The 72,089-nt window shown below is 43.5% G+C and overlaps 3 protein-coding genes across 4 annotated transcripts; 1 reads left to right on the top strand and 2 right to left on the bottom strand.

The window, feature by feature from the left end:
• Positions 1–16,610: 16,610 nt before the first annotated feature.
• Positions 16,611–19,397, bottom strand: LOC115187937 (zinc finger CW-type PWWP domain protein 2). Its single transcript, XM_029747018.1, has 6 exons — positions 19,238–19,397; positions 18,566–18,916; positions 18,133–18,295; positions 17,726–17,852; positions 17,341–17,423; positions 16,611–17,129 (listed from the first exon to the last, which is right to left on the bottom strand). Exons 2-6 carry the CDS (start codon positions 18,877–18,879, stop codon positions 17,001–17,003), a joined length of 816 nt encoding a protein of 271 aa, XP_029602878.1. The 5' UTR covers positions 18,880–18,916; positions 19,238–19,397; the 3' UTR covers positions 16,611–17,000.
• A 204-nt stretch (positions 19,398–19,601) lies between these two features.
• Positions 19,602–44,067, top strand: LOC115187936 (5-azacytidine-induced protein 2-like). Of its 2 annotated transcripts, none has more exons than XM_029747017.1 (8): positions 19,602–19,821; positions 22,545–22,776; positions 23,834–23,950; positions 24,545–24,644; positions 27,478–27,611; positions 27,915–27,964; positions 38,071–38,201; positions 43,180–44,067. In XM_029747017.1, the coding sequence occupies exons 2-8, from the start codon at positions 22,552–22,554 to the stop codon at positions 43,608–43,610; spliced, it is 1,188 nt and encodes a 395-aa protein (XP_029602877.1). In that variant the 5' UTR covers positions 19,602–19,821; positions 22,545–22,551; the 3' UTR covers positions 43,611–44,067. The 2 variants fall into 2 exon arrangements, with proteins under 2 accessions (XP_029602877.1, XP_029602875.1); XM_029747015.1 differs by having other exon boundaries at positions 22,541–22,776.
• A 7,207-nt stretch (positions 44,068–51,274) lies between these two features.
• Positions 51,275–66,379, bottom strand: LOC115187941 (COX assembly mitochondrial protein homolog). The gene is made up of 4 exons (XM_029747021.1): positions 66,265–66,379; positions 65,388–65,480; positions 57,997–58,087; positions 51,275–52,255 (listed from the first exon to the last, which is right to left on the bottom strand). Exons 1-4 carry the CDS (start codon positions 66,281–66,283, stop codon positions 52,135–52,137), a joined length of 324 nt encoding a protein of 107 aa, XP_029602881.1. The 5' UTR covers positions 66,284–66,379; the 3' UTR covers positions 51,275–52,134.
• Positions 66,380–72,089: the final 5,710 nt, after the last annotated feature.

The raw sequence follows: 72,089 nt of genomic DNA, 5'->3' as shown, positions 1-72,089 counted from the left end.
AGCAGACAGACTTGCCCTTTCAGCTTAGCCGCTCCGGTTTCAAAAACCTTGGAAACTTAATGAACGTAACTCGTTCATTACATGCTCTTTTTTTCTGCAAACTTTGCTCCCCTTCTTGCGCAAATGAAAACTGATTTTCAGAGATGGGGAAGCTTACCACAATCACTTATAGGAAGGATTAATGCTGCATCTACTATAGGTCCTATGATATGAATCACTTATTCCTCACTTCTCTGATAGATGATGCTTTCTCTTACTGGACAAGAAAAGGTACTAAGTCTTTCCAAGACTTACAGCGCCTTGCAAAATATTCATCCCCTTTGGCATTTTTTCTATTTTGTTGCATTACAACCTGGAATTTAAATTGATTTTTATTTAGATTTCATGTAATGGGCATACACAAATAGTCCAAATTGGTGAAGTGAAATGAAAAAAAAAATTGTTTCCATTTTTTTTTTAACTCAAAAGTGGTGCGTGCATATGTATTCACCCCCTTTTCTATGAAGCCCCGAAATAAGATCTGGTGCAACTTATTACCTTCAGAAGTCACATTATTAGTTCAATAAAGTCCACCTGTGTGCAATCTAAGTGTCACATGATCTGTCACATGATCTCAGTATATATACAACTGTTCTGAAAGTCCCCAGAGTCTGCAACACCACTAAGCAAGGGGCACCACCAAGCAAACGGCACCATGAAGACCAAGGAGCTCTCCAAACAGGTCAGGGACAAAGTTGTGGAGAAGTACAGATGAGGGTTGATTATTAAAAAAAATATCTGAAACTTTGAACATTCCACGGAGCACCGTTAAATCCATTATTCTAAAAAGGAAAGAATATGGTACCACAACAAACCTGCCAAGAGAGCGCCAAAACTCACAGACCAGGCAAGGAGGGCTACAATCAGAGAGGAAACAAAGAGACCAAAGATAACCCTGAAGGAGCTGCAAAGCTCCACAGCAGAGATTGGAGTACCTGTCCATAGGACCACTTTAAGTCGTACACTCCACAGAGCTGGGCTTTACGGAAGAGTGTCCAGAAAAAAGACGTTGCTTAAAGAAGAAAATAAGAAAACACGTTTGGTGTTCACCAAAAGGCATGTGGGAGACTCCCCAAACATATGGAAGAAGGTACTCTGGTCAGATGAGACTAAAATGTAGCTTCTTGTCCATCATGGAAAACGCTATGTCTGGCGCAAACCCAACACCTCTCATCACCCCGAGAACACCATCCCCACAGTGAAGCATGGTGGTGGCAGCATCATGCTGTGGGGATGTTTTTCATCGGCAGGGACTGGGAAACTGGTCAGAATTGAAGGAATGATGGATGGCGCTAAATACAGGGAATTTCTTGTGCGGAACCTGTTTCAGTCTTTCAGGCATTTGAGGCTGGGACAGAGGTTCACCTTCCAGCAGGACAATGACCCTAAGCATACTGCTAAAGCAACACTCCAGTGGTTTAAGGGAAAACATTTAAATGTCTTGGAATGGCCTAGTCAAAGTCCAGACCTCAATCCAATTGAGAATATGTGGTATGACTTAAAGATTGCTGTACACCAGCAGAACCCATCCAACTTCAAGGAGCTGGAGCAGTTTTGCCTTGAAGAATGGGCAAAAATCCCAGTGTCTAGATGTGCCAAGCTTATAGAGACATGCCCCAAGAGACTTGTAGCTGTAATTGCTGCAAAAGGTGACTCTATAAATTATTGACTTTGAGGGGGTGAATAGTTCTGCACGCTTAAGTTTTCCGTTTTTTTGCCTTATTTCTTGTTTGTTTCAGAATAAAACATATTTTGCATCTTCAAAGTGGTAGGCATGTTGTGTAAATCAAATGATACAAACCCCGCAAAAATCCTTTTTTAATTCCAGTTTGTAAGGCAACAAAATAGGAAAAATGCCAAGGGGGTGAATACTTTCGCAAGCCACTGTACATTTAAAGTCGGAAGTTTACATACACCTTAGCCAAATACATTTAATCTCAGTTTTCAGAATTCCTGACACATAATCTTAGTAAAAATTCCTTGTCTTTGGTCAGTTAGGATCACCACTTTATTTTAAGAATGTGAAATGTCAGAATAATATTAGAGAGAATGATTTATTTCAACTTTTATTTCTTTCATCACATTCCCAGTGGGTCAGAAGTTTACATACACTCAATTAGTATTTGGTAGCATTGCCTTTAAATTGTTTAACTTGGGTCAAACGTTTCAGGTAGCCTTCCACAAGCTTCCCACAATAAGTTGGGTGAATTTTGGCCCATTCCTCCTGACAGAGCTGGTGTAACTGAGTCTGGTTTGTAGGCCTCCTTGCTCGCACACGCTTTTTCAGTTCCGCCCACAATTTTTCTTGGTACTTACATTGATGTACATTCTGTAAAACTTGAATAAATAAAAGACATTAAGATTTCAGTGGGATGGAATTCAAACTTCATTTACACTTCTGAGAGTTCTGAAAGAGAACAGCCAATCGGGAGGTTAGATGAAGCCAAGCTGCAAAAATGGCTGACGATGGAGTAAGGAAATGCAGAGGAGCAAAGAGAAATATCCTTGATGTTCTCAACAAGTTCAAGTCTTGTGGCCAGTTTCACCAAAGCCAGTGAGATTCCCCAAGCAGCCGAAGCTTTGACGGTAGACCTAGAGGCTGCTAGCCAGGTTTTCCAACAGCTACTGAACATACCTTGTTAACCGATTAGGAAATCGGTAAATATTGAGCCATTGGTGGACAATATTTGCAGTTCAGCAGCTGTCATCAAGTCACCAGAGAGCTTTATGCTACTGCCCATAATCCCTCTTCTCCATGAGGCCTTCAGCATCATGAAGATGGTCTTGGCTTTAGTTATCGTTGAGCATCTGAACGACATGGCCATAAAAACAAAGGTGTGGTGGTCCTCCAATTCTTCCACTTTCTGATGTGGATAGAATGCCCTGTCATTCATGCTGAGGAACGGTCTTCTGGTTACCCACAACCCTGGAGTCAAATTCATGCTGGAAACCCTCAAGTACCTCAACAGAGCAAACAAAAGGGCCGGAAGAACACAGAGAGTTCCAGACAGTACCTTTTGATGTGGAAGAGATCAACAATAGTGTTATTCTATTGGAGGATGTGAAGCTTTGCCGTTTTTTTGGTCAACAAGGGAGGACACAGAGGTGACGCCAGTCATCTTTCGCCATCACCCATTTTGTGTTGAATCTGATCTACAAGATGGCGATTTTCAACATTTTTCACACATTTTACAAAGAAGGTTCTTTGTAACTCGCCCACAAACTCGCCCACCGGCTGACACGTGATGTGTCCTTCTGGAAAGTTCCGAGGCAACCAAGACTCTTCCCCTGCTCCAGTCTTCCAGATCAACCTAAGGCGCCAGTCACTCATCAAAGACACCTTCAGACAACTGGGTGCTGCACATCATGAGTAGTTCCAGAGAGAACCTGTGCTGCAGTTTGTGGAGGACATGAAGCTGTCACTCGTCAACAAAAAGGGACTTCTTCCTCCAAGGTGTTTGAAGAGCTGTCGGCACCAGAGTCTGAGATGTACAACGTACAACGATACCAAGACACTTTTCTGGTTCCCTACCAAGCCCAGAGTGGTATGAGAAGAGCTACTTCCTGTTTTCGGTGTCTTGTGTGACATGGCCCTGTACAACCACAACATTGTACACCTGTCCTTCCATCTGGCCCTGTAGAAGATGGTGGTGGTTAAGCCCTCACTGGAGGACCTGATGGCTATTTTCTGTATACCACCCCTATCTTGTCACAACACAGCTGATTGCCTCAAAAAAAATCCACAAATCAACTTTTAAGAAGGCACATCTGTAAATTGAAAAGTATTCCAGGTGACTACTTCATGAAGCTGGTTGAGAGAATGCCAAGAGTGTGCAAAGCTGTCATGAAGGCAAGGGGTGACTACTTTGAAGAATCTCAAATCTAAAATATATTTTTATTTGTTTAACACTTTTTTGGTTATTACATGATTCCACGTGTGTTATTTCATATTTTTGATGTCTTCACTATTATTCTACAATGTAGAAAATAGTAAAAATAAAGAAAAACCCTTGAATGAGTAGGTGTGTCCAAACTTTTGACTGGTTCTGTATTTAGTAGCAGAGGTATATAGTGGTAGAGGTATATAGTGGTAGAGGTATATAGTGGTAGAGGTATATTGTAGTAGAGGTATATAGTGGTAGAGGTATATAGTAGTAGAGGTATATAGTGGTAGAGGTATATAGTGGTACAGGTATATAGTGGTAGAGGTATATTGTAGTAGAGGTATATAGTGGTAGAGGTATATAGCGGTAGAGATATAGTAGTAGAGGTATATAGTAGTAGAGGTATATAGTGGTAGAGGTATATAGTGGTAGAGGTATATAGTAGTAGAGGTACATAGTGGTAGAGGTATATAGTGGTAGAGGTATATAGAGGTAGAGGTATATAGTGGTAGAGGTATATAGTAGTAGAGGTACATAGTGGTAGAGGTATATAGTGGTAGAGGTATATAGAGGTAGAGGTATATAGTGGTAGAGGTATATAGTAGTAGAGGTATATAGTAGTAGAGGTATATAGTAGTAGAGGTATATAGTAGTAGAGGTATATAGTGGTAGAGGTATATAGTGGTAGAGGTATATAGTGGTAGAGGTATATAGTGGTCGAGGTATATAGTGGTAGAGGTACAGTATATGGACACCTGCTCCTCGAACATCTCATTCTAAAATCATTGGCATTAATATGGAGTTGGTCCCCCCTTTCCTGCTATAACAGCCTCCACTCTTCTGGGAAGGCTTTCCACTAGATGTTGGAATATTTCTGCGAGTACTTGCTTCCATTCAGTCACAATCGCATTAGTGAGGCCGGGCACTGGTGTTGGGTGATTAGGTCTGGCTCGCAGTCAGCGTTCCAATTCATCCCAAAGATGTTTGATGGGGTTGAGGTCAGGGCTCTGTGCAGGCCAGTCAAGTTCTTCCACACCAATCTTGACGAACCATTTCTGTATGGACCTTGCTTTGTGCACAGGGGCATTGTCATGCTGAAACAGGAAAGGGCCTTCCCCAAACGGTTGTCTCAAAGTTGGAAGCAAGATATCGTCTAGAATGTCATTGTATGCTGTAGCGTTAAGATTTCCCTTCACTGGAACTAAGGGGCTTATCCCAAACCATGAAAAACAGTCCCAGACCATTATTCCTCCTCCTCCACCAAACTTTACAGCTGGCACTATGCATTCGGGCAGGTAGCTTTCTCCTGGCATCCGCCAAACCGAGATTCGTCCGTCAGACTGCCAAATGGTGAATTGTGATTCATCACTCCAGAGAATGCGTTTCCACTGCTCCAGAGCCCAATGGCCGTGAGCTTTACACCACTCCAGACGACGCTTGGCATTGCGCATGTCGATCTTAGAGGCTGCTCAGCCATGGAAACCCATTTCATGAAGCTCCCGACGAACAGTTCTTGTGTGCTGACGTTGCTTCCAGAGGCAGCTTGGAACTCGGTAGTGAGGACGGACGATTTTTACGCGCTACGCGCTACGCGCTTCCGCACACTGCGGCCCCGTTCTGTGAGCTTTTGTGGCCTACCACTTCGCGGCTGAGCCGTTGTTGCTCCTAGACGTTTCCACTTCACAATAACAGCACTTACAGTTGACCGGGGCAGCTCTAGCAAGGGCAGAAAGTTGACAAACTGACTTGTTGGAAAGGTGCGATCCTATGACGGTGCCACGTTGAAAGTCACTGTAAGGCCATTCTACTGCCAATGTTTGTCTATGGAGATTGTATGGCTGTGGGCTCGATTTTATACACCTGTCAGCAATGGGTTTGGCTGAAATTGCTAAATCTGCAGTGCTGCTGGTCTGGTCTGCATGGATGAGGAAGACTAGAGGTCAGGTCACGTCCAGGCAGACAGACAGGACCCAGTGGAGAGCTGCAGCACCGTAAAGAAGTGGGGTTTAATGAGACCTTCTCCATAATAAATGGTACCATACGGTAGAGCAGTCTGTTTCTCACAGCAAGGAGCCCAGGTACCATCCAACTAAAGTTTACACCGCAGGAGATTCATCAAACTTTATATGACTCTCTACACCAGCAGGTAGGAGATTCATCTAACTTTATATGACTCTCTACACCAGCAGGTAGGAGATTCATCTAACTTTATATGACTCTCTACACCAGCAGGTAGGAGATTCATCTAACTTTATATGACTCTCTACACCAGCAGGTAGGAGATTCATCTAACTTTATATGACTCTCTACACCAGCAGGTAGGAGATTCATCTAACTTTATATGACTCTCTATACCAGCAGGTAGGAGACAAGTCTAACTTTATATGACTCTCTACACCAGCAGGTAGGAGATTCATCTAACTTTATATGACTCTCTATACCAGCAGGTAGGAGATTCATCTAACTTTATATGACTCTATACCAGTAGGTAGGAGACGTATTTAACAGGATATATCTCTCTATACCAGTAGGTAGGAGATGTATTTAACAGGATATATCTCTCTATACCAGCAGGTAGGAGACGTATTTAACAGGATATATCTCTCTATACCAGCAGGTAGGAGACGTATTTAACAGGATATATCTCTCTATACCAGCAGGTAGGAGACGTATTTAACAGGATATATCTCTCTATAGCAGCAGGAAGTGGAGGTGACCTCTGAAGAGCCAGTTTGAGTTTCAATGATACACTGTGTTACAGAAGAAATGATCATCGTACAGACTTCAGATTATCATACACCTAGATGTTGATTGTTAAAGCAAAATATATCTGTGACTATCTGGTGTGTCTTTGGGTGTACGTCTCTATGCTGTGTGTGTGTGTGTACGTGTGTGTGTCTAATTTAACATTCCAGTTTTAATATTAAGATTATCACTGCTGATCATTCAGACCGCATGAACACATCCTACACTGATTGGGTCTGTAAGGATTCACAGAGAGAGAGAGAGAGAGAGAGAGAGAGAGAGAAAGAGAGAGAGAGAGAGAGAGAGACAGGGAGAGAGAGAGAGAGAGAGAGACAGGGAGAGAGAGAGAGAGAGACAGAGAGAGAGAGAGACGCTGGGGATCTGAACAGGGCCACATTGTCCTCTCTCTCCTAACAGATGTTATCTCACTCACTAATTGGCCAAGCAGCAAAAACATAGGGTGTTTCTCAATATGCATACTACCATGCTCCACACTCTCATGCTCTGAGTGCATTCTCAGAGTACGTTCTTGTGAGGACGAGAGTGTGGAGAACACAGAAAACATTACACTTGAGAAGCACTCCCCCTACTGTATTACCTCACGGTGCACCTCCTCATTCGATGAACCTTCCAACCAGGACAAAGGCAATATAGATGAAACAAGATTTACACAAAGCAAAACGTTTTACTTCAGAACTATCTGCTAGATATATGTGAATCGTAATAATGCAGCTAACCCAGCTGGTTAAACAGGCAAAAATGACCTAAAACTAATGTTATGCAAGGTAGATGTAAATTCTTTGTGGGTAGCTAGCTAACAATTCTCCGTGGCTATCTGGCTCGCTAACAGTACTAGTAGCTAGCCAGTTAGCCCTAACAATACTAGTAGCTAGCCAGTTAGCCCTAACAGTACTAGTAGCTAGCCAGTTAGCCCTAACAGTACTAGTAGCTAGCCAGTTAGCCCTAATAGTACTAGTAGCTAGCCAGTTAGCCCTAACAGTACTAGTAGCTAGCCAGTTAGCCCTAATAGTACTAGTAGCTAGCCAGTTAGCCCTAACAGTACTAGTAGCTAGCCAGTTAGCCCTATTGACTTATTATGAGTTTGTGATATACGGTCCATAGGCAGGTAAACATGCTAAAATCGACACAGCATGTATTTATTATTAACGTAGCAAGATAAAATATTGTAGTCAGGCAACATATGAGATGTGAATAGTCAAAATGTCATTGCGAAGTCAGAGTGTATTTTCTCTGGCTTCAGCTCAAAAAAATGGCCGCTATTGATTTCAAGAAATGTTCTGTGATTTTATTACGTGGTTGAGTCATATTTCTTTGCAAACTTTCCGTTGCAGCTTGCATCGATACATGCTTTAAAAAATGGCCAAACGGAGTATGCACAGGAGAAGTGCCCTCCGTGCTCCAAAACAGGCAGAGCCAGATTGCTGCTGTTCCCTCAGCCAAGCCGAGTTAAGGAGAGGGCTGGTGAGCCTGGATCCCTGGCTGATGTCCTTTACCCTCCTTTAACTCCCAGCTAAAACACAGAGAGAGAGAGACAGGTCTGAGACTGGGACAGAGCTGAGAGAGCACCGTGACAACCTCACTGGTATCTCTGATGCTACGCCAGCTTACTCACTAGCAGTGGACACACCACTGTCTGCTCACCACTGTCTGCTCACCACTGTCTGCTCACCACTGTCTGCACACCTCTGTCTGCACACCACTTTCTGCTCACCACTGTCTGCTCACTACTGCCTGCTCACCACTGTCTGCTCACCACTGTCTGCTCACTACTGTCTGGTCGCCACTGTACGCTCACTACTGTCTGGTCGCCACTGTCTGCTCACCACTGTACATCACCACTGTCTGCTCACCACTGTACATCACCACTGTCTGGTCACCACTGTCTGCTCACCACTGTCTGGTCGCCACTGTCTGCTCTTCACTGTCTGGTCACCACTGTCTGGTCACCACTGTCTGGTCACCACTGTACGTCACTACTGTCTGCTCACCACTGTCTGGTCACCACTGTCTGGTCACCACTGGCTGGTCACCACTGTCTGGTCACCACTGTCTGGTCACCACTGTCTGGTCACCACTGTACATCACCACTGTCTGCTCACCACTGTCTGCTCGCCACTGTACGTCACTACTGTCTGCTCACCACTGTCTGCTCACCACAGAAGCCCAGTCATAGGCATCCCTGAAGAGGGTCAATCTCTTGGCTGACTGGGGTCTGTGGTACTCTACTATATGAATGGGCTTTCTGAGATATTAAACACCTCTCAAGACATTGTGAGATCTGATAAACTGTGCAACATCAGCACCAATGGCAGTGTAACAGAGCTGTCAGACATCACACTCATAACACTGTCATCACTGCTCTGTGGAACAGCCCAAGCTCCAGTGTTTGTTTTAGTAAACATTAGCATAATGTTTCAACAGCGTTCTGTGGAGAAGAAGCTGTCAAGACCGGTAAAGACACTGTTGGAGAAACGGAAGCCAGCAGCATCTCAAAGTACATTCCTGACCAACACTAAATCACTATCAATACATTCACCCACCAACACCCTTCCCCATGTAAGGTAGTCTGGTTATTTAAACTCATTCCCCTTCAGGGATTTAAACACTGCAGGTAGTCTGGTTATTTAAACTCATTCCCCTTCAGGGATTTAAACACTGCAGGTAGTCTGGTTATTTAAACTCATTCCCCTTCAGGGATTTAAACACTGCAGGTAGTCTGGTTATTTAAACTCATTCCCCTTCAGGGATTTAAACACTGCAGGTAGTCTGGTTATTTAAACTCATTCCCCTTCAGGGATTTAAACACTGCAGGTAGTCTGGTTATTTAAACTCATTCCCCTTCAGGGATTTAAACACTGCAGGTAGTCTGGTTATTTAAACTCATTCCCCTTCAGGGATATAAACACTGCAGGTAGTCTGGTTATTTAAACTCATTCCCCTTCAGGGATTTAAACACTGCAGGTAGTCTGGTTATTTAAACTCATTCCCCTTCAGGGATTTAAACACTGCAGGTAGTCTGGTTATTTAAACTCATTCCCCTTCAGGGATTTAAACACTGCAGGTAGTCTGGTTATTTAAACTCATTCCCCTTCAGGGATTTAAACACTGCAGGTAGTCTGGTTATTTAAACTCATTCCCCTTCAGGGATATAAACACTGCAGGTAGTCTGGTTATTTAAACTCATTCCCCTTCAGGGATTTAAACACTGCAGGTAGTCTGGTTATTTAAACTCATTCCCCTTCAGGGATTTAAACACTGCAGGTAGTCTGGTTATTTAAACTCATTCCCCTTCAGGGATATAAACACTGCAGGTAGTCTGGTTATTTAAACTCATTCCCCTTCAGGGATTTAAACACTGCAGGTAGTCTGGTTATTTAAACTCATTCCCCTTCAGGGATTTAAACACTGCAGGTAGTCTGGTTATTTAAACTCATTCCCCTTCAGGGATATAAACACTGCAGGTAGTCTGGTTATTTAAACTCATTCCCCTTCAGGGATTTAAACACTGCAGGTAGTCTGGTTATTTAAACTCATTCCCCTTCAGGGATTTAAACACTGCAGGTAGTCTGGTTATTTAAACTCATTCCCCTTCAGGGATTTAAACACTGCAGGTAGTCTGGTTATTTAAACTCATTCCCCTTCAGGGATTTAAACACTGCAGGTAGTCTGGTTATTTAAACTCATTCCCCTTCAGGGATTTAAACACTGCAGGTAGTCTGGTTATTTAAACTCATTCCCCTTCAGGGATTTAAACACTGCAGGTAGTCTGGTTATTTAAACTCATTCCCCTTCAGGGATTTAAACACTGCAGGTAGTCTGGTTATTTAAACTCATTCCCCTTCAGGGATTTAAACACTGCAGGTAGTCTGGTTATTTAAACTCATTCCCCTTCAGGGATTTAAACACTGCAGGTAGTCTGGTTATTTCAACTCATTCCTCTTCAGGGATTTAAACACTGCAGGTAGTCTGGTTATTTAAACTCATTCCCCTTCAGGGATATAAACACTGCAGGTAGTCTGGTTATTTAAACTCATTCCCCTTCAGGGATTTAAACACTGCAGGTAGTCTGGTTATTTAAACTCATTCCCCTTCAGGGATTTAAACACTGCAGGTAGTCTGGTTATTTAAACTCATTCCCCTTCAGGGATTTAAACACTGCAGGTAGTCTGGTTATTTCAACTCATTCCCCTTCAGGGATTTAAACACTGCAGGTAGTCTGGTTATTTAAACTCATTCCCCTTCAGGGATTTAAACACTGCAGGTAGTCTGGTTATTTAAACTCATTCCCCTTCAGGGATTTAAACACTGCAGGTAGTCTGGTTATTTAAACTCATTCCCCTTCAGGGATTTAAACACTGCAGGTAGTCTGGTTATTTAAACTCATTCCCCTTCAGGGATTTAAACACTGCAGGTAGTCTGGTTATTTAAACTCATTCCCCTTCAGGGATATAAACACTGCAGGTAGTCTGGTTATTTCAACTCATTCCCCTTCAGGGATATGAAGCAGAACTGTAGAACTGTATGAAAGCCAGTCTTATGATAAATAGGCAAGTCAACGTTAATACGTTCTTTCAGAGGAAGTGTGGGGATTTCTTAAAGCAGTACCAGATCATAGAGCACGTCCTTCTTCAAACAGCGAGTTGGAGGGAGATTCTACTATTCAATTAGTTGTTTTTCCTATTCAACATCAGCAGTGTCATTTCACCACCGCACAGCGTGGAACAAACTCACAATACACTTTTATGACCGAAGCAGGCAATGTTGTGCAGCACCGCAGCAACTACCAAGATGTAGGGTGCAGTACACACACACACACACACACACACACACACACACACACACACACACACACACACACACACACACACACCTCGCTGAGCTCTCAGTAGCAGCTCTGCAGTGTAATTAAAAGGAAAGCCATGGCTGCAGCATCACATTCCCCTGCTGTCTGTCTGTCTGTCTGTCTGTCTGTCTGTCTGTCTGTCTGTCTGTCTGTCTGTCTGTCTGTCTGTCTGTCTGAGGTCAATCTATCAAGGACATGTGGCCTTGTTTAAAGCGTTCTGGAACCTTTCAAAAGATTCACAGACCAGGCTACTGTGCACAACAATACACAAGAGAATTCACAGTCTAAAGATTCACAGACCAGCCTACTGTGTACAACAATACACAAGAGAATTCAGTCTAAAGATTCACAGACCAGCCTACTGTGTACAACAATACACAAGAGAATTCCACAGTCTATCGCTGTCTAGCGCACTAAGCCTACTTTTTACCAGAGGCCATAGGGCTGTACACTACAAAGGGTATAGGGTTCCATGTGGGATACCACCCTGTCTGTTATAATATGGAGGGCTTGGCCCCTCCTCACCCTGTCTGTTATAATATGGAGGGCTTGGCCCCTCCTCACCCTGTCTGTTATAATATGGAGTATTGGCTTGGTCCCTCCTCACCCTGTCTGTTATAATATGGAGGGCTTGGTCCCTCCTCACCCTGTCTGTTATAATATGGAGTATTGGCTTGGTCCCTCCTCACCCTGTCTGTTATAATATGGAGTATTGGCTTGGTCCCTCCTCACCCTGTCTGTTATAATATGGAGTATTGGCTTGGTCCCTCCTCACCATGTCTGTTATAATATGGAGGGCTTGGTCCCTCCCCACCCTGTCTGTTATAATATGGAGGGCTTGGTCCCTCCTCACCCTGTCTGTTATAATATGGAGGGTGAGGTTGGTCCCTCCTCACGCTGTCTGTTATAATATGGAGGGCTTGTTCCCTCCTCACCCTGTCTGTTATAATATGGAGGGTGAGGTTGGTTCTGGTCGACCAGTACTCACCACTTCAAATTGTTTGTGTTCAGATGTGGAAAGCGTGCGTGCCAGTGACATCCCCCATCATATCCTAAAAAGGTTTGCACCACACAATGTCACGATCGTCGTAAGAATGAGGAGACCAAGGCACAGCGTGCGTAGAGTTCCACATGTTTAATAAAGGAAACTCACCAAAACAATACAAACCAAACAAACCGTGAAGTCATGGCGTGCAATAACCTGCACCTACACATAAACAAGATCCCACAACTCAAGGAGGGAAAAAGGGCTGCCTAAGTATGGTTCACAATCAGAGACAACGATTGGAAACCACACTCAGCCAAAACAAAGAAATAGAAAAACTAGATTTCCCACCCCACATCACACCCTGACCTAACCAAACTAGAGGAAAATAAACGTCTCTAAGGCCAGGGCGTGACAATATAGCTCAGTATTGATATTTGTACCTATTCAACAAATAGAGATTTTACAGAAACACCTCAACATGTCGAGTCAGTTCCAAAATGATTGACACCCTTTAGATGAGCAAAATGACAAATACTGAGCTATACAGTAGGCTCAAAAACATGGAAATTATATTGTTTTACTAATACACAGTGGTGTAAAGTACTTAAGTAAAAATAATTTTTAAAGTACTACTTAAGTAGTTTTTGGGGGGCATCTGTACTTTACTATTAATATTTATTACAACTTTTACCTCCCTACATTCCTAAAGTATCACGGTCGTTGTAATAGATGGACCAAGGCGCAGCGGGTATGTGAATGCTCATTTTATTTAACACAACAAAAAAAACAAGAAACCGATGAACAGACGACAAACATCCTTGTAGGCTCACACAGCAGTACAAAGAACAATCTCCCACAAACCCCGAAAAAAAACATACTCCTAATTATAGGACCTTCAATCAGAGGCAACGATAGACAGCTGCCTCCAACTGAAGGCCCCAACACCAATTAGCAAAACATAGAAATACAAACGACTAGACAGAACATAGAAATAAACTAACATAGAATAATAACCAAAAACCCCGGAATACATAAATCTAACACCCCTCTACATACACAACCACCCCTAACCATATAAAACAAACACCCCCTGCCACGTCCTGACCAAACTCAAATAACCAATAACCCCTTTACTGGTCTGGACGTGACATAAAGAAAATAATGTACATTTTTTCCTGACACTCAAAAGTACTCATTACATTTTTAAGGCTTAGCAGGACAGGAAAGTAGTCCAATTCACACACATATCAAGAGAACATCCCTGGTCATCTCTACTGGTTATCTGTAGCTATCTACTGGCTAGTGTTGGAGTGTGCCCCTGGCTATCAGTCAATGTAAAAAAAAAACAAGAAAATGGTGCCGTCTGGCACCAAGGAATTTGAAATGATTTTTATTTCTACATTTTTCTTTTGATACTTAAGTATATTTAAAACCAAATACTTTTAGACTTTTACTCAAGTAGTATTTTACTGGGTGACTTTCACTTTTACTTGAGTCATTTTCTATTAAGGTATCTTTACTTTTTCTCAAGTATGACAATTGGGTACGTTTTCCACCACTACTAATACAATTGCCCAGAGAAAGAGATTTTTATTGGCACCCCTGTTTTCAATACTCCGGCACCCTCCCCTTACGGGGATAAAGGTACTGAGACTTATTCTAGAATGTTTTCTGAGATTCTAGAACACCTTGTGAGGATAAAGGTACTGAGACTTATTCTAGAATATTTTCTGAGATTCTAGAACACCTTGTGAGGATAAAGGTACTGAGACTTATTCTAGAATGTTTTCTGAGATTCTAGAACTGTCACGTCCTGACCAGTAAAAGGGGTTATTTGTCATTGTAGTTTGGTCAGGGCGTGGCAGGGGGTGTTTGTTTTGTGTGTTTCGGTGTTTTTGGTTTATGTTCTATATTTTCTATTTCTATGTGTATATCTAGTTTTCTATTTCTATGTTGGGTTTTTGGCAATGACCTCCAATTAGAGGCAGCTGGTTGTCGTTGTCTCTAATTGGAGGCCATATTTAGTTGGGTTTGATTTCACTTGTGTTTTGTGGGTGGTTGTTTTCCTGTATAGCATGTGTTGCCTTACGGAACTGTTCCGTCCTTTGTTTATTTAGTTTAAGTGTTTTCTTTAAATAAATTAAGGAGATGAGTGCTTTACCCGCTGCGCCTTGGTCCAATCCTTACGACGCCCATGACAAGAACACCTTGTGAGGATAAAGATACTGAGACTTATTCTAGAATGTTTTCTGAGATTCTAGAACCCCTTGTGAGGATAAAGGTACTGAGACTTCTTCTAGAATGTTTTCTGAGATTCTAGAACACCTTGTGAGGATAAAGGTACTGAGACTTATTCTAGAATGTTTTCTGAGATTCTTGAACACATTAGGAGAGATCTTAGAACAGTCCTCCATACAGAATCCTTTCAGATCCTTGATATCCTTCGTCTGTGCTTATGGACTGGTTCTCTTCAATTCACACCACAGGTTTTCAATAGGGTTCAAGTTCGGAGGCCTGATTTTGTGGTCAATTAACAATTTATTTTTGGATGTTGATGTGTGCTTGGGGTTATCGTCTTGCTGGAAGATCCACTTGCTGCCATGTTTCAGCCTCCTGGCAGAGACAACCAGGTTTTTATCTAAAATGTCCTGGTACTGAGTAAAGTTCATGATGCCGTTAACCTTAACAAGGACCCCAGGATCAGTGGAAGCTAAATTGCCCCATAACATCACACATCCACCACCATATTTTACAGTAGGTATGAGGTTATTTTCTATATATGTATCCTTCTTTCGACGCCAAACCATTGGGTGTGCGTTACCAAAGAGCTCTAGAGAGAGAGAGAAAGAGAACTAGAGTCACACATTACTAACCACCTCCACTACACCGTGATGAATGAACCAGAAACGTATGAAGACCCTCACAGACTCTGTGTTTATAACAATAAATCAGGAGTCAAATAATCTGAAAAGCTGCTGACCAGCTAAGAACAGAAAACATCAAGTAGCCAGAAAATCTCAGCCACTGTGAAGCTGTTTAGACTCGTAGGACGTCGGTAGAATGTAGTGGAGTGTCATGCTTCATGGCCAAACCCAAGCTTATACTGCTATATTCAGTACATTATCCTGCACCATACTGCTATATACAGTACATTATCCTGCACTATACTGCTATGTACAGTACATTATCCTGCACTATACTGCTATATACAGTACATTATCCTGCACTATACTGCTATATACAGTACATTATCCTGCACCATACTGTTATATACAGTACATTATCCTGCACCAGACTGCTATGTACAGTACACTATCCTGCTCCATACTGCTATATACAGTACATTAACCTGCACTATACTGCTATATACAGTACATTATCCTGCACTATACTGTTATATACAGTACATTATCCTGCACTATACTGTTATATACAGTACATTATCCTGCACTATGCTGTTATATACAGTACATTATCCTGCACTATACTGTTATAGAGTACATTATCCTGCACCATACTGTTATATACAGTACATTATCCTGCGCCATACTGCTATATACAGTACATTATCCTGCACCATACTGTTATATACAGTACATTATCCTGCGCCATACTGCTATATACAGTACATTATCCTGCACTATACTGTTATATACAGTACATTATCCTGAACATACTGCTATATATAGTACATTACCCTGCACCATACTGCTATATACAGTACATTATCCTGCACTATACTGCTATATACAGTACATTATCCTGCACTATACTGCTATATAAAGTACATTATCCTGCACTATACTGCTATATACAGTACATTATCCTGCACCATACTGCTATATACAGTACATTATCCTGCTCCATACTGCTATATACAGTACATTATCCTGCACTATACTGCTATATACAGTACATTATCCTGCTCCATACTGCTATATACAGTACATTATCCTGCTCCATTCTGATATATACAGTACATTATCCTGCACCATACTGATATATACAGTACATTATCCTGCACCATACTGATATATACAGTACATTATCCTTAGGCAATTAAGAAGTGATTGTTGATGCACCCCCGTGGTTTTCTTGTCTGATACCAATGTTTATTTCTTACATTCTCTGAACTTTAATCAACATGAGGAACACAACATGCAGCCCGTATTGCACCGGAATAACAATATAGCAATAACATAAAATGACACCTTGAGAATAAATGCACACAATGAGATATTAACCAAACGGGTCCAAACAGAGAAGACTGTACTGAGGTTGTAGGCTTCTTTATACTGCCAGTCACCACAATGTATATTTTCTTCAACAAAGACCACAGTATCAAATATTTTAGAACAATATAACATTTCAAATAAATATCATAAATATAAAGCACTTTAAAGAGGAAAGGATTAACATGTCTTTAAGAAAAACTCTCTGGAAATATCTTGTTAAAAAAATATCTTGTTTAAAAAATCTCTTATTTCTTGGTTCCTGCAGTCATCAGGTCTTCCAGACAGGCAGCGCTTTCAAACCTGAAACCTTCTATGATCAGAGTGTCTCCATCCTCCTCGATGCTGTCGTCCCACATCCTAATCATCTGGTCTCGCTGTCACAACATCAATACACACAGAACACGTAGCCAAATACAACACGGCGTCATCATTTATCTCATTCAAAATAGTCAATCATTGATGTATGTACAGTGTCACATTTTTGTTGGGTTGTTGTCTGCAGAAACATTCTAATAGCACTGGATACTGGATACCCAGGAGATTGTTAGTAAAATACAGAAGTTACTAGAAGCCAAATGTGTCTACCTTGCTCTGGTTGTCCTGCTGGTTGGAGCATTGGCTGAGCATCCTCTCAATAGCATGCATTAACCTCTGAGCCTGACTCAACACTGCACTGACACACAGTCACAGGGGTCACATCATGCAACACAGAATCAACACATTATCACCACAGAACTATTTGGACAACAGCATGGCACCATCTCCATATATCTGAATGTATTTTTCTGCCCATTTCAAATATGAAACCTATTTCAAATATGAAACTTACTTCAAATATGAAACATTAGAACCCAATTCTGGGACAATTCTGACAATTAAAGAACAAATGCAACATGTTCAAAAAGACAGTGGTCAGGTGACAGTACCTCAGAGACTATTCATGCAGTTATTCAGATGTAAGTCTACTCACATTCCTGAGGCTGGAAATGGCTGATCTGCAGTCTCTCCTCACATCCCATCTCCCTGACCTTAGCCACCTCCTCCATCGCCACCTCATACGACTTCCCCATAGCACCTCGCAGGTTCCTGCATTTGGGCTATGCCGAAAAACACTTTTATTTTGTTTCTCAGACACAGATTAAGCCTAGTTTTGGAATAAAATAAAAAAAACATTTTTATTAGAGATTCTCCATTGAGAGGTTTTATTCTAGTTTAGGACCAGGCTAAATCTGTGTCTGGAAAAACCAGCTCAAAATGTTTCAAATGTTTTTAATTCCCTCCGAGATAAAGTATGTCTCGTCATATCACTGAATCTTTCATCTCTATTCGCATTCACTAACTAACATTAAGCTGGCACACAAAGAAAATGATACATACTTTAGTGAAGGAGGTGTGGTAGAGTTCTACATGCTTGGTAGCAGCCCAGTATCTGGTGTGAGGTTTCCCCAGGAACTCAACATGGTAGTGCTCCACATAACCCTGGCTGTCCAGCCTCACATACTCCTCCACGTTGGGATCTGGACTTAGAATGGCTGGCCACCTGGAGAGAGCAACAATGATTAGTTAACGCTTTATCCGACACTGGTAAGGATGAATTCAATAGAACTAACTGTAGTGGCTAAGGGACGGTTTTCATGGAACTAGATAAAACCTATTTCTGGACTAAAAAGCCCTTTCAGGCCTAGGGTTAGTGCCTGTTTTTATGGAACTAGATTAAACCTATTTCTGGACTAAAAAGCCCTTTCAGGCCTAGCCTTGATCTGAGTCCTAGAAACCGACACATAAGCACCAACTGCCAACCATCCCGTACCATGGCCAGTTGCATGCTTTCACCAGCACCAGGCTCCCGACAGGAAGCAGGGAGTACACAACCTTCAGGCCGTGTTCCTTCGACTGGGAGCTCTTGGGGAAAGGGCCCTGAGGGATGCTGCAGTGGCTGAAGAGAGGGTCTGGGTTCATATGACAGTGCCAGGACTTGCCATGGTCCGGCTCAGCCACCGCTTCATCACCCTTTGGTACCAGTCTCCACTTCAGGCATCTGGGAGACTTGCACTGGACCCAGGTCTTGTCTGCATAGTAGGATGTTTCATCCTCATTGGCATTCAGGTCTGGAAGAAGACTCATTTTTTTTTTACAGCTGAACTGAGCGATCTTGGCTGACCTAAACAAGCAAACACAAACATATTGGCTAGCTAGCCCATCTGATATTGTCATAGAGAAAATAAATAATTAGCGTCAGCGGTCTATAATGTATTTTCCAAGTCTACTTGCTAGCAAATATTTTTTAATATACTGAGTTACTAGCTAGACAATGAATGAATGGCCTTTGCTAACGATCCACACATTTAGATCGTCATGATTCTAGCTAACGTTAGCTAGCTGGCTAACAACATTCTAGCTTTGGATAAAATCCTTCTTATTAGCGCCTAGCTAACGTCCCTCTTCGTTCAAGTCGTTTCAAAATATATTGATAGTTACTTACTGGCTGGCTAGCTATCCCCGAATAAATGTATTTAACCTTACACAGATTGAATCGCTCATGTGTATCACTACTACTAGCGAATTTAGCAAGCTAGCTCGCTAATTTAGCATTTTGCTAGCTAGCCGGACAGGCAAAAGAATCGAGTGTCGAACTTTGCGGGGGAGAGGTCAGTAGAAACCCGAGACCAGAAATGCTGTTCATGTCATAACGAAATAGTATGAATACACATTATATTGTTTCTATAATCTCTAACCCATAGTTTGGAAGCTTTACAAATATTATAGTATTCATCCGAGTAACATATTTAGCTAAAACCAGATTAATATTTTTTTTTAAGTCGAGGATGACGTCGGGGCTTTTATTTTGAAAATCACATCACCCCGGAAGTTTTGAAAGTGACATTTCACAAGACGGTGGATGTTTCCTGGTTCATGTTTAACCACAAATGTATTTTATATCGAAAACATATAAAATAACGATTTACAACAGAGCTATATTTTGGCATCACAGTCGTCCTGTAAATTGGTACCAAACCATGCTCGATAGATACACAACGTGATATCGTCGAAAACAACATCAACCAGGTAAAATAAGCTAACGCGGCTAGCTAGTATCAATTGATCATCAGCTGGTTGCGTATTCTTGTATCGTTTAGCGGCCAGCTAACAGCTATAAGACTGTCATCGCAAACTGGCTCACAGTTATAAGGTCTAGATGACCAATTTAGCGACGCTAGATAACACATCAGTCTTTAGTTAGGGTTGATCCATATTGAATAATGGCCTGTCCCGAGTTGCTAGCTAGCTATGCTAACGTCCTTCGAAATGCTGATGTTTAGATTTTTTCCTGGTGTGGTGGAAAGGGACGTGTTTATTTTATGACAACCTGATATATTTACTAATAATTGTTTTAACAGATAATAATTGATTCTGGTTTTAACTAATCGTTTCAATAACAGATTGATTTCAACAAGTATCATGACATACAACATTGGTTTTGGTTTCTCTTTGACGCAACAGTTCCTGAGCTCTCACTTCCGTTATCGTGTAACATTGAGACACGCCGTCAGGAGTCTGTATGTTGGGAATCCAACCAACACACAGACTCCCGATGTTGTGTCCCAGAGCTGGTTATCGTGGTGTCTTGCACAAGCAGCCAAGCCCACCGCAGCTTGTTATGGCTAAGATAAGAAAGAGATAGGAGTTCAACCTGCTCCTCCTATTGACGGAGTTCCACCCGCCCCTCCTATTGACGGAGTTCAACCTGCTCCTCCTATTGACGGAGTTCAACCCGCTCCTCCTATTGACGGAGTTCAACCCGCTCCTCCTATTGACGGAGTTCAACCCGCTCCTCCTATTGACGGAGTTCAACCCGCTCCTCCTATTGACGGAGTTCGACCTGCTCCTCCTATTGACGGAGTTCCACCCGCCCCTCCTATTGACGGAGTTCCACCCGCCCCTCCTATTGACGGAGTTCCACCCGCCCCTCCTATTGACGGAGTTCGACCCGCCCCTCCTATTGACGGAGTTCGACCCGCTCCTCCTATTGACGGAGTTCAACCCGCTCCTCCTATTGACGGAGTTCGACCCGCTCCTCCTATTGACGGAGTTCGACCCGCTCCTCCTATTGACGGAGTTCGACCCGCCCCTCCTATTGACGGAGTTCAACCTGCTCCTCCTATTGACGGAGTTCGACCCGCTCCTCCTATTGACGGAGTTCGACTATTGACGGAGTTCGACCCGCTCCTCCTATTGACGGAGTTCGACCCGCTCCTCCTATTGACGGAGTTCGACCCGCTCCTCCTATTGACGGAGTTCGACCCGCTCCTCCTATTGACGGAGTTCGACCCGCTCCTCCTATTGACGGAGTTCGACCCGCTCCTCCTATTGACGGAGTTCGACCCGCTCCTCCTATTGACGGAGTTCGACCCGCTCCTCCTATTGACGGAGTTCGACCCGCCCCTCCTATTGACGGAGTTCGACCCGCCCCTCCTATTGACGGAGTTCGACCCGCTCCTCCTATTGACGGAGTTCGACCCGCTCCTCCTATTGACGGAGTTCGACTATTGACGGAGTTCGACCCGCTCCTCCTATTGACGGAGTTCGACCCGCTCCTCCTATTGACGGAGTTCGACCCGCTCCTCCTATTGACGGAGTTCGACCCGCTCCTCCTATTGACGGAGTTCCACCCGCTCCTCCTATTGACGGAGTTCCACCCGCTCCTCCTATTGACGGAGTTCCACCCGCTCCTCCTATTGACGGAGTTCCACCCGCTCCTCCTATTGACGGAGTTCCACCCGCTCCTCCTATTGACGGAGTTCCACCCGCTCCTCCTATTGACGGAGTTCCACCCGCTCCTCCTATTGACGGAGTTCCACCCGCCCCTCCTATTGACGGAGTTCCACCCGCCCCTCCTATTGACGGAGTTCGACCCGCCCCTCCTATTGACGGAGTTCGACCCGCCCCTCCTATTGACGGAGTTCGACCCGCCCCTCCTATTGACGGAGTTCCACCCGCCCCTCCTATTGACGGAGTTCGACCCGCCCCTCCTATTGACGGAGTTCGACCCGCCCCTCCTATTGACGGAGTTCGACCCGCCCCTCCTATTGACGGAGTTCGACCCGCCCCTCCTATTGACGGAGTTCCACCCGCCCCTCCTATTGACGGAGTTCCACCCGCCCCTCCTATTGACGGAGTTCCACCCGCCCCTCCTATTGACGGAGTTCCACCCGCCCCTCCTATTGACGGAGTTCCACCCGCCCCTCCTATTGACGGAGTTCGACCCGCTCCTCCTATTGACGGAGTTCGACCCGCCCCTCCTATTTATTTTTGACCTTTTCTCTGCAGTTTCAAAGAGTGAGGTCAACTCATCTCTAGAATCTCAATCCTGGACTTGTAGCACAACTGGCACAACACAACGATTGTCATTCTAAAGTATGCTGGAAATAAATACATTTGTTCCCAAATATATGCAACTCTATGTCAAACTCATGAGATTGTCTTAGTTATGTATAACTGACTCCTCAGGTCTACCTCTGCTCTCTACTAGCTAGGCCTGGCATGGAGCTTGGCATTATTGTATTGTCTTAGTTATGTATAACTGACTCCTCAGGTCTACCTCTGCTCTCTACTAGCTAGGCCTGGCATGGAGCTTGACATTATTGTATTGTCTTAGTTGTGTATAACTGACTCCTCAGGTCTACCTCTGCTCTCTACTAGCTAGGCCTGGCATGGAGCTTGGCATTATTGTATTGTCTTAGTTGTGTATAACTGACTCCTCAGGTCTACCTCTGCTCTCTACTAGCTAGGCCTGGCATGGAGCTTGGCATGGAGGCAGTGGAGGATGATATCTGCATTCTGAAGCATGAGACGGCGTACGGTGGAGCAGGGGAGAGCCCCGTGTCCGTGTGTGCCGGAGATGAGTCCGTAGCCTCCCACTTTGCCTTGGTCACAGCATACGAGGACATCAAGAAGAGGCTGAGAGACACGGAGAGAGAGAACACACTGCTGAGGAAGAGAGTTAAACAACTGGAAGATAAGGTACGGGATGGGGGAGGGGCTTCATTAAGACACAACAGTCAGCTGACTCAGCACCCAAAATATGTTGGTAATAAACCTACTCTGTTCTTACTTCATACATGCACACCTTGATACAGCAAGTAAGTTCTCAGCAGTAGCAGTAAAATACAACTTTATTATCCCGATAGGGTCATCAGATGGTCAAAGTAGGTCTAGGGGGGGACAGATAAAACCTCAGATGGTCAAAGTACATCTAGGGGGGGACAGATAAAACCTCAGATGGTCAAAGTACATCTAGGGGGGGGACAGATAAAACCTCAGATGGTCAAAGTACATCTAGCTCTATTATCTGGGGCTGTTCTCACAGTAAAACATTGTCACTTATCAATGTGTTGAGGTCATCCTGTTCTTGGAGAGGCTTGCATCATTCAACAGCTGTGTGTTGTAACCTGTAGCTGTGTTGTAACCTGTAGCTGTGTTGTAACCTGTAGCTGTGTTGTAACCTGTAGCTGTGTTGTAACTGATGATGTGTGGTTGTAACCTGTAGCTGTGTTGTAACCTGTAGCTGTGTTGTAACCTGTAGCTGTGTTGTAACCTGTAGCTGTGTTGTAACCTGTAGCTGAGTTGTAACTGATGATGTGTGGTTGTAATCTGTAGCTGTGTTGTAACCTGTAGCTGTGTTGTAACTGATGATGTGTTGTAACCTGTAGCTGTGTTGTAACTGATGTGTGGTTGTAACCTGTAGCTGTGTTGTAACCTGTAGCTGTGTTGTAACTGATGAAGTGTGATTGTAACCTGTAGCTGTGTTGTAACCTGTAGCTGTGTTGTAACCTGTAGCTGTGTTGTAACTGATGGCGTGTGGTTGTAACCTGTAGCTGTGTTGTAACTAGTAGCTGTGTTGTAACCTGTAGCTGTGTTGTAACTGATGAAGTGTGATTGTAACCTGTAGCTGTGTTGTAACCTGTAGCTGTGTTGTAACCTGTAGCTGTGTTGTAACTGATGGCGTGTGGTTGTAACCTGTAGCTGTGTTGTAACCTGTAGCTGTGTTGTAACTGATGATGTGTGTTGTAACCTGTAGCTGTTCAGACCTGAAGCTCCTTCCCCTGAAGGACCCCAGTACGTCAACAAGGCCTTCAGTGCCTACCGTGGCATCTACATGGAGAAGGAGGACCTGCAACTGGAGCTTAATAAACTGGTATGTACAGTCCACTAGGTCCAGCTGGTATGTATAATCCACTAGGTCCAGCTGGTGGACAGTCCACTAGGTCCAGCTGGTGGACAGTCCACTAGGTCCAGCTGGTGTGGACAGTTCCCTAGGTCCAGCTGGTGTAGACAGTCCACTAGGTCCAGCTGGCGTGGACAGTCCACTAGGTCCAGCTGGCGTGGACAGTCCGCTAGGTCCAGCTGGCGTGGACAGTCCGCTAGGTCCAGCTGGCGTGGACAGTCCGCTAGGTCCAGCTGGCGTGGACAGCCCGCTAGGTCCAGCTGGCGTGGACAGCCCGCTAGGTCCAGCTGGCGTGGACAGCCCGCTAGGTCCAGCTGGCGTGGACAGTCCGCTAGGTCCAGCTGGCGTGGACAGCCCGCTAGGTCCAGCTGGCGTGGACAGCCCGCTAGGTCCAGCTGGCGTGGACAGCCCGCTAGGTCCAGCTGGCGTGGACAGCCCGCTAGGTCCAGCTGGCGTGGACAGCCCGCTAGGTCCAGCTGGTCAGAAGCAGTATCTCCTCCTGCTTCATTCTCTTCCTCTTTTACTCTTTCTCATGTCTCTCTGTCTTTAACTGTGTTTCTCTAGAAGAGGGAGAAGAGTGAGTCAGAGAGGCTCCTGAATGAGCAGCTGCAGGCCAAAGAGATGGAGCTGCTGCAGTTAAAGACGGAGATGGAGACCAGCCAAGGTACTTTAACGACCAGGGACTGAACCTCAGCCAAGGTACTTTAACGACCGGGGACTGAACCTCAGCCAAGGTACTTTAATGGCCAAGGTACTTTAACGACCAGGGACTGAACCTCAGCCAAGGGACTTTAACGACCAGGGACTTAACCTCAGCCAAGGTACTTTAATCACCAGGGACTTAACCTCAGCCAAGGTACTTTAACGACCAGGGACTGAACCTCAGCCAAGGTACTTTAATGACCAGGGACTGAACCTCAGCCAAGGTACTTTAATGACCAGGGACTGAACCTCAGCCAAGGTGCTTTAATGACCAGGGACTGAACCTCAGCCAAGGTACTTTAATGACCAGGGACTGAACCTCAGCCAAGGTACTTTAATGACCAGGGACTGAACCTCAGCCAAGGTACTTTAACGACCAGGGACTGAACCTCAGCCAAGGTACTTTAACGACCAGGGACTTAACCTCAGCCAAGGTACTTTAATGACCAGGGACTGAACCTCAGCCAAGGTACTTTAATCACCAGGGACTTAACCTCAGCCAAGGTACTTTAACGACCAGGGACTTAACCTCAGCCAAGGTACTTTAACGACCAGGGACTGAACCTCAGCCAAGGTACTTTAATGACCAGGGACTTAACCTCAGCCAAGGTACTTTAATGACCAGGGACTTAACCTCAGCCAAGGCACATTAATGACCAGGGACTTAACCTCAGCCAAGGTACTTTAACGACCAGGGACTGAACCTCAGCCAAGGTACTGTAATGACCAGGGACTTAACCTCAGCCAAGGTACTTTAATGACCAGGGACTTAACCTCAGCCAAGGTACTTTAATGACCAGGGACTGAACCTCAGCCAAGGTACTTTAATGACCAGGGACTGAACCTCAGCCAAGGTACTTTAACGACCAGGGACTTAACCTCAGCCAAGGTACTTTAACGACCAGGGACTTAACCTCAGCCAAGGTACTTTAACGACCAGGGACTTAACCTCAGCCAAGGTACTTTAATGACCAGGGACTGAACCTCAGCCAAGGTAATTTAATGACCAGGGACTGAACCTCAGCCAAGGGACTTTAATGACCAAGGACTGAACCTCAGCCAAGGTACTTTAATGACCAGGGACTGAACCTCAGCCAAGATACTTTAATGACCAGGGACTGAACCTCAGCCAAGGTACTTTTTAACGACCAGGGACTTAACCTCAGCCAAGGTACTTTAATGACCAGGGACTTAACCTCAGCCAGGGTACTTTAATGACCAGGGACTTAACCTCAGCCAAGGGACTTTAATGACCAGGGACTTAACCTCAGCCAAGGTACTTTAATGACCAGGGACTTAACCTCAGCCAAGGTACTTTAATCACCAGGGACTGAACCTCAGCCAAGGTACTTTAATCACCAGGGACTGAACCTCAGCCAAGGTACTTTAATCACCAGGGACTGAACCTCAGCCAAGGTACTTTAATGACCAGGGACTTAACCTCAGCCAAGGTACTTTAATGACCAGGGACTGAACCTCAGCCAAGGTACTTTAATCACCAGGGACTGAACCTCAGCCAAGGTACTTTAATGACCAGGGACTTAACCTCAGCCAAGGGACATTAATCACCAGGGACTGAACCTCAGCCAAGGTACTTTAATCACCAGGGACTGAACCTCAGCCAAGGTACTTTAATGACCAGGGACTTAACCTCAGCCAAGGTACTTTAACGACCAGGGACTGAACCTCAGCCAAGGTACTTTAATGACCAGGGACTTAACCTCAGCCAAGGTACTTTAATGACCAGGGACTTAACCTCAGCCAAGGTACTTTAACGACCAGGGACTTAACCTCAGCCAAGGTACTTTAACGACCAGGGACTGAACCTCAGCCAAGGTACTTTAATGACCAGGGACTGAACCTCAGCCAAGGGACATTAATCACCAGGGACTGAACCTCAGCCAAGGGTCATTAATCACCAGGGACTGAACCTCAGCCAAGGGACATTAATGACCAGGGACTTAACCTCAGCCAAGGTACTTTAACGACCAGGGACTGAACCTCAGCCAAGGTATTTTAATCACCAGGGACTTAACCTCAGCCAAGGGACATTAATCACCAGGGACTGAACCTCAGCCAAGGGACATTAATGACCAGGGACTTAACCTCAGCCAAGGTACTTTAACGACCAGGGACTGAACCTCAGCCAAGGTATTTTAATCACCAGGGACTTAACCTCAGCCAAGGGACATTAATCACCAGGGACTGAACCTCAGCCAAGGTACTTTAACGACCAGGGACTGAACCTCAGCCAAGGGACATTAATCACCAGGGACTGAACCTCAGCCAAGGGACATTAATCACCAGGGACTGAACCTCAGCCAAGGGACTTTAATGACCAGGGACTGAACCTCAGCCAAGGGACAGTATCATTACCAGGTTTTCCCCTTAGTCTCACCAACAGACTGACAGGCAGAGTCATCATGACCAGGCAGGGACTTTCCTTTACGCTCAGCCAAGGTGTAATGACCAGGATTGTCCCTAATGTCCAGCTAAGGGACAGTTAATGCCTATGACTTTACACTGAGTCTAGAAGCTCAACTCCCAATGTGCCCACTATCCCACAGACAAGCTAGAGTGTTCATGGTTCAACTCTCTCTACCCTGATTTTCAATGTTTCTCACAGACAAGCTGGAGTTTCACTGTTCACCCCTCTCTACCCTGATGTTCAATGTTTCTCCCAGACAAGCTGGAGTTAAAGAAGTACTGATGGGGAATGATGTCACATGACCCAGAAGTGACAGAGTGTATTCTAACCGTGTGTGTGTGTGTGTGTGTGTTCTCTCCCTCCGTAGTGATGAAGTCTCTAACCAGTACTCAGGACTACTGGCAGGTGGACAGGATCAACAGTGAACTGAAGATCCATACTCTGCAGGAGGAGTTGGAGAGGATGACTCTGGAGAAGAACCGACTGCAGGAACACTGTGAGGTAAGACTATGGGGATATATAACTGCAAGTGTGTTTCATTCACAAAAGTCCTGATGAAGGTCTGTTGACCCAAAAACCCCGGTGAAGGTCTGTTGACTCAAAAACCCCGGTGAAGGTCTGTTGACTCAAAAACCTGGTCTGTTGACTCAAAAACCTTTGTTTTGAGGTCCATGAAGACACATCGTGGAGCAACCAGAATGCCAGTGTAGTTTGCTGGGCTTTCGTTTCCAGACATGGTCTGTGAACCGACTCTCTTTTTCTAGGGTTTAATTTCTAACCCTTTTGATGTTCTCCTCGTCCTAGGATTCTTCTGGAACGAACTGTGACCAGAATCACGTGGAGTCTAACCCCAGGTATGTCCTTCATCTCCTCAGAATACTTCTTCGGGTTTGACGCCAGGGAAAGATCTCACTAAATAAATTGAAGCAGAATTTAGCCCCATTTTGAAACACCTGTCATAGTGTAGATGCCATACACCAGCCACCAGATGGAGACAAAGCTTTGTTTACCTCAGAGCCAGGGAGATCGATGTCTGTAGTTTACCTAGCAACAGGGTTTCACTTTCAATGAGAAACTCGTCTGAGTACTGGGACATGCCACTCAGATAGACGGATCTTACTAGAATAGACTAGGATACATGCCACTCAGATAGACAGATCTTACTAAGATACATGCCACTCAGATAGACGGATCGTACTAGAATAGACTAGGATACATGCCACAGAAATTCAAGGCATCAGTTGTTGCAAAACAACAAACTCTGCCAGTTGTCCCCATGCTGATAAACACTAATATCTTATCTCTCTTTCACTGGCTCTATACACACTCACTGGCTCTATACACACTCACTGGCTCTATATACACTCACTGGCTCTATATACACTCACTGGCTCTATATACACTCACTGGCTCTATATACACTCACTGGCTCTACATACACTCACTGGCTCTACATACACTCACTGGCTCTATACATACACTCACTGGCTCTATACAGACTCACTGGCTCTATACAGACTCACTGGCTCTATATACACTCACTGGCTCTATATACACTCACTGGCTCTGTACACACTCACTGGCTATGTACACACTCACTGGCTCTGTACACACTCACTGGCTCTACACTCACTGGCTATATACACTCACTGGCTCTATATACACTCACTGGCTCTATACACACTCACTGGACTCACTGGCTCTATACACACTCACTGGCTCTATATACACTCACTGGCTCTATATACACTCACTGGCTCTATACACACTCACTGGACTCACTGGCTCTATATACACTCACTGGCTCTATACACACTCACTGGACTCACTGGCTCTATATACACTCACTGGCTCTATACACACTCACTGGTTCTATATACACTCACTGGCTCTATACACACTCACTGGACTTACTGGCTCTATACACACTCACTGGCTCTATATACACTCACTGGCTCTATATACACTCACTGGACTCACTGGCTCTATATACACTCACTGGCTCTATATACACTCACTGGCTCTATATACACTCACTGGCTCTATATACACTCACTGGCTCTATACACACTCACTGGACTTACTGGCTCTATATACACTCACTGGCTCTATATACACTCACTGGACTTACTGGCTCTATATACACTCACTGGCTCTATACACACTCACTGGCTCTATACACACTCACTGGCTCTATATACACTCACTGGCTCTATATACACTCACTGGCTCTATATACACTCATTGGCTATATATACACTCACTGGACTTACTGGCTCTATACACACTCACTGGCTCTATACACACTCACTGGCTCTATACACACTCACTGGCTCTATATACACTCACTGGCTCTATACACACTCATTGGCTCTATATACACTCACTGGACTTACTGGCTCTATACACACTCACTGGCTCTATATACACTCACTGGCTCTGTACACACTCACTGGCTCTATATACACTCACTGGCTCTATATACACTCACTGGCTCTATACACACTCACTGGCTCTATACACACTCACTGGCTCTATATACACTCACTGGCTCTGTATACACTCACTGGCTCTGTACACACTCACTGGCTCTATACACACTCACTGGCTCTATACACACTCACTGGCTCTATACACACTCACTGGCTCTATACACACTCACTGGCTCTATACACACTCACTGGCTCTATATACACTCACTGGCTCTATACACACACTCACTGGTTCTATACACACACTCACTGGCTCTAAATACACTCACTGGACTCACTGGCTCTATATACACTCACTGGCTCTATACACACTCACTGGACTTACTGGCTCTATATACACTCACTGGCTCTGTATACACTCACTGGCTCTATATACACTCACTGGCTCTATACACACACTCACTGGTTCTATACACACACTCACTGGCTCTAAATACACTCACTGGACTCACTGGCTCTATACACACTCACTCTTTCACACTCTTCACATACGTTGCGGCTACTCTGTTTATTATCTATCCCGATTGCCAAGACACTTTTACCCCCACCGACATGTACATATTACCTCAACTACCTGGTACCCCTGCACAGTGACTCTGTACTGGTACTCCTTGTATATAGTCTCATTACTACCTGGTACCCCTGCACAGTGACTCTGTACTGGTACTCCTTGTTTATAGTCTCATTACTACCTGGTACCCCTGCACAGTGACTCTGTACTCCTTGTTTATAGTCTCATTACTACCTGGTACCCCTGCACAGTGACTCTGTACTCCTTGTTTATAGTCTCATTACTACCTGGTACCCCTGCACAGTGACTCTGTACTGGTACTCCTTGTTTATAGTCTCATTACTACCTGGTACCCCTGCACAGTGACTCTGTACTGGTACTCCTTGTTTATAGTCTCATTACTACCTGGTACCCCTGCACAGTGACTCTGTACTGGTACTCCTTGTATATAGTCTCATTACTACCTGGTACCCCTGCACAGTGACTCTGTACTGGTACTCCTTGTTTATAGTCTCATTACTACCTGGTACCCCTGCACAGTGACTCTGTACTGGTACTCCTTGTTTATAGTCTCATTACTACCTGGTACCCCTGCACAGTGACTCTGTACTCCTTGTTTATAGTCTCATTACTACCTGGTACCCCTGCACAGTGACTCTGTACTGGTACTCCTTGTTTATAGTCTCATTACTACCTGGTACCCCTGCACAGTGACTCTGTACATATACTCCTTGTTTATAGTCTCATTACTACCTGGTACCCCTGCACAGTGACTCTGTACATATACTCCTTGTTTATAGTCTCATTACTACCTGGTACCCCTGCACAGTGACTCTGTACTGGTACTCCTTGTTTATAGTCTCATTACTACCTGGTACCCCTGCACAGTGACTCTGTACTCCTTGTTTATAGTCTCATTACTACCTGGTACCCCTGCACAGTGACTCTGTACTGGTACTCCTTGTATATAGTCTCATTACTACCTGGTACCCCTGCACAGTGACTCTGTACTCCTTGTTTATAGTCTCATTACTACCTGGTACCCCTGCACAGTGACTCTGTACTGGTACTCCTTGTTTATAGTCTCATTACTACCTGGTACCCCTGCACAGTGACTCTGTACTGGTACTCCTTGTTTATAGTCTCATTACTACCTGGTACCCCTGCACAGTGACTCTGTACTCCTTGTTTATAGTCTCATTACTACCTGGTACCCCTGCACAGTGACTCTGTACTGGTACTCCTTGTTTATAGTCTCATTACTACCTGGTACCCCTGCACAGTGACTCTGTACTGGTACTCCTTGTTTATAGTCTCATTACTACCTGGTACCCCTGCACAGTGACTCTGTACCGGTACTCCTTGTATATAGTCTCATTACTACCTGGTACCCCTGCACAGTGACTCTGTACTGGTACTCCTTGTATATAGTCTCATTACTACCTGGTACCCCTGCACAGTGACTCTGTACTGGTACTCCTTGTATATAGTCTCATTACTACCTGGTACCCCTGCACAGTGACTCTGTACCGGTACTCCTTGTTTATAGTCTCATTACTACCTGGTACCCCTGCACAGTGACTCTGTACTGGTACTCCTTGTTTATAGTCTCATTACTACCTGGTACCCCTGCACAGTGACTCTGTACTGGTACTCCTTGTTTATAGTCTCATTACTACCTGGTACCTCTGCACAGTGACTCTGTACTGGTACTCCTCGTTTATAGTCTCATTACTACCTGGTACCCCTGCACAGTGACTCTGTACTGGTACTCCTTGTTTATAGTCTCATTACTACCTGGTACCCCTGCACAGTGACTCTGTACTCCTTGTTTATAGTCTCATTACTACCTGGTACCCCTGCACAGTGACTCTGTACTGGTACTCCTTGTTTATAGTCTCATTACTACCTGGTACCCCTGCACAGTGACTCTGTACTGGTACTCCTTGTTTATAGTCTCATTACTACCTGGTACCCCTGCACAGTGACTCTGTACCGGTACTCCTTGTATATAGTCTCATTACTACCTGGTACCCCTGCACAGTGACTCTGTACTGGTACTCCTTGTATATAGTCTCATTACTACCTGGTACCCCTGCACAGTGACTCTGTACTGGTACTCCTTGTATATAGTCTCATTACTACCTGGTACCCCTGCACAGTGACTCTGTACCGGTACTCCTTGTTTATAGTCTCATTACTACCTGGTACCCCTGCACAGTGACTCTGTACTGGTACTCCTTGTTTATAGTCTCATTACTACCTGGTACCCCTGCACAGTGACTCTGTACTGGTACTCCTTGTTTATAGTCTCATTACTACCTGGTACCTCTGCACAGTGACTCTGTACTGGTACTCCTCGTTTATAGTCTCATTACTACCTGGTACCCCTGCACAGTGACTCTGTACTGGTACTCCTTGTTTATAGTCTCATTACTACCTGGTACCCCTGCACAGTGACTCTGTACTCCTTGTTTATAGTCTCATTACTACCTGGTACCCCTGCACAGTGACTCTGTACTGGTACTCCTTGTTTATAGTCTCATTACTACCTGGTACCCCTGCACAGTGACTCTGTACTGGTACTCCTTGTTTATAGTCTCATTACTACCTGGTACCCCTGCACAGTGACTCTGTACTCCTTGTTTATAGTCTCATTACTACCTGGTACCCCTGCACAGTGACTCTGTACTGGTACTCCTTGTTTATAGTCTCATTACTACCTGGTACCCCTGCACAGTGACTCTGTACCGGTACTCCTTGTATATAGTCTCATTACTACCTGGTACCCCTGCACAGTGACTCTGTACTGGTACTCCTTGTATATAGTCTCATTACTACCTGGTACCCCTGCACAGTGACTCTGTACTGGTACTCCTTGTATATAGTCTCATTACTACCTGGTACCCCTGCACAGTGACTCTGTACCGGTACTCCTTGTTTATAGTCTCATTACTACCTGGTACCCCTGCACAGTGACTCTGTACTGGTACTCCTTGTTTATAGTCTCATTACTACCTGGTACCCCTGCACAGTGACTCTGTACTGGTACTCCTTGTTTATAGTCTCATTACTACCTGGTACCTCTGCACAGTGACTCTGTACTGGTACTCCTCGTTTATAGTCTCATTACTACCTGGTACCCCTGCACAGTGACTCTGTACTGGTACTCCTTGTTTATAGTCTCATTACTACCTGGTACCCCTGCACAGTGACTCTGTACTCCTTGTTTATAGTCTCATTACTACCTGGTACCCCTGCACCGTGACTCTGTTCTGGTACTCCTTGTTTATAGTCTCATTACTACCTGGTACCCCTGCACAGTGACTCTGTACTGGTACTCCTTGTTTATAGTCTCATTACTACCTGGTACCCCTGCACCGTGACTCTGTACTGGTACTCCTTGTATATAGTCTTATTACTACCTGGTACCCCTGCACAGTGACTCTGTACTGGTACTCCTTGTTTATAGTCTCATTACTACCTGGTACCCCTGCACAGTGACTCTGTACTCCTTGTTTATAGTCTCATTACTACCTGGTACCCCTGCACAGTGACTCTGTACTGGTACTCCTTGTTTATAGTCTCATTACTACCTGGTACCCCTGCACAGTGACTCTGTACTGGTACTCCTTGTTTATAGTCTCATTACTACCTGGTACCCCTGCACAGTGACTCTGTACTCCTTGTTTATAGTCTCATTACTACCTGGTACCCCTGCACAGTGACTCTGTACTGGTACTCCTTGTTTATAGTCTCATTACTACCTGGTACCCCTGCACAGTGACTCTGTACTGGTACTCCTTGTATATAGTCTCATTACTACCTGGTACCCCTGCACAGTGACTCTGTACTGGTACTCCTTGTATATAGTCTCATTACTACCTGGTACCCCTGCACAGTGACTCTGTACTGGTACTCCTTGTATATAGTCTCATTACTACCTGGTACCCCTGCACAGTGACTCTGTACTGGTACTCCTCGTTTATAGTCTCATTACTACCTGGTACCCCTGCACAGTGACTCTGTACTCCTTGTATATAGTCTCATTACTACCTGGTACCCCTGCACAGTGACTCTGTACTGGTACTCCTCGTTTATAGTCTCATTACTACCTGGTACCCCTGCACAGTGACTCTGTACTCCTTGTATATAGTCTCATTACTACCTGGTACCCCTGCACAGTGACTCTGTACTGGTACTCCTCGTTTATAGTCTCATTACTACCTGGTACCCCTGCACAGTGACTCTGTACCGGTACTCCTTGTTTATAGTCTCATTACTACCTGGTACCCCTGCACAGTGACTCTGTACTGGTACTCCTTGTTTATAGTCTCATTACTACCTGGTACCCCTGCACAGTGACTCTGTACTGGTACTCCTTGTATATAGTCTCATTACTACCTGGTACCCCTGCACAGTGACTCTGTACTGGTACTCCTTGTTTATAGTCTCATTACTACCTGGTACCCCTGCACAGTAACTCTATACTGGTACTCCTTGTTTATAGTCTCATTACTACCTGGTACCCCTGCACAGTGACTCTGTACTGGTACACCTTGTTTATAGTCTCATTACTACCTGGTACCCCTGCACAGTGACTCTGTACTGGTACTCCTTGTTTATAGTCTCATTACTACCTGGTACCCCTGCACAGTGACTCTGTACTGGTACTCCTCGTTTATAGTCTCATTACTACCTGGTACCCCTGCACAGTGACTCTGTACTGGTACTCCTCGTTTATAGTCTCATTACTACCTGGTACCCCTGCACAGTGACTCTGTACTGGTACTCCTTGTTTATAGTCTCATTACTACCTGGTACCCCTGCACCGTGACTCTGTTCTGGTACTCCTTGTTTATAGTCTCATTACTACCTGGTACCCCTGCACAGTGACTCTGTACTGGTACTCCTTGTTTATAGTCTCATTACTACCTGGTACCCCTGCACAGTGACTCTGTACTGGTATTCCTTGTTTATAGTCTCATTACTACCTGGTACCCCTGCACAGTGACTCTGTACTGGTACTCTTTGTTTATAGTCTCATTACTACCTGGTACCCCTGCACAGTGACTCTGTACTCCTTGTTTATAGTCTCATTACTACCTGGTACCCCTGCACAGTGACTCTGTACTGGTACTCCTTGTATATAGTCTCATTACTACCTGGTACCCCTGCACAGTGACTCTGTACTGGTACTCCTTGTATATAGTCTCATTACTACCTGGTACCCCTGCACAGTGACTCTGTACTGGTACTCCTTGTTTATAGTCTCATTACTACCTGGTACCCCTGCACAGTGACTCTGTACTGGTACTCCTTGTTTATAGTCTCATTACTACCTGGTACCCCTGCACAGTGACTCTGTACTCTTTGTTTATAGTCTCATTACTACCTGGTACCCCTGCACAGTGACTCTGTACTGGTACTCCTTGTTTATAGTCTCATTACTACCTGGTACCCCTGCACAGTGACTCTGTACTGGTACTCCTTGTTTATAGTCTCATTACTACCTGGTACCCCTGCACAGTGACTCTGTACTGGTACTCCTTGTTTATAGTCTCATTACTACCTGGTACCCCTGCACAGTGACTCTGTACTGGTACTCCTTGTTTATAGTCTCATTACTACCTGGTACCCCTGCACAGTGACTCTGTACTGGTACTCCTTGTTTATAGTCTCATTACTACCTGGTACCCCTGCACAGTGACTCTGTACTCCTTGTTTATAGTCTCATTACTACCTGGTACCCCTGCACCGTGACTCTGTTCTGGTACTCCTTGTTTATAGTCTCATTACTACCTGGTACCCCTGCACAGTGACTCTGTACTGGTACTCCTTGTTTATAGTCTCATTACTACCTGGTACCCCTGCACAGTGACTCTGTACTCCTTGTTTATAGTCTCATTACTACCTGGTACCCCTGCACAGTGACTCTGTACTGGTACTCCTTGTATATAGTCTCATTACTACCTGGTACCCCTGCACAGTGACTCTGTACTGGTACTCCTTGTATATAGTCTCATTACTACCTGGTACCCCTGCACAGTGACTCTGTACTGGTACTCCTTGTTTATAGTCTCATTACTACCTGGTACCCCTGCACAGTGACTCTGTACTGGTACTCCTTGTTTATAGTCTCATTACTACCTGGTACCCCTGCACAGTGACTCTGTACTCCTTGTTTATAGTCTCATTACTACCTGGTACCCCTGCACAGTGACTCTGTACTGGTACTCCTTGTTTATAGTCTCATTACTACCTGGTACCCCTGCACCGTGACTCTGTACTGGTACTCCTTGTTTATAGTCTCATTACTACCTGGTACCCCTGCACAGTGACTCTGTACTCCTTGTATATAGTCTCATTACTACCTGGTACCCCTGCACAGTGACTCTGTACTCCTTGTATATAGTCTCATTACTACCTGGTACCCCTGCACAGTGACTCTGTACTCCTTGTTTATAGTCTCATTACTACCTGGTACCCCTGCACAGTGACTCTGTACTCCTTGTTTATAGTCTCATTACTACCTGGTACCCCTGCACCGTGACTCTGTTCTGGTACTCCTTGTTTATAGTCTCATTACTACCTGGTACCCCTGCACAGTGACTCTGTACTGGTACTCCTTGTTTATAGTCTCATTACTACCTGGTACCCCTGCACAGTGACTCTGTACTGGTACTCCTTGTTTATAGTCTCATTACTACCTGGTACCCCTGCACAGTGACTCTGTACTCCTTGTATATAGTCTCATTACTACCTGGTACCCCTGCACAGTGACTCTGTACTCCTTGTATATAGTCTCATTACTACCTGGTACCCCTGCACAGTGACTCTGTACTGGTACTCCTTGTTTATAGTCTCATTACTACCTGGTACCCCTGCACAGTGACTCTGTACTCCTTGTTTATAGTCTCGTTATTGTTATTTTATTGTGTTACTATTTCCATTTTTTATTCAGCAAATGTTTCATACTTAAACTCTGCATGTTTGGGAAATGGCCGGTGAAGAAGTATTTCCCAGTAAAGTCCACTACAGCTGTTGTATCAGGAGCGTTTGACAAGTACAAAGGGATTTTATCTAATTTGCGAACGTGGAGTAGACCTCCAGTACATTATCATGTCCACTAGTTGGCGCTACAGACCCAGCGTTTCATTCATGGAGAACCGAAGTAATCGCCTTTTATCACCCCGAACAGGTGCCTGTCTGAAACAATTCCTTCTCCATCCTGTGAATATAACAAATAAAAATTAAGCCCAAGTTTTTTTTTTTTTTTAAGTGTAACGTTTGAAAAGCACTTGGCAAATAAATCTATTATAATTCTGTAGAAAATCAGTACCACTGTAGATGTTTATTTTTTAATCCCGTGGTCTGTCTCTCTCTGCTGAGTCCGGTTTAGTCACCGTGTTCATCAGATCTGTGCTCCTCTACAAGGCAGTCTTACAGGTGCTGCCACCAACATCACGTCTCTAACTCCCTTTTTCATGTTCAAAACATCTTGTCTTGTGCATCTTGACTCTATAATCTAAAATATGCATTTAGGTCTTTCCGTTAATGTATAATGTTTTGAAAGATTTTTCTTCTATTAACAATTATAAATGTATTTATTTATTTTAATATTCTGGAATTGCTTGGAGCAGCGGAAAGTGGCAGCATTACTGTTTTCACAAATATAAAAATAGTCATCATCAAATCAAATGTATTCATAAAGCCCTTTGTATATCAGCTGAAATCTCAAAGTGCTGTACAGAAACCCAGCCTAAACCCCCAAACAGCAAGCAATGCATGTGAAAGAAGCACGGTGGCTAGGAAAAACTCCCTAGGAAAAACTCATCTGTGTATTCCTGTCCTGATTTAAGTATGTATTGTGCAAATGGAAATAGTCCTGTAGATGAATGTAGGAGTGTTGTCCTGTAGTCTTGTCTCATTGTAGTATTGTATTGTTATTTTACAGCGATAAGGCAGTTCTACAGTCCTATGAGGCCCTGGTCACTGAGATCTCCTCTCTACACTCAGTGTTGAAACAACAGTCTGACCTGGTGAAGAAGCTCGGAGACAAACCACAGCTAGCAGCTAACAGACGAGGTGAGTTATAAACCACAGCTAGTAGCTAACAGACGAGGCGAGTTATAAACCACAGCTAACAGACGAGGTGAGTTATAAACCACAGCTAGTAGCTAACAGACGAGGCGAGTTATAAACCACAGCTAACAGCTAACAGACGAGGTGAGTTATAAACCACAGCTAACAGACGAGGTGAGTTACAAACCGCAGCTCACAGACAAGGTAAGTCCTGGCTGAGGCTCTTTCAGCAGACATTCTGGAAGGTTGCAGACAGATGTCTTGAGCTGGCTTGATCCCTTATACTACATGGCAGAGATGTGTGTATTTTCTAGGTAATGTATTTCTATCTGAACAGTCCAGGATAATGTGCCCTCCTCATTAACGTAATCCCTGTGTATGAGGGAGAGGGCCTCGGACTAAAGAGCAGATTTTCTGACGTACTGCTACTTCTTATTTAGTGTAGAGAAATGAATGTTTTCTCTTCGAGTTCCCTTGTCAACATCTCATGAGTTCCCCCTTCTCTCTGAGTGATAACTAAACCCAACCTGTCTTTTCACACATCGCAAAACAACATGCCATCAACAAGGAATCTTTCAAAATAAAAGTTGTTGATGAGAGTCTACTGGAGGCTAGGTGGTGAAAGAGGGATTCTACTGGAGGCTAGGTGGAGAAAGAGGGATTCTACTGGAGGCTAGGTGGAGAAAGAGGGATTCTACTGGAGGCTAGGTGGAGAAAGAGGGATTCTACTGGAGGCTAGGTGGAGAAAGAGGGATTCTACTGGAGGCTAGGTGGAGAAAGAGGGATACTACTGGAGGCTAGGTGGAGAAAGAGGGATTCTACTGGAGGCTAGGTGGAGAAAGAGGGATTCTACTGGAGGCTAGGTGGAGAAAGAGGGATTCTACTGGAGGCTAGGTGGAGAAAGAGGGATTCTACTGGAGGCTAGGTGGAGAAAGAGGGATTCTACTGGAGGCTAGGTAGAGAAAGAGGGATTCTACTGGAGGCTAGGTGGAGAAAGAGGGATTCTACTGGAGGCTAGGTGGAGAAAGAGGGATTCTACTGGAGGCTAGGTGGAGAAAGAGGGATACTACTGGAGGCTAGGTGGAGAAAGAGGGATTCTACTGGAGGCTAGGTGGAGAACGAGGGATACTACTGGAGGCTAGGTGGAGAACGAGAGCCCAGCTATTATCATAGCACTACAATGGTAGAGGATATATGATGATATTAAAGCGATCTCTCTTCACTGTTCTGATGTTTTTCACCCCTGAAGAGATGTAGTTTGTTGCTATTCTCTTTGAGGAACAGAGGACCAAACAAGAGGTTTAGTAGGTTACTATTCTCTTTGAGGAACAGAGGACCAAACAAGAGGTTTAGTAGGTTACTATTCTCTTTGTGGAACAGAGGACCAAACAAGAGGTTTAGTAGGTTACTATTCTCTTTGTGGAACAGAGGACCAAACAAGAGGTGTAAATTAGAATGAAATATAAAGAGCAAATATATTTATTCTAGTGAATATCCCAGACTAATCCTGTTTTGTAGATGAGAGAGAAAAAGGGAGAGATGTATTTATTCAAAGACACTGAGCATCTGTATTCGTCGGAGGTTCTTACTACGGAATCACTTTTATTCAAATGGAAACTCTCATGAGACTGTTTCTCTCTCTCTCCCTCCTGCTCTTCCATCAAACACAGAGGAACTCTCATTTAAACTTTATTATTATCCGCTCAACATGATGATTGGATAGAAAACCAATGATGTGTGTGTCTAATGTTGCATGCGTTTGTGCTGCATATTAAAGAGGCTGTGTGTGTGTGTGTGTGTGTGTGTGTGTGTGTGTGTGTGTGTGTGTGTGTGTGTGTGTGTGTGTGTGTGTGTGTGTGTGTGTGTGTGTGTGTGTGTGTAAGCTGTTTGACTGAACTGCTCTGACTCTCTTTACCATAGAAAGAAATGTCTATTCTCTTTAAATATTTGTTCTAAGCCATGTTATCTCTGAGGGATGCATCTCTGTAAAAGCCGTAATCAGGCCTGTGTGTGTTTCTGAAGCCTGTCTAGTTCTGAAGGGAACGTCAGAGGTGTGATTCTCACTCCGTCTCTCCTCACACTACTCAGCCCAATTAGCTATACAGCCTCTGGAAACTACAGTGTCTGGCTGGCTGTCGCTCTGCCTGGCTGTTGCTCTGCCTGTCTGCATGGCTGTTCTTCTGGCTGTCGCTCTGCCTGTCTGTCCCTCTGCCTGTCTGCATGGCTGTTCTTCTGTCTGTCGCTCTGCCTGTCTGTCGCTCTGCCTGTCTGCATGGCTGTTCTTCTGTCTGTCGCTCTGCCTGTCTGTCGCTCTGCCTGTCTGCATGGCTGTCCCTCTGCCTGTCTGCATGGCTGTTCTTCTGTCTGTCGCTCTGCCTGTCTGTCGCTCTGCCTGTCTGCATGGCTGTTTGTCTGTCAGTCGTTCTGTTGTTCTGCCTGGCTGTCGCTCTGCCTGTCGGCATGGCTGCTCTGTCTGTCGGTCTGTTCATCTGTCTGTCGCTCTGCCTGTCTGTCCCTCTACCTGTCTGCATGGCTGTTCTTCTGGCTGTCCCTCTGCCTGTCTGCATGGCTGTTCTTCTGTCTGTCGCTCTGCCTGTCTGTCCCTCTGCCTGTCTGCATGGCTGTTCTGTCTGTTCATCTGTCTGTCGCTCTGCCTGTCTGCATGGCTGTTTGTCTGTCAGTCGTTCTGTCCCTCTGCCTGGCTGTCCCTCTGCCTGGCTGGCCCTCTGCCTGTCTGCATGGCTGTCCCTCTGCCTGTCTGCATGGCTGTTCTTCTGTCTGTCGCTCTGCCTGTCTGCATGGCTGTTCTTCTGTCTGTCGGTCTGTTCATCTGGCTGTCTGTCGCTCTGCCTGTCTGTCTGTCGCTCTGCCTGTCTGTCTGTCGCTCTGCCTGTCTGTCGCTCTGCCTGTCTGTCTGTCACTATGTCCGCCTGCCTGTCTGTCTGTCTACATGTCTGTCTGCCTGTCTACATGTCTGTCTGCCTGTCTGTCTACATGTCTGTCTGTCACTTTGATTTCTCGAGGAGAAAACTAAACTAAAATGCTGACTGAATGTAAGATAAATTATTTCTTAATAAATATTTTGTCTACTATATTCACACACTGTTTACTAATTCCTTTTCAGCATCACCCAACCCAACCACACATCCCTAAAGGTACACAGAAACAGTCTTTCATTAATTAGCCTGGTACTCATCCAACTTAGAGGATAACAGATATCAATCAACAGCATTTACAGTTTATTATTGAGCCCAAATGATTACTACAACCAGTCACACTAACTGAAATGATTACTAGAACCAGTCACACTAACTGTAATGATTACTAGAGCCAGTCACACTAACTGAAATGATTACTAGAACCAGTCACGCTAACTGAAATGATTACTAGAACCAGTCATGCTAACTGAAATGATTACTAGAACCAGTCACACTAACTGAAATGATTACTAGAACCAGTCACACTAACTGAAATGATTACTACAACCAGTCACGCTAACTGTAATGATTACTAGAACCAGTCACGCTAACTGAAATGATTACTAGAACCAGTCACGCTAACTGAAATGATTACTAGAACCAGTCACGCTAACTGAAATGATTACTAGAACCAGTCACGCTAACTGAAATGATTACTAGAACCAGTCACGCTAACTGTAATGGATACTAGAACCAGTCACGCTAACTGAAATGATTACTAGAACCAGTCACGCTAACTGAAATGATTACTACAACCAGTCACGCTAACTGAAATGATTACTACAACCAGTCACGCTAACTGAAATGATTACTAGAACCAGTCACGCTAACTGAAATGATTACTAGAACCAGTCACGCTAACTGAAATGATTACTAGAACCAGTCACGCTAACTGAAATGATTACTAGAACCAGTCACGCTATCTGAAATGATTACTAGAACCAGTCACGCTAACTGAAATGATTACTAGAACCAGTCACGCTAACTGAAATGATTACTAGAACCAGTCACGCTAACTGAAATGATTACTAGAACCAGTCACGCTAACTGAAATGATTACTAGAACCAGTCACGCTAACTGAAATGGATACTAGAACCAGTCACGCTAACTGAAATGATTACTAGAACCAGTCACGCTAACTGAAATGATTACTACAACCAGTCACGCTAACTGAAATGATTACTACAACCAGTCACGCTAACTGAAATGATTACTAGAACCAGTCACGCTAACTGAAATGATTACTAGAACCAGTCACGCTAACTGAAATGATTACTAGAACCAGTCACGCTAACTGAAATGATTACTAGAACCAGTCACGCTATCTGAAATGATTACTAGAACCAGTCACGCTAACTGAAATGATTACTAGAACCAGTCACGCTAACTGAAATGATTACTAGAACCAGTCACGCTAACTGAAATGATTACTAGAACCAGTCACGCTAACTGAAATGATTACTAGAACCAGTCACGCTAACTGAAATGATTACTAGAACCAGTCACGCTAACTGAAATGATTACTAGAACCAGTCACGCTAACTGAAATGATTACTAGAGCCAGTCACGCTAACTGAAATGATTACTAGAGCCAGTCACGCTAACTGTAATGATTACTAGAGCCAGTCACGCTAACTGAAATGATCCTAATGAATGTTCCCTGGTCTTCATGAACAGTCAGGTGTGATGAGTTGCTTTGTTTGATTTTGGTTTGTTGAAATGGATTTATTTTCTTGAGTGCTGCTTTGGGGTTGGTGGCAAGGGTGATGGTGCTAAATACTGGGTCTTGTTCAGTAGGGCATAACGTAGTAGAACATAATGCAACTGAAAACCAACAATTAGTGTCATTGTACCAGTTCAGGTAGTACCAAAACAACAGTGTCAAAATGTTTCCTCCTGTTTGACGTCTACTGAACACAACCAGGTAAAACATTCTAATTATCTGACAACCTGATTTGAAGCAGTCAAGTTAAATAAATAGTGTTTGTGCCTTTCTCTCTAGCTGCACCAACTGTCCCTGTCCAGTGCCTGGACGATGTGGAGAAGAACCTGAACCATCGAACAGTCCGCATGTCCGTTCCCCGTGCCCCCCCTGTCCCCTCCAGCTCTGGCCGGCCCTGCCTGCCCCCCGTGGGACCCCCGGCTCTGGAGGGTCTCAGGGAGGACTACTGGCCAAACGGTCCCTGGTCCAGCCACTACCCTGGAGCCTTGGATCTGGACTGTACCAGCCCTGTCCTCCTGCCTCCTCCTCCTCTCAACCAGGCCTCTCTAGATGACTCCTCCTGGTCCTTCCCCTCCCCGCCCAAACCCAGCGACGCCCTCTTCTGGGAGGGCCAAAGGCAGGGTCTGAGCCAGGGCAGCCCCATCCACTCCTCCAGGGGTAGTACCCCCATAAGCCCTAATGGAGACTGGGCCAAGCCCCCACCCTACTGAGGTGGAGACTCCCTGGCTCTAAGCCTGCCCTGCCGTGCAACACCCAACCTGCCTTAAGATGAGGAGACAACTCCTATGGACTCTCCAGCCTGGCGAACTAGCTCCAGGAGGATTCAACTAGCCACAGAGCAAACCACAGGAGAAGCTTGTGATGGGCTACCCTCTGACCCAGCCCAGACACACTGATGACTCCCCTCCCTGGGAATCAGGTGGCAGAGAAAGGACATTTCATCCACACAAGAGGGAAAGATGATGGAGAGTCTGGACAGCCAGATTGTGTGTGTGTGTGTGTGTGTGTGTGTGTGTGTGTGTGTATATCCATACTGGTATTTACTAGAGCTCAAAGCTGTAGTGAACTAATCCACAGTCTGACTGCTTTACAATTTTAGCCCCCCTTAAATGTGACTTCTTTACATGTTCCCGTTGTCATGTATTATAAAGATATATAGTCAATCCTTACGGTATCTGTCCTTAATAATATAGAGGTTATAGTGTAGCTGCGCTGTAACAGATACTGGAATATATACCCCCAGTAGCACCTGAAGCTGTTTTTAATCACACAACACAAGGCAGGTAGCCTAGTGGTTAGAGTGGAGGGGCGGCAGGTAGCTTAGTGGTTAGAGTGGAGGGACGGCAGGGTAGCCTAGTGGTTAGAGTGGAGGGGCGGCAGGTAGCCTAGTGGTTAGAGTGGAGGGACGGCAGGGTAGCCTAGTGGTTAGAGTGGAGGGACGGCAGGTAGACTAGTGGTTAGAGTGGAGGGACGGCAGGTAGCCTAGTGGTTAGAGTGGAGGGACGACAGGTAGCCTAGTGGTTAGAGTGGAGGGACGGCAGGTAGCCTAGTGGTTAGAGTGGAGGGACGGCAGGTAGCCTAGTGGTTGGAGTGGAGGGACAGCAGGGTAGCCTAGTGGTTGGAGTGGAGGGACGGCAGGTAGCCTAGTGGTTAGAGTGGAGGGCCAGTAACCGGAAGGTTGCTGGATCGAATCCCCGGGTAGACAAGGTTAAAAATCTGTTTGGGCCAATAGCACCAACAGCTGTTTTTAACCACACAACACAAGGTATAAACCTCCACACAGCTTGCCTTGTCCTAAACCCCATAACAAGGCTAATCTGTCCGTTGTTTCGGATACTGATGGCTAATTTGTATTGTATTTGTTTACAACTTACATTACCAACAGTATGTGGACACCTGCTCCTCGAACATCTCATTCCAAAATCATGGGCATTAATATGGAGTTGGTCCCCCTTTCTTTTTATAACAGCCTCCACTCTTCTGGGAAGGCTTTCCACTAGATGTTGGAACAATGCTGAGGGGACTTGCTTCCATTCAGCCACAAAAGCATTAGTGAAGTCGGGCACTGATGTTGGGCGATTAGGCGTGGCTTGCAGTCGGCGTTCCAATTCATCCCAAAGGTGTTCGATGGGGTTGAGGTCAGGGCTCTGTGCAGGCCAGTCAAGTTCTTCCACACCGACCTCGACAAACCATTTCTGTATGGACCTCGCTTTGTGCACGGGGGCATTGTCATGCTGAAACAGGAAAGGGTCTTCCCCAAACTGTTGCCACAAAGTTGGAAGCACAGAATCATCTAGAATGTAATTGTTTGCTGTAGCTTTAAGATTTCCCTTCACTGGAACTGAGGGGCCCGAACCATGAAAAACAGCCCCAGACCATTATTCCTCCTCCACCAAACTTTATTGGTAACATCCTGGTATCCGCCAAACCCAGATTCGTCCGTCAGACAGCCAGATGGTGAAGCGTGATTCATCACTCCAGAGAACGTGTTTCCACTGCTCCATAATCCAATGGCGGCGAGCTTTACATCACTCCAGCCAACGCTTGGCATTGCGCATGGTGATTTTAGGCTTGTGTGTGGCTGCTCTGCCATGGAAACCCATTTCATGAAGCTCCCGACAAACAGTTGTTGTGCTGACATTGCTTCCAGAGGCAGTTTGGAACTCGGTAGTGAGTGTTGCTACCGAGGACAGACAATTTTTATGCGCTACGCGGTTCAGCACTCTGTGGTCCCGTTCTGTGAGCTTGTGTGACCTACCACTTCGCGGCTGAGCCGTTGTTGCTCCTAGACATTTCCACTTCACAATAACAGCACTTACAGTTGACCAGTGCAGCTCTAGCAGGGCAGACATTACGAACTGACTTGTTGGAAAGGTGGCATCCTATGACGGTGCCACGTTGAAAGTCACTGAGCTCTGCAGTAAGGCCATTCTATTGCCAATGTTTGTCTATGGAGATTGCATGGCTGTGCGCTTGATTTTATACACCTGTCAACAACGGGTGTGGCTGAAATAGTGGAATCCACTAATTTGAAGGGGTGTCCACATACTTTTGTGTGTGTATATATAGTGTATCATGGCAAATAAGCATTGCAGAAATCCCCTGAAATATAAAGGCCTTTAACCCAGTACTGCTCCCTACAAGTTCTGGTGGGCTCACAGCCCAAATCCACACCTTACCTGGTATCAAGTTCTGGTGGGCTCACAGCCCAAATCCACACCTAACCTGGTATCAAGTTCTGGTGGGCTCACAGCCCAAATCCACATCTAACCTGGTATCAAGTTCTGGTGGGCTCACAGCCCAAATCCACACCATACCTGTTATCAAGTTCTGGTGGGCTCACAGCCCAAATCCACACCATACCTGGTATCAAGTTCTGGTGGGCTCACAGCCCAAATCCACACCATACCTGGTGTCAAGTTCTGGTGGGCTCACAGCCCAAATCCACACCATACCTGTTATCAAGTTCTGGTGGGCTCACAGCCCAAATCCACACCATACCTGGTATCAAGTTCTGGTGGGCTCACAGCCCAAATCCACACCATACCTGGCGTCTTCACGTCAAAAGCTATCTTTATTTCTATATTACTCACTTTTTTCCAATGTATTATGGTTCAGCTATTCTGTTTTGAAGTCAATGGAAGTAGGGCTTGTCTTTTACACCAAAACCATGTCAATACAATAATATATATATATATCTATATATGAAAGAGGTGTGTTATGGGAAGCATATTTAATCATATGAGAGTTGGTGTGCAGTAGCTGTACAGTCTTGTTTCCTGTGTGATGGTTATCCACCAGGTCAGTGGGGCACGCAACATTTGGCCCCCTATTCTCTATATTAAGTGCACTACCCGGTGGGGAAAAAAGTAGTTGACTATGTAGGGGATAGTGTGCCGTTTGGGAGGTGCTGAGATCCACATGTAGAGTCGTATCGTATGCTTCTGAAGTGTTCTGCCGGGCTGAGTTGAGTTCACTCCAGTGCTTTTAAGAGGCGTCCTAATATAGAGGAAGCCTCACCATGGATATAAAGTCAAATATCATCTAGAAATGTCATGTGACTTCTGTCTCGTCTGGAAAAGGGTCACGGTGGTGAAAGGGATTTCTCTTACCTCCATTTTCTCCTTCTGTCCCTTTACAATTGTGATCAATGATTATTTATAGGGTTTTTTTTGTTGTTTTTTTAAAACCCATGTTGTTTTTACAGCAGTTGTTTCATAATCACTCCTGTAAAAGATTTGCAGACCACAATGCAATGTACAGTAGATAAGGATTATATTTTAGAACCTACCGCTTTATGTAAATATGATTTAAATTAAATAAATGATTGATTGTCTTTTGGTTCATAACTCACTACTTCACATCCTGTGTTCTTAACTTTACAAGATTCTAAATCATGTTTTTGTTGTTGTTGTGATACACACATATTGTGGACTGCCAGTGAGGAATATTTATTGACTGGTTAGAAACAGGTTGGATAAAGATCAACGCTATTTGCCCCAAAAATGTGTGAATAAAGGCGTTCACTCACCATCTATTTTTGTGTAACGGATAACTGACCAACCCGAAGAGCAGCACACGCAAGAATTGCCGTTTTTGTTAACCCACTCAGATAATATCCTTGTCGTTTAGAGAGAGAGAGAGAGAGAGAGCGAGAGAGAGAGGTTCTGTCTCGTAGACTAAAATAGTTCCATCAGAGAAGAGCAGGGAAAAGGTCGAGCAACTGTATCTATGATAAAATACAGGAAGTGACCCCAATCACACATACTGTAGTTATTCAGGTTATTTCAGTCCCAACCCTGAGACCTATTTCAGTTATACCAAGTACTGTAATATAACCAGTGATAGTAGAGTAGTGGATATGTAACTGCCAACAATACGGTACTTATTCAACATTCAAACAGTCATTCAATCTAAAGACGGATTATTCATATGAAGCTGTAACTAGTAGACTCTATGTCCCATGATATTAGTCATTTCTCATTAAGGATGATTATTTTTTTAGCGAGCGGTTGTTTTACATGAGCGACATGAGATCAGATTGTGTCTCGGCATCAGAACCCCACCATCTACATCTCAGTTATAGACTGACTGGCTCAGATACACTAACTTTGTTCTTCTATCATGGACACTGTTGATTGGCTCGCTGTGATTTCCAGTTTTTCACATTGTTGTAGGTACAGTGGGTATCAGCAGTATTCACCCCACCTTGGATTTCTACCCATTTTGTTGTGTCACCATGAGGGATGAACAATATAGTTTTAATTGTGATTTTTTTTAATAATTTTTTTTAAAATCATTGATCTACACAAAATACTCCATAATGTCAAAATAAAAATAATTTTACAAATATATTTACAAATTAATACACATTTTATAGCTAACATATATTAGTTGCTTAAGTATTCAGCCCCTTTTGTTTAGGCAAGCCTCAATTAGTACAGGTGTAAAATTTGGCTTAACAAATCACATAAACTCACTCTGTCTGAAATAGTACAACATACAACATCTGGACGGTCCCTCAGTCAAATGTTGAATTTCAAGCACAGATGAAACTCCAAAGACCAGGGGGCTTTTCAAAAGCCTCATAGAGAAGGGCAGTGATTGGTAGATTGGTAACAATAACAAATGAGACATTGAATATCTCTTTCAGCGTGGTCAAGTGAATCATTATTCTGTCACCCAGACACAACGATAGTGATCCTTCTGAGCTGCAGGACAGGAAGGAAACTGCTCAGGGATGTCATCATCACGATTTTTAAACACTTGACTCTGTGACCCATCTGATTTTTAAAACAGCTATAGAGTTCAATGGCTGTGATTGGAGAAAACTGAGGATGGGTCAACAACATTGTAGTGACTCCACAAAGGAATATAGTTGTTGGCCTTTTGTTTGGGGAAAATCCACATCATCACTGAGTAACTGCCTCCTTATTTTCAAGCACGGTGATGGCTGCATCATGTTATGGGTATGCTTAACATCGGCTAAGACAGGAGTTTTTCAGGATAAAAATAAATGGGATGAGCTGAGCACAGACAAAATCCTAGAGGAAAACCTGCTTCAGACACTGGGAGATGAATTCACCTTTCAGCAGGATGATAACCTAAAACACAAGGCCAAATCTACACTGGAGTTCCTTACCAAGAAGACGTGAATTTTCCTGAGTGGCCAAGTTACAGTTTTGACTTAAATCTGCTTGAAAATATATGGCAAGACTTAAAAAATGCTGTCTAACCATGATCCCCAACACCTTGACAGAGCTTGAAGAATTTTGAAAAGAATAAAAGGCAAATATTGCACAATCCAGGTGTGTAAAACATTAAGTCCCAATTCTGTTCCGACTCGAGTTAAGCTCTTAAATGGAATGCAATTCCCATTTTATGCCTTTTCTCTCTATGCATATTCTGACCTTGAATTTAAGCATGATTACAGCATGCTATTTAAATGAGAGTAGCGGAGGTGTCTTACAGACAGCAAAACAAAATATATTCTGACCTTGACTTGATTCCTTCATAATTTATCAATCATTTATAAATTGATAAGAGCTATTGATAAAACCTAGGTAAATGAGTACTCCATTTGGAGAAGGCGATTGTAAATATACATAGCATATTGTTCTAGATTAGTTTTCCTTATGATCCCTGGAGACGAATGTGAAACCAGCCACATGGAAGCCAAACTGAAAATCATATCACGTGTATTGCGGTCCCTTTTACACTGTGAAATAGAAAATAAATACCTTCGCCATTATTCTGAATTTGTATTGTGCCCTCATCATTTGCGTGGATGAAATGTGGACATCCAAGCTATATGCTTCTGTAGGGCTGAACCTGCCGAGTTGTGTGTGCGCTTTAGAATGTTTTGATTATATCCGGGCTTTTCTCCCGTTTTATTTTACAATGTATATCATGTTAAATATTAGCGAATATCGAGAGCCACGTCAGTAATACACACATATATATATTATTTTTTTGAATCATTCCATTCCGTTTACATGTATTTCCTCTGTCACGTCCTTGTAAATTGTTCCTGTGCGTCGCTAGAGTTAGTGGATGATATTAGGCTGACGTTGTGTAATGATTTGGGACATGTAGCCTATTGAATCATTCTGGAACCCACGCAGCGCAGCGGGTTAAACCTGGAGCCTGGCGCACGGTTCACCACGACTGGACCGTGGTCATTACAGCTCCATGATTAGTGAGGATTAGGGAACATTTATAGGACTAATGGTCAACCCCTACTGTACACTTTTCACCACCTTCCAATATTTCATGGATTGACCAAGGATATGACATCTTTCAGGATGAATTCAGCCACTGTTTTTTTTTTTTTTTTAAATACATGCATACTTTCCTAAACCTAAAATGTGCCTAAATAATCTTGAAGATCAAAAGTATTTTTAAATCTACTAGTTGGTCCTGAAACGGAAGCGAATATGCATAGATGGGTTTTTTCCCCCCTTGATTCCTATATTCTGAGCCCGGTCTCTCCATGTATTCTAGTGTCTGTCAACTACATTCTAATGAAATGCACACCGTATTTAAAAGGATGGCTAAGATAAATGGACTGATAACTTCTACTGAATGAAAACTCCACGAAAAAAAAAATCTATTGGTCACCAAGTGGGAAGTTTTTCAGCGGTTGAATGAAATGTATTCAGAGTGCGCACGTTATGCTACTGGAAAATACATACGGTGTGTAAGAAAGGCATACATTCCTGAATCGAGATCGACCCGTTAGAGACTTTCCCAGAAAGACTCCCAGCTGTAATCGCTGCTAAAGGTGTTTCTAACATGTATTGACTCATGGGAGTGAATAATTATCTAATTAAGGTATTTTAGGGTTCTATTTTTCATTAACCTTTAAAAACATTTTTTTAGAATTTCACTTTGACGGATTATTTTGTGTAGATCATTGACAAAAAAAGCAATTAAATCCATTATAAATCACACTTTTTAACACAAATGTGAAGAAATCCATGTGGGTGAATATTTATGATAGGCAGATATTGTGTGTGATATTTCATGAACAATTGTCTCACTTGTGCGACTACTGCTTGACAGCTGAACACTGAAATGGCCCCTGCCACGGCTCATTGTGTTGCTATTCCTGTCTTGTAGCACACAGCGCCAGGCTTGTATGAATAAAATGAATAGAGATGAACACATGTAATCTAAAAAAGTTCGATGAGATATGGCTGACAGTATAAATCAAGGCTGTGTGGAGGTACGACAGTCACAAGCCTAAGTGACTCAGTAATAACACTTCAAATAGGGATTTCAAGGGACATTGAAAAGGGTGATTGTGAACCTGGAAGTCATTGTTGTGACACCTGTACGGTTTTAAAAAGCAAAAGTCACAACACACAGAGGCTATGAAACATCTGTTTTTCTTTATTTATATGTACGTTAACACAATGTCAAGTCAAATGTTATATAATCAGACCTTTTTTCACAACAACTCTGTCCATAATGCTTCACCTGTCGTTACGGCAACTCACCAGCGAATCCTAATTATGGGATACGCCTCTACGCAGTATCAATCTGTGTATAATTAGGAACCATCTGGAACATTCTCATAGCGGAGGATGTTGATGTCAACACCTTGAATATTATTCATGTACTTTGGACAGGTCTTATCCTTGGAATCAATCTCACTTTGGACAGTATTGGTTGCTAACAAGCTCAATATGAAAACGCTCCCCAAAGCATTGACAGAAATAAATCTTCATAAACATACAAACTGCAGAGCAGACAGACAGCATCAACAACAAAACGTTATTGATCATTCTGAAATAGGAGGACAGTGTGATTTTCCATCATGGCTGTTTGATCTGATCAACCAGAGGGACTCTGTGGAGGACATGTATCTGTAAGAGATTCCTTTTCTGTACATACAGGTGAACGGAGGCCTTTAGACACACCTTTCCAGCCTGGCTCATAGTCGTTACACAGGTCCCTTAAGGGCCTAGGATGTCCTCCTGTCTCCTGTCCCTTCGTTGATCTAGTTCCTCCCGTTGGGGCAATGAGCATCCCAACCGGATGTACAATACACACACTGCAAAGCCCTGTGAGTAGCCGTCCCTCCCCCTGCCACCCTCGTGACCCCTAGCTACCTCGTGACCCCTAGCTACCTCGTGACCCCTAGCCCCTGCTACCTAACCACTCCTGTAGATCTGAGAGGATTGGACAGGTGGAAGCAACATGTTCAGGGGTCAGGGGTCAATTTGGAATCTACATGCTGGTTGGAAGTTTTTGTGAGCGGTTCTTAGCCGCCACCCCTGTCCTCTGGAACTCCAGCTTCTCCTTGATGTACTCCTGCTTGCACTCCTCGAAGAATGCCGAGTCTCTGTAGCTGAGAGACAGAGGTGTACAGAAGACAGTTATCATTAGAACACGGAGTCAGAACTAGTACGAAGAACAGTTATCATTAGAACACAGAGTCAGAACAGTTATCATTAGAACACAGAGTCAGAACAGTTATCATTAGAACACAGAGTCAGAACAGTTATCATTAGAACACAGAGTCAGAACAGTTATCATTAGAACACAGAGTCAGAACAGTTATCATTAGAACACTGAGTCAGAACTACCATGAAGAACAGTTATCATTAGAACACTGAGTCAGAACTAGTATGAAGAACAGTTATCATTAGAACACTGAGTCAGAACTAGTATGAAGAACAGTTATCATTAGAACACTGAGTCAGAACTAGTACGAAGAACAGTTATCATTAGAACACTGAGTCAGAACTACCATGAAGAACAGTTATCATTAGAACACTGAGTCAGAACTAGTATGAAGTACAGTTATCATTAGAACACTGAGTCAGAACAGTTATCATTAGAACACTGAGTCAGAACTAGTATGAAGAACAGTTATCATTAGAACACTGAGTCAGAACAGTTATCATTAGAACACTGAGTCAGAAATAGTATAAAGAACAGTTATCATTAGAACACTGAGTCAGAACTAGTACGAAGAACAGTTATCATTAGAACACTGAGTCAGAACTAGTACGAAGAACAGTTATCATTAGAACACTGAGTCAGAACTAGTACGAAGAACAGTTATCATTAGAACACTGAGTCAGAACTAGTACGAAGAACAGTTATCATTAGAACACTGAGACAGAACTAGTATGAAGAACAGTTATCATTAGAACACTGAGTCAGAACTAGTATGAAGAACAGTTATCATTAGAACACTGAGTCAGAACAGTTATCATTAGAACACTGAGTCAGAACTAGTATGAAGAACAGTTATCATTAGAACACTGAGTCAGAACTAGTATGAAGAACAGTTATCATTAGAACACTGAGTCAGAACAGTTATCATTAGAACACTGAGTCAGAACAGTTATCATTAGAACACTGAGTCAGAACTAGTATGAAGAACAGTTATCATTAGAACACGGAGTCAGAACTAGTACGAAGAACAGTTATCATTAGAACACTGAGTCAGAACTAGTACGAAGAACAGTTATCATTAGAACACTGAGTCAGAACTAGTACGAAGAACAGTTATCATTAGAACACTGAGTCAGAACTAGTACGAAGAACAGTTATCATTAGAACACTGAGTCAGAACTAGTATGAAGAACAGTTATCATTAGAACACTGAGTCAGAACTACCATGAAGAACAGTTATCATTAGAACACTGAGTCAGAACTAGTACGAAGAACAGTTATCATTAGAACACTGAGTCAGAACTAGTACGAAGAACAGTTATCATTAGAACACAGAGTCAGAACAGTTATCATTAGAACACAGAGTCAGAACTAGTACGAAGAACAGTTATCATTAGAACACTGAGTCAGAACAGTTATCATTAGAACACAGTCAGAACTACCATGAAGAACAGTTATCATTAGAACACTGAGTCAGAACTAGTATGAAGAACAGTTATCATTAGAACACTGAGTCAGAACTAGTACGAAGAACAGTTATCATTAGAACACAGAGTCAGAACAGTTATCATTAGAACACTGAGTCAGAACTACCATGAAGAACAGTTATCATTAGAACACTGAGTCAGAACTACCATGAAGAACAGTTATCATTAGAACACTGAGTCAGAACTAGTATGAAGAACAGTTATCATTAGAACACTGAGTCAGAACTAGTATGAAGAACAGTTATCATTAGAACACTGAGTCAGAACTAGTACGAAGAACAGTTATCATTAGAACACTGAGTCAGAACTACCATGAAGAACAGTTATCATTAGAACACTGAGTCAGAACTAGTATGAAGAACAGTTATCATTAGAACACTGAGTCAGAACAGTTATCATTAGAACACTGAGTCAGAACTAGTATGAAGAACAGTTATCATTAGAACACTGAGTCAGAACAGTTATCATTAGAACACTGAGTCAGAACTAGTATGAAGAACAGTTATCATTAGAACACTGAGTCAGAACTAGTACGAAGAACAGTTATCATTAGAACACTGAGTCAGAACTAGTACGAAGAACAGTTATCATTAGAACACTGAGTCAGAACTAGTACGAAGAACAGTTATCATTAGAACACTGAGTCAGAACTAGTACGAAGAACAGTTATCATTAGAACACTGAGACAGAACTAGTATGAAGAACAGTTATCATTAGAACACTGAGTCAGAACTAGTATGAAGAACAGTTATCATTAGAACACTGAGTCAGAACAGTTATCATTAGAACACTGAGTCAGAACAGTTATCATTAGAACACTGAGTCAGAACAGTTATCATTAGAACACAGAGTCAGAACAGTTATCATTAGAACACAGTCAGAACTACCATGAAGAACAGTTATCATTAGAACACTGAGTCAGAACTAGTATGAAGAACAGTTATCATTAGAACACTGAGTCAGAACTAGTATGAAGAACAGTTATCATTAGAACACTGAGTCAGAACTAGTACGAAGAACAGTTATCATTAGAACACAGAGTCAGAACAGTTATCATTAGAACACTGAGTCAGAACTACCATGAAGAACAGTTATCATTAGAACACTGAGTCAGAACTAGTACGAAGAACAGTTATCATTAGAACACTGAGTCAGAACTAGTACGAAGAACAGTTATCATTAGAACACAGAGTCAGAACAGTTATCATTAGAACACAGAGTCAGAACTAGTACGAAGAACAGTTATCATTAGAACACTGAGTCAGAACTAGTACGAAGAACAGTTATCATTAGAACACTGAGTCAGAACAGTTATCATTAGAACACAGTCAGAACTAGTACGAAGAACAGTTATCATTAGAACACGGAGTCAGAACTACCATGAAGAACAGTTATCATTAGAACACTGAGTCAGAACTAGTATGAAGAACAGTTATCATTAGAACACTGAGTCAGAACAGTTATCATTAGAACACTGAGTCAGAACTAGTACGAAGAACAGTTATCATTAGAACACTGAGTCAGAACTAGTATGAAGAACAGTTATCATTAGAACACAGAGTCAGAACAGTTATCATTAGAACACTGAGTCAGAACTAGTATGAAGAACAGTTATCATTAGAACACTGAGTCAGAACAGTTATCATTAGAACACTGAGTCAGAACAGTTATCATTAGAACACTGAGTCAGAACAGTTATCATTAGAACACTGAGTCAGAACAGTTATCATTAGAACACTGAGTCAGAACAGTTATCATTAGAACACGGAGTCAGAACAGTTATCATTAGAACACTGAGTCAGAACAGTTATCATTAGAACACTGAGTCAGAACAGTTATCATTAGAACACTGAGTCAGAACAGTTATCATTAGAACACAGTCAGAACTAGTACGAAGAACAGTTATCATTAGAACACGGAGTCAGAACTACCATGAAGAACAGTTATCATTAGAACACTGAGTCAGAACTAGTATGAAGAACAGTTATCATTAGAACACTGAGTCAGAACAGTTATCATTAGAACACTGAGTCAGAACTAGTACGAAGAACAGTTATCATTAGAACACTGAGTCAGAACTAGTATGAAGAACAGTTATCATTAGAACACTGAGTCAGAACAGTTATCATTAGAACACTGAGTCAGAACAGTTATCATTAGAACACTGAGTCAGAACAGTTATCATTAGAACACTGAGTCAGAACAGTTATCATTAGAACACGGAGTCAGAACTAGTACGAAGAACAGTTATCATTAGAACACTGAGTCAGAACTAGTACGAAGAACAGTTATCATTAGAACACTGAGTCAGAACTAGTACGAAGAACAGTTATCATTAGAACACTGAGTCAGAACAGTTATCATTAGAACACTGAGTCAGAACTAGTATGAAGAACAGTTATCATTAGAACACTGAGTCAGAACTACCATGAAGAACAGTTATCATTAGAACACTGAGTCAGAACTAGTACGAAGAACAGTTATCATTAGAACACTGAGTCAGAACTAGTACGAAGAACAGTTATCATTAGAACACAGAGTCAGAACAGTTATCATTAGAACACAGAGTCAGAACTAGTACGAAGAACAGTTATCATTAGAACACTGAGTCAGAACAGTTATCATTAGAACACAGTCAGAACTACCATGAAGAACAGTTATCATTAGAACACTGAGTCAGAACTAGTATGAAGAACAGTTATCATTAGAACACTGAGTCAGAACTAGTATGAAGAACAGTTATCATTAGAACACTGAGTCAGAACTAGTACGAAGAACAGTTATCATTAGAACACAGAGTCAGAACAGTTATCATTAGAACACAGAGTCAGAACTAGTACGAAGAACAGTTATCATTAGAACACTGAGTCAGAACTAGTACGAAGAACAGTTATCATTAGAACACTGAGTCAGAACAGTTATCATTAGAACACAGTCAGAACTAGTACGAAGAACAGTTATCATTAGAACACGGAGTCAGAACTACCATGAAGAACAGTTATCATTAGAACACTGAGTCAGAACTAGTACGAAGAACAGTTATCATTAGAACACTGAGTCAGAACTAGTATGAAGAACAGTTATCATTAGAACACAGAGTCAGAACAGTTATCATTAGAACACTGAGTCAGAACTAGTATGAAGAACAGTTATCATTAGAACACTGAGTCAGAACAGTTATCATTAGAACACTGAGTCAGAACAGTTATCATTAGAACACTGAGTCAGAACAGTTATCATTAGAACACTGAGTCAGAACAGTTATCATTAGAACACTGAGTCAGAACAGTTATCATTAGAACACTGAGTCAGAACAGTTATCATTAGAACACGGAGTCAGAACAGTTATCATTAGAACACTGAGTCAGAACAGTTATCATTAGAACACTGAGTCAGAACAGTTATCATTAGAACACTGAGTCAGAACAGTTATCATTAGAACACAGTCAGAACTAGTACGAAGAACAGTTATCATTAGAACACGGAGTCAGAACTACCATGAAGAACAGTTATCATTAGAACACTGAGTCAGAACTAGTATGAAGAACAGTTATCATTAGAACACTGAGTCAGAACAGTTATCATTAGAACACTGAGTCAGAACTAGTACGAAGAACAGTTATCATTAGAACACTGAGTCAGAACTAGTATGAAGAACAGTTATCATTAGAACACAGAGTCAGAACAGTTATCATTAGAACACTGAGTCAGAACTAGTATGAAGAACAGTTATCATTAGAACACTGAGTCAGAACAGTTATCATTAGAATACTGAGTCAGAACAGTTATCATTAGAACACTGAGTCAGAACAGTTATCATTAGAACACTGAGTCAGAACAGTTATCATTAGAACACTGAGTCAGAACAGTTATCATTAGAACACTGAGTCAGAACAGTTATCATTAGAACACGGAGTCAGAACAGTTATCATTAGAACACTGAGTCAGAACAGTTATCATTAGAACACTGAGTCAGAACAGTTATCATTAGAACACTGAGTCAGAACAGTTATCATTAGAACACTGAGTCAGAACTAGTACGAAGAATATTCCAGAAAAAAAATACATGTATTGTACTTGATATAATTTGTTTGGTCTTAAATGGTAATAAAATAAATGTATTTGTTTTAAAGTGTAAATAAAAGACGTGTTTTATGAAGCCTTATTGATTACATGAGGTGTGAGTTAGTTGACTCACTGTACGGTTAGACAGTCCTTCAGGGCAGCGTTCTGATCACGACACTTGAACACCATCAGGAAGCCAGTCTCTTTACAGCAGTGGTTGAACGCTGAAACCAGATAGATGCAAGGAGACATAGATTTAGCCAGTAAATGACCACCATCAGGAAGCCAGTCTCTTGACAGGGGCTTTTTAAAAAGCAGCCAGGGTAAGAGCCCCAGTCTAAACAGGTCATGTCTCTTTCAAATCTGTCCCCCTCTGCCAATCTGAGTGTAGCCACAGGCTGAGAGGAGAGAGAGGGGGGACAGCCAGCCATACCGTCTCTGCTAGGCATCTCTGCCACACGGTGACAAGCCTGGTCAAAGTAGATACTACCGTAGTGAGTACTGACAGGCCTCTTATCTTACCAGCCCCAATGCTTCCTCTACCGCCAGGCTGAAGTAAAAGACTGACTATCATATGTATTCATACTTGTGGTTGGTGTTTCTGTCCACATTGGCACCAGTGTAACTATCTGGCTGGCATGGTCCATTATAACTCTCCTTCACACAGACCAGGCCTATCTGGCTATTAATATGAATGGCAAACAGCAGCAATCTAAACTATTCATACATGTAGAATAATGCTGAGCCATTAGGGCTTTCTATTCATACAGAGGAGGAGGAGAGGCCATACATGTAGAATAATGCTGAGCCATTAGGGCTTTCTATTCATACAGAGGAGAGGCCATACATGTAGAATAATGCTGAGCCATTAGGGCTTTCTATTCATACAGAGGAGAGGCCATACATGTAGAATAATGCTGAGCCATTAGGGCTTTCTATTCATACAGAGGAGAGGCCATACATGTAGAATAATGCTGAGCCATTAGGGCTTTCTATTCATACAGAGGAGGAGGAGAGGACATACATGTAGAATAATGCTGAGCCATTAGGGCTTTCTATTCATACAGAGGAGGAGGAGAGGCCATACATGTAGAATAGTGCTGAGCCATTAGGGCTTTTTGAGGTTGGTTCGGTTTCAGTTCCATTTTTTTTTTTAAATCGTCACGGTTTTCGATTTCGGTTTTGATAATGTATTATGAAATAATGATGTTATAATGATTTGAGAGCTTTTAAAATAGAAAAATAGAAAATTCAATTTCCAAAACATTGAAAATGTTATATTGTCTCTGTCAGGCCCACATTGGGTCGACATCAATAGAACAGGAAATTACTATGAAATAATTAAATATTTCAGTTGTGTATTTTAATTGGTTTTTATTTGATGACTTTATTCTTTTTCATTTCATAAAGTAAAATCATCTGATCTCTGCTCAGACAGAAGCAGCCAGCCAGGCCATCTAGTGCTATGTGCTCCCCATACTGTACGGTCTTTAGTCACCCTATTTAGCTAGCCTGCCTAAGTACGCTGCAGAGCAGTCTGCTCAAATCATTTGACTAGTTCTTCAAAAGAAGATAAGGCATACTTTCCCTAACTGTCTCTACCTCCTCTCCTAGTTGTGTTGTGTACAGTCCTCTGTCATGTGGTCTATGCGGTCTGTGTGTATTTAACGCAACGAAGCAGGCGTAATGCTCATATCGCTGCCCTAACAAAATGGGAGTGTTTGTCCCAAAGGCGGGAAGGCAGGCCACAAGCTTAGGTCCACAAATAAGCTCATTGAAACGCATTGGGATTCATTTTGGACAGATTTTAGTGAAGAGTGAAACGTCTCGCTTCGCCTCTTTGATCCGTCTCTGTGTCATAAAAGAAAAAAAAATGGTGCAATGGATTATGGTCATTATACACTGAACAAAAATATAAAACCGCAACAATTTCAAGATTTTACCGAGTTACAGTTCATATAAGGAAACCAGCCAATCAGAATGAGTTTTTTCCCCACAAAAGGGCTTTATTACAGATAGAAATACTCCTGAATTTCATCAGCTGTCCTGGTGGCTGGTCTCAGACGATCCCTGGGATGGAGTGGCTACACATGGTCTGTGGTTTTTAGTCCGGTTGGACGCACTGACAAATTGTCTAAAACGGCATTGGAGGGGGCTTATGGTAGAGAAATGAACATTCAATCCTCTGGCAACAGCTTTGGTGGACATTCCTGCAGTCAGCATGCCAATTTCGCGCTCTCTCAACATGAGACATCCATGGTATTGTGTTGTTTGACAAAACTGCACCTTTTTGAGTGGCCATATATTGTCCAAAGCACAATATGCCACATCGATAAGGTGGACGGATTATCTTGGCAAAGGAGAAATGCCTTTTTTTTTTTTTTTTTAAACCATTTTTGCACAAAATTTGAGAGGAAAAAGCTTTTTGTGTGTATGGGATCTTTTATTTCAGCTCATGAAACATGGGACCAACACTTTACATCTTGCGTTTATATTTTTTGTTCAGTATAGTTAATTACCACGTTTCTGCGCTGAACTTAGGTTGAATATTTACTTATGAAAACACAACTCCCTTCAGCCCAGCTTCCCACATCATTATTGACTTGATTTCTCTCATGAATTATTTGGGCTCCAAAAAAAAAAACGAACTAAATGGAATTCAAGTAATTGAACCGACATCGGTCAAGTAGCTGTTTAATAACCAGAAGAAATAGGAAACGGCCGTTAAATCGGTCAACACTAATGATCTATAGGTAGTCTGAATAACATGCTAACTCTAAACCAACCAGGTCTATATTTACTCTGAATAACATGCTAACTCTAAACCAACCAGGTCTATATTTACTCTGAATAACATGCTAACTCTAAACCAACCAGGTCTATATTTACTCTGAATAACATGCTAACTCTAAACCAACCAGGTCTATATTTACTCTGAATAACATGCTAACTCTAAACCAACCAGGTCTATATTGACTCTGAATAACATGCTAACTCTAAACCAACGAGGTCTATATTGACTCTGAATAACATACAGAACTCGGTGTGTCTCTTTTAGTTTGACCGTAGAAGACACATTTAGGGCTGAGATGGTCGACTTAACAAGGATTCTCCTTTCTAACCATTTCCATAAAAAAGACATGACATTTGGCAAGCAGTTGAGACCCTGACAAACAGCGGAGTGCAAGGTGAATCACACAGAGATGGAGTTAGCCATTAGGCCTAACTGCGTTAAGACTACAGAGATGGAGTTAGCCATTAGGCCTAACTGCGTTAAGACTACAAAGATAAAAAAAAAAATAAACAAGGTATTTTCCTTTCAATCCTTTAACTGATATCAAGGTGTTGTGGATGAAAGGTGGCATTGTGTTGGTGGTGCTAAAGAGGTGCTGAAGGGTCCTGGCCTTGTCTCTCACGCTGTTAGCCAGGTCTTTGGCAGACTTTAATTAGCCTCGTTCGTCGTCGTCCCCCCCCCCCCCCCCCCCCCGTCTCCAGCGTCTCATAAACAACCATGGGACACATCCCGAAATTGACAATGTACCCTAACCCTACGAAATGCACTACTTTCTGTTGTTGTTGACCAGAGCCTTGCTCAACAGTAGTACACTGTATAGAGAATAGGGTACCGTTTGGGATGCAAAGCCATCATCATCATAATCTCCCTGTTATGATCAGGGTGATTATCACCACGACTTGCTTTCATCCGAACGCAGAAAACCTGCAGAAGCAATTTGAAGAGGCAGAACAGTGTGACTAATCTAAATCAGTAGAACAGAAACACAGAGGACTGTACTGGGGTCTGACACCGCCGCTGGTATCCCATCACCCATCAGCAGTCACCCAACACAGTCACAGAGAACACCATAGTGACAGTGATCTCAGAGGTAGCCTCCCAACTGACACCCTATTCCCTATATAGTGCACTACTTTTGACCAGGGCCCCATTAGGGAATAGGGTGCCACGTGGGACGCGCCCATTATCCAGTGATCTCCACTAGAGACGACGTGGTAGTGAGAGGGAGGGGACTTCAGGAGGAGGTATGGAGTAGTGAGGGATTATTCCCCCCCACTAAAATGATAATCTCCTAATCCGAGTCCCCAGATAAAACTGACATTAATCGACTCTACAGAATAATCTATGTGATGATGAGATATGGAGAGCTGACTGTTCTGAAGTAGCTGATCAAATCAGTGCAGTAGTAAGGACACGTGTCTTAGAAAAGGGCATGGGTTTGGAGAGGTGATGTCATTCTGGTAGACGAGTGGGGAAAGAAGCTGCTGCACGACGGGTCGTCATCAGATCAGAGTAAACACCGAGAAAAACACACCGTCTCTGGTCAGAGTAAACACCGAGTAAACACACCGTCTCTGATCAGAGTAAACACCAAGAAAACGCACCGTCTCTGGTCAGAGTAAACACCAAGAAAACGCACCGTCTCTGGTCAGAGTAAACACCGAGAAAACGCACCATCTCTGGTCAGAGTAAACGCACCGTCTCTGGTCAGAGTAAACATACCGTCTCTGGTCAGAGTAAACAAACCGTCTCTGATCAGAGTAAACACACCGTCTCTGGTCAGAGTAAACACCGAGAAAACGCACCATCTCTGGTCAGAGTAAACACATTGTCTCTGATCAGAGTAAACACACCGTCTCTGGTCAGAGTAAACACACCGTCTCTGGTCAGAGTAAACACCAAGAAAACGCACCGTCTCTGGTCAGAGTAAACACCGAGAAAACGCACCATCTCTGGTCAGAGTAAACACCGAGAAAACGCACCATCTCTGGTCAGAGTAAACGCACCGTCTCTGGTCAGAGTAAACACACCGTCTCTGGTCAGAGTAAACACACCGTCTCTGATCAGAGTAAACACACCGTCTCTGGTCAGAGTAAACACCGAGAAAACGCACCATCTCTGGTCAGAGTAAACACCAAGAAAACGCACCATCTCTGGTCAGAGTAAACGCACCGTCTCTGGTCAGAGTAAACACACCGTCTCTGGTCAGAGTAAACACACCGTCTCTGATCAGAGTAAACACACCGTCTCTGGTCAGAGTAAACACCAAGAAAACGCACCATCTCTGGTCAGAGTAAACACCAAGAAAACGCACCGTCTCTGGTCAGAGTAAACACACCGTCCCTGATCAGAGTAAACACCAAGAAAAACACCGTCTCTGATCAGAGTAAACACCGAGAAAACACACCGTCTCTGGTCAGAGTAAACACCGAGAAAACACACCGTCTCTGGTCAGAGTAAACACCGAGAAAACACACCGTCCCTGATCAGAGTAAACACCAAGAAAAACACACCGTCTCTGATCAGAGTAAACACTGAGAAAACGCACCGTCTCTGGTCAGAGTAAACACCAAGAAAAACACACCGTCTCTGATCAGAGTAAACACCAAGAAAACACACCGTCTCAGGTCAGAGTAAACACCAAACAAAACACACCGTCTCTGGTCAGAGTAAACACACCGTCTCTGGTCAGAGTAAACACCAAGAAAACGCACCGTCTCTGATCAGAGTAAACACACCGTCTCTGATCAGAGTAAACACCGAGAAAACACACCGTCTCTGATCAGAGTAAACACCAAGAAAACACACCGTCTCTGGTCAGAGTAAACACCAAGAAAACACACCGTCTCTGATCAGAGTAAACACACCGTCTCTGGTCAGAGTAAACACCAAGAAAACACACCGTCTCTGATCAGAGTAAACACACCGTCTCTGGTCAGAGTAAACACCAAGAAAACACACCGTCTCTGGTCAGAGTAAACACCAAGAAAACACACCGTCTCTGATCAGAGTAAACACACCGTCTCTGATCAGAGTAAACACACCGTCTCTGATCAGAGTAAACACACCGTCTCTGGTCAGAGAAAACACACCGTCTCTGATCAGATGTTTTATGGAACTGTATTTAACTAAACAACATTACATAACATACATGCATGCACAAACACACAGGTCAGAGCCAGGACAGAGCCAGAGCAAACAGCCACTGCAAGCATCAGTAATACAAATAGGGTAGTATGCAGGCAATACAGCAGCTAGGGCTGGGGTGGAGGTGTGAAAAGGAGGGGGCAGAGAGGAGACCAGAGGGGGATTTCCACAGCCCTGTCACCTCGAGGGCTAGGCTGTGTCTCTCTGGGCGAGCAGCAGCAGGCGTGCAGCCTCAGAGGATGAAGAGGACTTTAGGCCTAACCACAATCGAAGTACCTATGCAGCACCAATAGTTGCTGTTGGGCAATCCCACAGTAACAGAAATGATGCAGAGCCGTTTTCACTTTAAAATGGACGCCAAAACAAAAACCAATGATTGTCAACTTAAAACAAACAATACAACTCTATGCACAATTACTTTTAACAATTTTCAAAGAACATTTTACAAAAAAACTGATTTACTTGAACAATGCAGATGTAAATTTTGGTAACAGAATGACGGTTTGTGCTGCTGGTGCCATGCCAAAATGGTGCATCTGCACTGTTCTTCAAGAAAATGTGTTTTTGTATAAAAAAATCAAAAAAATTGGTGGAAATTGTTAAAAGTAGTCTTTATGCATAGAGTTGTATGGTTTGTTTAACTTTGCAAAAAAATAGTTTTTTGTTTAACATACATTTTAAAGTGAAATATCTGAGTCTCAGCATCATTCCGTTGCCGTGGAATTGCCCTGCAACATTTACATTTTAGTCATTTAGCAGATGCTCTTATCCAGAGCGACTTACAGTAGTGAATGCATACATTTCATACATTTTTTTAAACTTTTTTTCCGTACTGGTCCCCCGTGGGAATCGAACCCACAACCCTGGCGTTGCAAACACCATGCTCTACCAACTGAGCCACACGGGACCACAACATTACAGCAGCGGCCCGAGACTTCGTAAGGTTCAAAAATAAATAAAATGTTGATGTCAGCAGCATAAAGTGAATTTAAAGATGTTAACAAAAACATTCAACTGCAGTCTGTGTCAAGCATCTTCCTGTAAAAAGGAGAACATTTGCCAAGTTTCTGTTAGGCCTACATGTTGAGCAATAACGAGATCAGATCAGCAGTCTACACTCCTTATAATACAGTTACCATAAACACTGCTAGAAAAAGGACATTGGAGGCAGAAAAGAGGAAGTTCATTGTATCAAGTGGCATATTCATATTTAACCACCATATCAGGTTTGATCTTGACTGTATTTTTTTTCTTCATCGAGTCATCTACTTCTGACTGGTTTTCAGACAGGGCATGACAGCCTGATCAACGCAACAGAAAAACACAAATATACGCCCATTAATACTCTGTCATGACTCAGGGCATTAACAGGGCCTGTGCTTGAGATTGTAACTGAAAAGGTGCATAGAGAGGTCAACAATACAATGTGTATAAACAGCGAAGGTAAACATTGGATATATCTCTGTGACCATCTTGGGTTCCAGATCATATATCCTGGGAGCCACAAGACTGTAAGCCCGCTGTGACCTAAAGCATTTGTTCAGGGAGCTAACACATGTGTTTTATTAATCTCAGATATTCACCTGTAACCTTTTCAGCACAGAGCTCCTTGGCTTTCTCCCTCATCATCTTGGGGATGAGTACATCTGTCTCCACATGCCTCAGGAAAGGCTCCTCTGGAACACACACACACACACACACACACACACACACACACACACACACACACACACACACCCCAAACACACACACACACACCCACACACACACACACAAACACACACACACACACACACAACCCAAACACACACACACAACCCAAACACACACACGTCATAGCTACCCTGCTGTACCAGGGCTAGCATATCCATCAAACTAGCTAGCTAGCTAAACAGACACAGTAGACGCTAGGTAACTATAGCTACCAACATCTAGCTAACCCAGTTGTTTCTGAGCAGGCAAGCGATGAACGTGGAAGAGTAGAATTATGACAGCTAAGTTAGCTAGTACGTCAGCAAAACAGTTTAAAGTTAAAAGTTTAATCGGCTACGACACTTGTTTACCGTGATAGTTAGCTAGCCAACTGAATGACATGTTGACTGTACTGAAGCTAGCTTAGTTAGCCCTGGCTAGCGACTGCTAATGCTAGCATGCTTTACAACTAGTAAAGAACAAGAAGACCCCGCACTGTTGAAGCTCCCAATTCACCGCTTTACTGACAACGTTTCGATTAGACGAAGATCCGTGTCGGGGATCGAAACTGTGTCAATAAAGCGGTGAATTGGGAGCTTTAACAGTGTGCTGGGGCCTTCTACCTAGACTTTGTTAGTCCAGAACCTAACGTTATGTTTTTAAGGATGTGCGTATGATAACACACTTTTCTATAGATGCTTTACAACTATAACAATGCCGTAAGAGCGACATAGGATAATGATACTCAACATATTGTCTATACAATACCTGCTTTGGTTGCTCCCATAATTATCAGCAGTGTTGCTGAATCAAAACATTACAAAACTGAAGCAAAGTCACCTCTCTTCATCATCACGTTACTTCCGCGTGCGTCACTCAACTGTGGAACGAACTACAATCCCCATAGTTCTCCACAACTCTGAACAACAAAGGCCTGTTTTTTTTTATTTTAATTAATTTATTTCACCTTTATTTAACCAGGTAGGCATGTTGAGAACAAGTTCTCATTTACAATTGCGACCTGGCCAAGATAAAGCAAAGCAGTTCGACAACATACAACAACACAGAGTTGCACATGGAGTAAAACAAACATACAGTCAATAATACAGTAGAAAAATAAGTCTATACACAATGTGAGCAAATGAAGTGAGATAAGGGAGGTAAAGGCAAAAAAGGCCATGGTGGCAAAGTAAATACAATATAGCAAGTAAAACACTGGAATGGTAGATTTGTAGTGGAAGAAAGTGCAAAGTAGAAATAGAAATAATGGGGTGCAAAGGAGCAAAATAATAAATAAATACAGTAGGGGAAGAGGTAGTTGTTTGGGCTAAATTATAGATGGGCTATGTACAGGTGCAGTGATCTGTGAGCTGCTCTGACAGCTGGTGCTTAAAGCTAGTGAGGGAGATAAGTGTTTCCAGTTTCAGAGATTTTTGTAGTTCATTCAAGTCATTGGCAGCAGAGAACTGGAAGGAGAGACGGCCAAAGGAGGAATTGGCTTTGGGGGTGACCAAAGAGATATACCTGCTGGAGCGCGTGCTACAGGTGGGTGCTGCTATGGTGACCAGTGAGCGGAGATAAGGGGGGACTTTACCTAGCAGGGTCTTGTAGATGACCTGGAGCCAGTGGGTTTGGCGACGAGTATGAAGCGAGGGCCAGCCAACGAGAGCGTACAGGTCGCAGTGGTGGGTAATATATGGGGCTTTGGTGAAAAAACGGATGGCACTGTGATAGACTGCATCCAGTTTATTGAGTAGGGTATTGGAGGCTATTTTGTAAATGACATTGCCGAAGTCGAGGATCGGTAGGATGGTCAGTTTTGCAAGGGTATGTTTGGCAGCATGAGTGAAGGATGCTTTGTTGCGAAATAGGGAGCCAATTCTAGATTTAACTTTGGATTGGAGATGTTTGATGTGAGTCTGGAAGGAGAGCTTACAGTCTAACCAGACACCTAGGTATTTGAAGTTGTCCACATATTCTAAATCAGAACCGTCCAGAGTAGTGATGCTGGACGGGCGGGCAGGTGCAGGCAGCGATCGGTTGAAGAGCATGCATTTAGTTTTACTTGTATTTAAGAGCAGTTGGAAGCCACGGAAGGAGAGTTGTATGGCATTGAAGCTCGTCTGGAGGGTTGTTAACACAGTGTCCAAAGAAGGGCCAGAAGTATACAGAATGGTGTCGTCTGCGTAGAGGTGGATCAGAGACTCACCAGCAGCAAGAGCGACATCATTGATGTATACAGAGAAAGGAGTTGGCCCAAGAATTGAACCCTGTGGCACTCCCATAGAGACTACCAGAGGCCCCGGACAACAGGCCCTCCGATTTGACACATTGAACTCTATCAGAGAAGTAGTTGGTGAACCAGGCGAGGCAGTCATTTGAGAAACCAAGGTTGTTGAGTCTGCCGATGAGGATGTGGTGATTGACAGAGTCGAAAGCCTTGGCCAGGTCAATGAATACGGCAGCACAGTATTGTCTCTTATCGATGGCAGTTACGATATCGTTTAGGATCTTGAGCGTGGCTGACGTGCACTCATGACCAGCTCTGAAACCAGATTGCATAGCGGAGAAGGTGCAGTGGGATTCGAAATGGTCGGTAATCTGTTTGTTGACTAGGCTTTCGAAGACCTTAGAAAGGCAGGGTAGGATAGATATAGGTCTGTAGCAGTTTGCGTCAAGAGTGTCCCTTCCTTTGAAGAGGGGGATGACAGCAGCTGCTTTCCAATCTTTTGGAATCTCAGACGACACAAAAGAGAGGTTGAACAGGCTAGTAATGGGGTTGCAACAATTTCGGCAGATAATTTTAGAAAGAAAGGGTCCAGATTGTCTTGCCCGGCTGATTTGTAGGGGTCCAGATTTTGCAACCCTTTCAGAACATCAGCTGACTGGATTTGGGAGAAGGAGAAATGGGGAAGGCTTGGGCGAGTAGCTGTGGGGGTGTACAGTGCTGTTGACCGCGGTAGGGGTAGCCAGGTGGAAAGCATGGCCAACCGTAGAAAAATGCTTATTGAAATTCTCAATTATAGTGGATTTATCAGAGGTGACAGAGTTTCCTATCCTCAGTGCAGTGGGCAGCTGGTTTGGAAGCGTGTACACTTTAAAATGTGTATTACATTGTCCATCACGCATAACTGTCAAGTTAAAGAGTGGTTCAATGATCTGTTTAAAATGAGACTGGATCTACCAAGTGAATAACTTAGTGTATTGTCTTCAACAACAAATGAAGAGATGACAGTGGCAGCTTACCTGATATCCAACAGGCTTTCATCCTACAAAAAAAAACTTGGTATACGATAGAAATAACAACGTTCACCGAGATGTACTTCAGCTTTGACCACAGCTGCATTCAAGGTGGTGCTGGAGTCTCTTCTCACAGCCGCGATGCCACATGCTGGATGCTGACCACAATCACCTGTGAAGTGTAGGCCTATTGTAGACTCTAGACTGGCAGTCTGCAATTCATGTGAGGCCCACAGGTGTTTGTGTATCAGTGTCTGGTCTATCTACGACAGGTCTGATATGTAAGTATGTAACACCTGGACCACCACAACAACAGATAGAAGCAGAGGACCCGTCTGTTTGTCTGTCTGTCTCTCTGTCGGGCTGTTTGTCTGTCTGTCTGTCTGTCTGCCGTCTGTCCTCACACAGTCCTCTAACATTAAACACCACGTCTCCTTTCAGCCCACTAGAAGAGGAAAGGTGGTGTGGCAGAGTTGTTTTTCTTCTTTCCCCTTCTTCCATCCGTCAAAAGAAAATACCAGAGAGAGAAATCAAAGAGAAACGTGCAGCTGCTTTTTTTTTGAGACGACCATGAGACAAGGAGCTGGGTGCAAAATGGGACCACAGCAAGTCTGTCACCTCCACTGGTAGATGTGTGTATGTGTGTGCGTGTGTGTGTGTGTGTGTGTGTGTGTGTGTGTGTGTGTGTGTGTGTGTGTGTGTCTGTGTCTGTGTCTGTGTTTGTTTGTTTCTCTGCAGAATGGTTGCAGAGCAGTGAGTTGATGAGATCGTGTGTGTGTGTGTGTGTGTGTGTGTGTGTGTGTGTGTGTGTGTGTGTGTGTGTGTGTGTGTGTGTGTGTGTGTGTGTGTGTGTGTGTGTGTGTGTGTGTTTGTCTGCAGCCTGGTTGAGGAGCAGTACGTTGGTGAGATCATGTGTGTGTGCAGAGGCTGTAGGTTCAGACATAAACAGCTATCAGACAGGAGGCTGTAGGTTCAGACATAAACAGTTATCAGACAGAGGCTGTAGGTTCAGACATAAACAGCTCTCAGACAGGAGGCTGTAGGTTCAGACATAAACAGCTATCAGACAGGAGGCTGTAGGTTCAGACATAAACAGTTATCAGACAGAGGCTGTAGGTTCAGACATAAACAGCTGTAGGTTCAGACATAAACAGTTATCAGACAGAGGCTGTAGGTTCAGACATAAACAGTTATCAGACAGGAGGCTGTAGGTTCAGACATAAACAGCTCTCAGACAGGAGGCTGTAGGTTCAGACATAAACAGTTATCAGACAGGAGGCTGTAGATTCAGACATAAACAGTTATCAGACAGAGGCTGTAGGTTCAGACATAAACAGCTATCAGGTAACATAAAATATACGGTGTTGCTGTGGCTAGGTTGCGCGTCCTTTGATTTCTTGCTATTGTCCCTGTCATTGGACAACAGTCTCACCGCTCAATACGTGATTGGTTAAAATGACAGTTCCTACTCGTATGGAGACTTCTCCACGTTCCCAGAAACATTCTCCCAGATGTGATTCTTCTCCCTCTGTTCTGTATAGATGAGACGATAGTCTAGATGAGACGATAGTCTAGATGAGACGATATTACAGCCATGCGCCATACTGGGACGACCTGGCTTGACACCTCAGTGGCCTCAACCTGTTGGTGGAACACTCAGCTGTGTGTGTGTGTGTGTGTGTGTGTGCGTGCGTGCGTGCGTGTGTGTGTGTGCGCGTGCGTGCGTGCGGCTGGGAATTGCCAAGGTCGTCAAAAGTACGATATTATCACCATACTTAGGTGGTGATACAATATTTATTGCGATTCTAGATATACAGTCGGGAGAAAAAGCATGTGAGCCCATTGGATCTGATCTTCATCTAGTCCACGACAATAGACAAACACAGTCTGCTTAAACTATTAACAAACAAACAATTATACATTTTCATGTCTTTATTGAATAAATCGTGTAAACATTCACAGTGCAGGGTGGGAAAAGTATGTGAACCCTTGGATTTAATAACTGGTTGACCCTCCTTTGGCAGCAATAACCTCAACCAAATGTTTTCTGTAGTTGTGGATCAGACCTGCAAAACGGTGAAAAAGGAATTTTGGATCATTCCCTCTTTACAAAACTGTTTCAGTTCAGCAATATTCTTGGGATGTCTGGTGTGAACTGCTCACTTGAGGTCATGCCACAGCATCTCAAATCGGGTTGAGGTCAGGAGTGGGCCACTCCAGAAGGCTTATTTTCTTCTGTTGAAGCTATTCTGTTGTTGATTTACTTCTGTGTTTTGGGTCGTTGTCCTGTTGCAATATCCAACTTCTGTTGGGCTTCAATTGGCAGACAGATAGCCTTACATTTTCCTGCAAAATGTGTTGATAAACTTGGGAATTCATTTTTCCGTCAATGATAGCAAGCTGTCCAGGCCCTGTGGCAGCAAAGCAGCCCCAAACCACGATGCTCCTTCCACCATACTTTACAGTTGGGATGAGGTTTTGATGTTGGTTTGCTGTGCCTTTTTTCTCTCCACACATAGTGTTTTGTGTTCCTTCCTTCCTTCCTTCCTTCCTTCCTTCCTTCCTTCCTTCCTTCCTTCCTTCCTTCCTTCCAAACAACTCAACTTTAGTTTAATCTGTCCACAGAATATATTGCCAGTAGCGCTGTGGAACATCCAGGTGCTCTTTTGCAAACTTCAGACGTGCAGCAATGTTTTTTTTTTACATCAGTGGCTTCTTCCGTGGTGTCCTCCCATGAACACCATTCTTGTTTAGTGGTTTACGTATCATAGACTCGTCAACAGAGATGTTAGCATGTTCCAGAGATTTCTGTAAGTCTTTAGCTGACACTCTAGGATTCATCTTAACCTCGTTGAGCATTCTGCGCTGTGCTCTTGCAGTCATCTTTGCAGGACGGCCACTCCTAGGGAGAGTAGCAACAGTGCTGAACTTTCTCCATTTATAGACAATTTGTCTTACCGTGGACTGATGAACATCAAGGCTTTAAGATATATTTTTGTAACCCTTTCCAGTTACAATTTAAGTCAACAATTCGTAATCTTAGGTCTTCAAATATCTCTTTTGTTCGAGACATGGTTCACATCAGGCAATGCTTCTTGTGAATAGCCTTTTTTTATATGGCAGGGCAGCTCTAACCAACATCTCCAATCTCGTCTCATTGATTGGACTCCGGGTTAGCTGACTCCTGACTCCAATTAGCTTTTGGAGAAGTCATTAGCCTAGGGGTTCACATACTTCTCCTACCTACACTGTGAATGTTTAAATTATGTATTCAATATAGACAAGAAAAATACAATAATGTGTATGTTGTTAGTTTAAGCACACTGTGTTTGTCTGTTGTTGTGACTTAGATG

Source organism: Salmo trutta, unplaced genomic scaffold, assembly GCF_901001165.1.
Source record: "Salmo trutta unplaced genomic scaffold, fSalTru1.1, whole genome shotgun sequence".
Classification (NCBI taxonomy): Eukaryota; Metazoa; Chordata; class Actinopteri; order Salmoniformes; family Salmonidae; genus Salmo; species Salmo trutta.
This window is presented reverse-complemented; position numbering and strand designations above follow the sequence as displayed.

Coding starts and splice junctions, on each gene's coding strand:
- LOC115187937 (XM_029747018.1), bottom strand. CDS start 18,879: ATGAGTCTTCTTCCAGACCTGAATGCCAATGAGGATGAAACATCCTAC. Junction 18,296..18,565: donor AAAGCATGCAACTGGCCATG/GTACGGGATGGT, acceptor TGCTCTCTCCAG/GTGGCCAGCCATTCTAAGTC. Junction 17,130..17,340: donor AGCAGGACAACCAGAGCAAG/GTAGACACATTT, acceptor ATGTTGTGACAG/CGAGACCAGATGATTAGGAT.
- LOC115187936 (XM_029747017.1), top strand. CDS start 22,552: ATGGAGCTTGGCATGGAGGCAGTGGAGGATGATATCTGCATTCTGAAG. Junction 22,777..23,833: donor TTAAACAACTGGAAGATAAG/GTACGGGATGGG, acceptor TGTAACCTGTAG/CTGTTCAGACCTGAAGCTCC. Junction 27,965..38,070: donor CACGTGGAGTCTAACCCCAG/GTATGTCCTTCA, acceptor GTTATTTTACAG/CGATAAGGCAGTTCTACAGT.
- LOC115187941 (XM_029747021.1), bottom strand. Junction 58,088..65,387: donor CTGTGCTGAAAAGGTTACAG/GTGAATATCTGA, acceptor ATCTGGTTTCAG/CGTTCAACCACTGCTGTAAA. Junction 52,256..57,996: donor AAGGACTGTCTAACCGTACA/GTGAGTCAACTA, acceptor TCTGTCTCTCAG/CTACAGAGACTCGGCATTCT.